The 64,556-nt window shown below is 56.1% G+C and overlaps 3 protein-coding genes across 3 annotated transcripts; 1 reads left to right on the forward strand and 2 right to left on the reverse strand.

Moving 5' to 3' along the window:
• The first annotated feature begins 1,496 nt into the window (after positions 1-1,496).
• On the forward strand, positions 1,497-10,886 carry LOC119093281 (zinc finger MIZ domain-containing protein 1). Its single transcript, XM_037216221.1, has 13 exons — positions 1,497-1,504; positions 2,290-2,370; positions 3,631-3,773; positions 4,889-5,024; positions 5,348-5,558; positions 5,974-6,159; positions 6,852-6,994; positions 7,435-7,576; positions 8,006-8,150; positions 8,508-8,677; positions 9,123-9,267; positions 9,725-9,885; positions 10,546-10,886. Exons 1-13 carry the CDS (start codon positions 1,497-1,499, stop codon positions 10,720-10,722), a joined length of 1,848 nt encoding a protein of 615 aa, XP_037072116.1. The 3' UTR covers positions 10,723-10,886.
• Positions 10,887-15,599: 4,713 nt separating this feature from the next.
• Positions 15,600-30,349, reverse strand: LOC119093299 (collagen alpha chain CG42342-like). Its single transcript, XM_037216244.1, has 15 exons — positions 30,299-30,349; positions 29,539-29,635; positions 28,935-29,041; positions 26,694-26,784; positions 25,827-25,942; positions 25,265-25,354; positions 23,614-23,658; positions 22,872-23,021; positions 21,625-21,669; positions 20,982-21,035; positions 19,585-19,665; positions 18,535-18,561; positions 17,699-17,725; positions 17,009-17,149; positions 15,600-15,713 (listed from the first exon to the last, which is right to left on the reverse strand). The coding sequence occupies exons 4-15, from the start codon at positions 26,761-26,763 to the stop codon at positions 15,600-15,602; spliced, it is 960 nt and encodes a 319-aa protein (XP_037072139.1). The 5' UTR covers positions 26,764-26,784; positions 28,935-29,041; positions 29,539-29,635; positions 30,299-30,349.
• Positions 30,350-30,358: 9 nt separating this feature from the next.
• LOC119093309 (collagen alpha chain CG42342) lies at positions 30,359-42,046 on the reverse strand (the record flags this gene model as incomplete). Its single annotated transcript, XM_037216256.1, has 8 exons — positions 41,973-42,046; positions 39,786-39,821; positions 38,081-38,116; positions 35,811-35,846; positions 35,391-35,462; positions 33,795-33,863; positions 32,390-32,443; positions 30,359-30,478 (listed from the first exon to the last, which is right to left on the reverse strand). Coding segments are annotated over exons 1-8 (435 nt in total), but the record flags the coding sequence as incomplete, so codon positions are not given.
• Between the last annotated feature and the right edge of the window lie 22,510 nt (positions 42,047-64,556).

Raw genomic sequence — 64,556 nt, forward strand, 5'->3', positions numbered from 1 at the left:
TTACAGTGACCGCATCATGACCTCCGCAGTGACTCTTTACAGTGACCGCATCATGACCTCCGCAATGACTCTGTACAGTGACCGCAGCGACTCTTTACGGTAGGAATGTCAGGAGGTGCGCTTGCACTGCGCGCTCCCCACGGGCACACGGGCCGGCGTCGTGGCTGCGTTTTACGGCGCCTGTTTTCGGCCGATCCGGTGTCGTAAACGTGCCACGGTGGGTAGACGTGTGTCCACTTAGCGCCGAGTGGGCGTCGTAAACCTGTAATTGATGGGATCAGCATTTGGTTACTGGCTCGTCGCGTCGCTCAGTGTTCGTGACGATTGGTATTCACCCGGCGTGGCTGTTACATTATCGCTAGCCTGTAGTGGGATCGTGATGATGTTTTTGGTGTTCTGGACGGGAGACCGGGTGCTACGTATTCATCACCATTGCGAATAGTGTTTCACGGTATTTCCCGTTGCTGCTCGATCACTATTCCAGTCCGTTGTTGTATAGAGCCGCTGTACAGCGCAACCAGATCGTGTTTGACGCTCCTTGGAGGAAGAAGTATGGTCTTGTTTATTACTCTAAAAAGCGAGATGCGCGTTACTACGATACAGAACATGGGGTGTGAAGGAAACAGGCCATGTGGTAAAGACTGGCCAGGACAGGTCCACTAAATCAGAGCCAAAGGTGCAAAGACCACACCGTGTCTGAAGGCGGCTAGTATATATATGCATACTTATATACATATTTATGTATTTTTAAAGTATATGTCTATGTATATATGTATATATATATATATATATATATATATATATATATATATATATATATATGTATTACAAGCCAGGGGCTACCCCACGCATTCTATGCTGGGGAGGGAGCATACGTTACCAGGGGGCCTCCTGGGCGGAATAGGGCCTCCCCACTGGGGGCCGCCAAATCCGGCAAAGGGTCTCATTAGCCAGAAGCAAGATATCCTCACCGGGAGCAATGACGTTCTGGCGCATGCGGGGGCACCATGGTATGAAGCGTGCCTCCTAGTTCAGAACAGGAGACTCCTGGTTTATGACGGGACTTCCGAGCCAGGAAAGGGGCCTCCTTTATTTAAGATAAGACTTCCTGATAAAAATGGCCCTCTGCATGCAGAAAAGGATCTTCAGGGACCCCATTTAGAACTTCGTAGCTCCGCTGATGATGACCTCCTTCATCCGAACTTTGGTAAGATATGTGTGGCTACAAAACCTTCAGTTTGGGCGAAAGGGGCCTCCCAAAATTTTCAAGAGGTAAAAGCATACTTTTGTCATCCCCGTCTGCAGGAAACCTTTCCGTGCATCACTATTTTATCAGCGCGGGGGTGTGGGTTCAGATATACGCAACAAGCTTTGTTAGCAGATTTCCGAAGTCCAAAACATGACTCGGATGTCCTTATTTTAGAGCTATTAAACCTTTAGGTACGGAGGTATCTAACGTCTAGGAGGTATCTCACGTCTATTGATATTAAACCTCCATGACAGGGTGGGTGAACCTCCCTCCCACCTGTTACTGGACACTTGTGTTAAATGCTGCAAAATGGTTCACAGAAGTATCTGGGGATGTGTTGACCGAGCCCGTTCATTTTTTCATGTTAATTGTTTTAAGGTAGAGATTGGAGCTTTCAGTTGGATGGTTTTCGGGGATCAGCGTCCGCGCAGTAGCGTTGCCATGTGAGCTCGAATCCCTCCAACCGATGTGATCAGCGCCCGCGCAATAGTTGTTTGCCGTGTGAGCTCGAACCCCACCATCCGATGGGATCAGCGTCCGCGCAGTAGTGTTTGCCGTGTGAGCTTGAACCCCACCATCCGATCGCGAAACTCGGCGAGCGCCAAATGTTGCGGCAAAGGCTCCATTAAGCTGGGCACAATCCGTCCTGCCCCTACAGTCACCTGATCTTTGAGTGCGGTTGCTGCCACCGTCCGCATGCCATCCCAGTCGTGGGCAGAGAGCGAGCGCCTAAAACGACACAAACCGCCCGACATGAGGTGAAGTGAGGGCTGGAAGTGCCTGACCCAGCCGCTCTTTTCGACTAAACAACGGGAACGCAGACTTGTTATGTGACTTGAAAGAGCCATTCATATCGCACCGTCCATGTCAGCAACCTCTTTACGTTTAGCCCCCCTTTATTTTTACATGCTCCGAAAGTCCCACATCACACAACGCTCGGGCCTGAGCACGAGAACAGGTCCATCACCAGCCTGGGAAGGACATTAGGTGACACAGGAGTTCGTGGTTCGGCTGTCCGTAGCCCCGGTCCGTGTCCGCAGCTCGCCAGCCCAGGCTGCGCAGCACCCGGCACCTCCCGCGCTGCCGGCTGCCTCCGCGCTCGTGCCCGGCCAGCTGCCAATGTAGGTGACTGACGCGGTGTCGCCGCAGCACTGTCGCTTCAGGGCGGGGAGCGCAGACGTGCGTGGCTGGGTAAATGGGCCATGCCCGCGCAGCCGTCAGACATCAACATGGCGTGGGAATGCGTGGTCCGGGTGTGACCCGTGGGCCTCCCGCTTCTGATGAGGACGCAGAGGACATCACCGTATTATGCAAATGCGGCGACGCGTGGGAATAGCTAATGTCCAAGGTGGTTTGTCCGTTTTGATTTGCGGACGTTCCTGCGTGGCCGTGGCCCGTCGCTAGAGCCGTGCGTGACGAGGTACGGGAGCTGGATCGGTGTGTGACCCGTTCCCTCCCCGACGCATCGTCGCCCGGCACTCAAGGTCGGCGCGTCAGACGCGGGCCGCGCGTGCTCGCGCGCTGCGCGGCGCACGCCTCCCCGTTCGGCGCGGCTGGCGTCGCCTCTGCGCGTGCGACACTCGCCGGCCCGACATTACGGTCGGCCGCGGCCAGATCCGTCGCCGATAGCGTGCGGTCGGCGACGGCCGCCAGCTTCGGCCGTCGGCCGCCGAGCGGCGCCACCGGTCCGGTGGTTCTCCGCGGTGGTTTGGGTCGACACGGGCCGCTGGAGGTGTGGCAGCGACGGGACGCGGCCGGGCGCGAGCTCATGTGTTGCGTTGTCCCTGGAACAGCCCCTTCCGTTGTGCGAACGAGATGACTGGGAGCTTGGATTTCCGTGATTTCGCGTGGTTGCTCGAGTTTTATTTGATAATTTCCAACTCCATGAAGACGAAATCTGGAACTTTTTGCCAAACCACGACCTTTCTGCGTAAACAACGGGCTCAGAGACTGGCAACATTTTTTTTTTTGTAAATGCAAGCTAACAGTGCCTATGAACTTTTTTCTGAACCATCGCGTATTTGTGATAGTGAGCCACAACTCGCGGGTGACCGAAACACGGGATAACCAATTTACCTTACTGAACAGACGGCGCAAATGTTTCCGTATACCATTGCACCGCACCCCCTCCGCCGCACTTTGTTTTCCGATCGCTGCCCCGCGGCGACCGCTAACTGTCGCCACCCCCTCCCTGCAGTCCGGTGTGTGGCAACGCAATGAACTGTCGCTGCCCCTCCCTGCAGCCCGGTGTCTGGCAACGCAATGAACTTTCGCCGCCCCTCCCCGCAGCCCGGCGTCTGGCAACGCAATGAACTTTCGCCGCCCCTCCCCGCAGCCCGGTGTCTGGCAACGCAATGAACTTTCGCCGCCCCTCCCCGCAGCCCGGTGTCTGGCAACACGATGAACTACCAGCACTCGCCGATCCCTGGCAACCCGACGCCGCCGCTGACGCCGGCCGCCGGGCTACCATATCTGAGTCCCGGGGCGGATGTGAAGCCGAGCCTGATGCACCTCAACAGCACCAGTGAGTGGCGCGCGGGCGGCAGAAGCGACGCGGCTGGCGGCGCGGTACGCGGACGATCGCGTGTATCCTTCGTTACGGGCGCTTGCTCGCCGTGGGTCAGGTGCGGGGACGGCGTCAGGAGCGGGTCCAGGCACGAACCGGGACGTGCCCACCCGAGATTGTCAATGTTGGGAAGGGGGAAATAGTTTGCAACTTTGAAGAAAATGGAATAAAATATGAAGGGTGTCATTTAAATTCGTCATTGTCATTGAAATGTGTATAATGTAATGTATTGTAATGTGTTGTTACAAAATTCCTCAAGAAAAGTTTGCTTTAGAACACTAGAGACGGAAAGAAGAAAAATTCGACGCGCTTTTAAAACCGAGACACTTCACTGGACTTTGCTTCCCCGAAGCCGACCTTGCACTCCCTTCCCCTCCCCCCGCCGGGACGGATTTTCTGGGTCCGCATTTGTTCCGGCTTATGCAAGTCGTCCGTGTTCCAAGGTGCTATTTTCGTGGTTGTGCTTGAGCTTCCCCTCATCTGTCACGCGCTGCAGTCGTTCACACTACAAATGCACTCGTCACGGTTGTTTGTGCTTCGAATCATTCAACCCGTCACAGCACCTGGCCCTCTGGCCATCGGTCGTGACAATAGCTTGTTTATCACCACCCCCACCCCACTTCCCACCGGTCAGAACCACTCCAGCGCGCTCCGAGTGGTTGCCTTGTCTCCTACACCAGCTCACAACTGCGTGCCAAATAATAGCAGCACCAGGCCACGGCCATCACGCCCTTGGCGGCGGTAGCCTTATTCCCTTACGATTATAACGCTCTATAGAGCCGACACTGACATGCAATATGGCGTTCCTGTTGTGCCGCGTTTTTGTGGCAGGCGGCCTCGTGTTGTTGTTCGGCGGTGCAATTGCGGTGGTGACCAACGGTCGACCTTGATTCGTCCGTTGAGAAATCGTGTTCCGAAGCGGGATGAGCCCGTATCTGCCCGGCGCCACCGTGTACCTGGTGACGCGCGTTCTGCCGCGCGTTGCCATGGATACAGTCGATGTTGACGCGCGTTCTGCCGCGCGTTGCCATGGATACAGTCGATGTTGACACGCGTTCTGTCGTGTCGCGCAGAAGACGACGAGCTGCGGCTAACGTTTCCGGTGCGGGACGGTATCGTGTTGCCGCCGTTCCGGCTGGAGCACAACCTGGCTGTCAGCAACCACGAGTTTCCCCTGAAGCCGACGGTGCACCAGACGCTGATGTGGCGGTGAGTTCGCCGACCGACCCGCGGCGGCGACAAGCTGCTTAGTTTGTGTGGTAACAAGCTGCGTAGTTTGTAACCCATTGATGGAATCCATCCAGGGAGCAAAAGAAGCAGACGGGAAATCGACGCATCGCTCAATACTGTCCGCCGGTCGCAAGAAGTCTTTGTGCCAGCTGTGGGACGTTTTTGTTCGGCAGAGTGAGTTGAAGTCGCAGCTACCATGCGACGCTGCTATCCCACATCCTCTCCGCGCTGGCGCCAGATGTCTCTGGCGTCCCATCGACCTCTCCACCCTGACGCTAGATGTTTCTGTCCGGCGGCGGCAGGTCGGACCTGGAGCTACAGCTCAAGTGTTTCCACCACGACGACCGCAACATGGACACCAACTGGCCGGCGTCGGTGCAGGTATCGGTGAACGCCTATCCGCTAAACATCGACCGCGGCGACAACAAGGGCTCGCACCGGCCGCTCAACCTGAAGGAGTTCTGTCAGCCGGGCCGCAACACCATCCAGATCACCGTCACCGCCTGCTGCTGCGTGAGTGAAGCCGGCGTCACAGCCCACGGCTGGCTGGCTGGCTGGCTGGCTGGCTGGCTGGCTGACTCGGATTTCGGCCGCTTTTCAAATTCTTATTTTTTAATCGGTAAAATGGCTTCCACCGGAATCATCCGCCTGATTTTGTTGACCTTATTTTAAAAGGTCATTTTTTGTGGTATTTTAAGCTTTAAGGTTTGAGATCGTTTGTGGTGCCGCTGAAGCTTAGTGCGTCTTGCAAATGAAAGTTATATGAACCCAAAATAAGGATTTTGGTGCTCTTTCACCGTGAGATATTGATGCTCCTTCGGCTCAAACGAGCCATGGCCCCGTGACCCCGCCATCGGGATCCGCCGCTGGCCTGACCTCTGCCTGACCCCAGTGACCGGTGCCTGACCCCGGCCGTCTGCTCCGGCAGTCGCACCTGTTCGTGCTGCAGCTGGTGCACCGGCCCAGCGTCCGCAGCGTGCTGCACGGCCTGCTGCGGAAGCGGCTGCTGCCGGCCGACCACTGCATCAACAAGATCAAGCGCAACTTCAGCTCGTCGACGCTGAGCGGCGCTGGCGGCGGCGACGGCGACGGCGTCGAGCAGACCGCCATCAAGGCGAGTCAGAGTCGGCCGCGAGGAGTCGGAGTCGGCGGTGAACTGAGATCGGCCGGGAACGTGGGACGGATCGTGGTTTCAGCTGTAGAGGAGGGTCGGTGGGAAGAAAGGGCGACCATGTACTTGTATTTCATTGTCTGAGCAGGATTTATTTCAAAGTCTGAGCTGGATTTGTGCGTCGGTTAACTCTGCCGTCATAGTCTGAGCTTGGTGTATGCCTTCGGACCGCGCGGGCTGTCAGACTGATGCTCGTTTTCGCCCAGCTGTAATCCTAGTCTGCTGCCACGATTGCAAAGTATATTCGACCACTTGCAACGATTCATGCACTTTGAAATCACTTCCATTTAGCAAATTGTTCAGTGCATTAGCGAGAAACCTTATTCACGTAGATAAGACAGTGGTATTGGCCTTATTCCTCAGAGAAAAACCAGGAGAACGGAGATATAGTGGGGTTCTAACTATACCTCTATTCTCCGGGTGTTTCTCCGAGGAATAAAGTTAATATTACTGTCTTATCACTTCCATTTCATGATACTACGAAGTAGCATTTATAATCACAACGTACTAAGCAGCATTGGCGTTTGCGGATGGGTCCAAGTCGCTTACCGGCGACGGCTCAGGCTAATGCCCATTTCCTCCGAAGCCCGTGCTTGTTGCCCCGCACGCTCACGCCGCACGTGTCTGGTCTGCAGATCTCGCTGAAATGCTCCATCACGTACAAACGGATCACGCTGCCGGCCAGGGGCCACGACTGCAAGCACGTGCAGTGCTTCGACCTCGAGTCCTACCTGCAGATGAACTGCGAACGGGGCGCCTGGCGCTGTCCCGTCTGCAGGTGAGGCGTTATGACGTCATAGTGACGTAATTGGTTGTGCTTGCGGACAAATGGTGAACGTGGCGCTGTCTCGTCCGCAGACGAGTGCTCTGACGTTATTATGACGGCACTGTGACGCAGTAAGGCGTGCCTGTGGACGAATGATGAACGTGGCGCTGTGCCGTCCGCGGACAAGTGCCTGACGTCATTTTGACGTCGCTAGGGTCGTCACCGCCTCGGCCCTACATTTCCATGCGTGCCATGACCTGCGACTTGAACTGACCTTTGACCGGACCTGGCCTTTGGTTTTACTCTAAATGTACGCTGTAACCTGCGGCAAGACGGCGCTGCGGTAGGGCTTGATGGTGTACCAGTACGCCTGACCTGACCTGATCTGACCTGACCTGACCTGATCTGACTTATCTGACCTGACCTGACCTGGCCTGTTCTATAATGTGCAGCAAGCCGGCGCCACTGGAGGGGCTTGAGGTGGACCAGTACATCTGGGGCATCCTGAACTCGCTGCAGAACTCGGACGTCGACGAGGTCACCATCGACGCCTCCGCCAGCTGGCGGGCCAGCAACGGCGCCACCGTCAAAAAGGTCGGACACCCCTGCCGCGAGCGAGCGCGCCAGGGCCGGCCACCCCTGCGGTGCCCGCGCCCTGGGATGGCTCAGGCGTCGCCCACGCTGGCGGGACGGGGCTCGTTCGGAAGCGCGGGAGCGTGTTCGGCTTATAACGGCTCTGCGGACGTGTGGCGTTCTGTAGACGATGCGGATGATTAGTTGATCACGATTTTCACCTTTTCCATTGGTAGTCCGGTCTCGGCACTTCACGACCTTCCAGGAGCAGTGTCTTGATGCTGCCGACCGTCCTTTGCAGTGATTACCGAGAGTTATGTCACCCAGTGAGCAGGCACTGGTCGTTGCCGGGAGAAGAATGTCTTTAGCAGGCCGCCAGTGGTTTTGTTTCTGCTCGTCCCTCCCCCTTCCCACTCAGCGAGCGCTGACACGTGCGGTGGTCGTCCACAGGAGGAGGATACCCTGTCGGAAGGCATGAGCCAGTGCAACAAGCAGCGGCTCAAGGCCATGAGTCCGGCCTCCATGCAGATGCCCACCATGTCCAGCTGGGAGGGGGCGCAGAGCATGTCCCCCTACTGTCCGCCGGACATGACCAGTGAGTGCCTCGGTGTCCAGCTGGGAGGGGCGCAGGGCATGTCCCCCTACTGTCCGCCGGACATGACCAGTGAGTGCCTCGGTGTCCAGCTGGGAGAGGGCGCAGAGCATGTTCCACTGGGCGCAGAGCGTAATATCTACGGGACATATCAGTGAGTGCGTGGTGTCAGCCTCCGGTGCCGATCATAGTGGATTACAAGTTGCAAGTTACAAGTTGCACCAGCACCGTTTTGCAACGTAAGACCCTCTTTCTGTCATCCCATTGTCATTGCTTTCAGACCGGTCGTCGTGTATTGCGGAGCGTGTCGTTAACCGTGTCGTTACAGCACTCTTACTCCCGAATGTGCGACTGCGGCAGGCATCAACAACGGCTCAATGATGCCGTACTCGGCCGCGGGCGGCGCCACCGGCGGTGTGACGTCATACACGGGCAACGCCGAGCCGGACGGCAGCGCGCTCAGTCAGCTGACGGACTCGGTCCAAAATCTGGACCCCCTCACCGCCATGGAGAAGAGCATGCAGGAAACGGTCAGTCGGCGGCTGATATTGGTTCGGAAGTCTGCGTGCTTCATGACGGTGCCTAATTCTATATTCTGACACTTGTAAATGATGCGTACATACCTTCCATGAGCGGCATGCGCATTTGACCTTTGTACAGCTTCGTAGCTTTGGTCAATGTTACACGGTCGCTGCGAAACGCAAGCAGGAACTTCAATCAATGGCTGTGGAACCTATGTGAAGGTGGGAAGCGAACAGGATTGTTACCTTATTTGTTTCGTGCACCGCCATAGAGTTAAAGTTAAATGTTGCTGGGAGTTGGAGGCGTTAGTTACCGCCCCCTCCCTTTTGTCCCCAATAGTGGGTCGCTCTTGGCTTCGATTGTTCTCTTTCGCCCTCGCGCCCCGTCGCCGACCCGCCCGCGTGCCGGGGCGCGGTAATCTGCGGAAGCTGACGTTCGTGTCCCGTCCGCCAGATGGGCGGCCTGAGCGGCGGCGGCAGCTCGTCGCTGGCGCCGTCGTCATCAGCCGGCCCCGCCGCCAGCCTACCGCTTCCCCAGACGCCGCACACACCGCACACACCGCTCACCCCCGGCTCGTCAGCCGCGCCCTCCTCCAATGGTGAGGCTGCGTCACGCGCTCGCCGCTGATTGGCCTGCGTCGCCGGGAGGGAGGTCCACAATGTAGCGCTGCCAAAACGGACCACCGTAACTTTGGCGTTGGCGTGAGGTGGCCTGATGGGCTAAGGGTGCTTTGCATCTTAAGCATCGCCAGGATGATCTTTCCGGGGTGAGGTACCCGTCCTAAGTACTTCGGTACCCAAGGCCTCCTCGCCTTCCCGGACGCTGTCTCAGAGTTTTGGCATCCGAGATCAGCAACTGTCTCTCTCTGTCGTGTCGCGCTGCCTGCCAGCTAGTGGCCGTCAGTGCTGTACATTTATGTTCGTGATGTCTCGTCTCCGCGTGCAACGTCGCGATCCCACATTTGACTTCAGACTTGTCACTGTGCGCCCTCCAGGAGGGGGGTCTGTGCGTGACGTCACTTCCATATATGACGTCATTCCTATATTTGATGTCAGGCTCGTCGGTGGTCACGTCGTGCGCGCCGTCCGGCGAGGCGCCGACCAGCAGCGCATCTGGTGGCGGCGAGCCGCAGCTGCCCGACCTCAGCGGTCAGCTGACCTTTGACCCGGCCGACATCGCCGAGGGCGACAGCCAGGGTGGCCCCGAGGCGCTCGACGTAAGTGGATGATGATGGCCGCCGGGGGGGGGGGGGGGGGTCGCTGGGTCACGGCACATGGGCTGCAGTACAGGTTACCTGTACAGAGGTAGGAGCGCGGGATCTTGGCACTGGGCCGGGGTTCGGGGTCGGGGTTCTAGTGCGGGGTTGTAAAGCAAGGCCACCGCGCCAAAACCTGTGACCCATGGCACTTAGATCGCAGTTGGATTTGGAAGGTAATAGCAACGCTGGAAAGCCACGAGAAACACCCACCGCCACCGCCATCACGCCGTGGATTCACTGCATGTGGGTAGGAACGGGCGATAGCGGACAGCGCTGACGCATTTGGCGCGCGTGGTTGAGGAGTGAGCGCAACACGTGCTTTGAGAGAGGCAGAAAATTGAGCGTGTTACGTGATCAGAGTGCTTCGGATTTTTCTCTCCCTTGGTCTTGAGCACGTGTTCAGAGAAGCTGTTCCTGTTTGTGTCACAGCAGCTGCCCATAACCTCTTCCTATCTGTGCCCACAGCAGCTGTATGCCCGCAGTACAAAACGCTCTGGCCGTGTCCTCAGTAGCTGACCATAACTCCTTTCCCGTTTATATGATAACAGCTGTGCACACTGAACACGACATTGTGGTGATGTCGTCAGTAGCTGACCATAATCCCTTGTCCCATTGCAGCAGCTGTACACGGACAACAGCGTGGACCCCCTGGACCTGCTGTCGTTCCTGGACCCACCCGACCTGGCCACGCCGCCCAGCAGCGGCGGCTCGGCCCAGCAGGCCGCCGCTGGTGCTGGTGACGTCAGCGCCAGCACCAGCGCCACCGCCGAGGAGATCCTCAGTCTGTTCGAGTGAGCAGCCGGCCTGGCGGTCCGTGTTCGAGGCGTAGGTGGCAGACTCTGGCTCGGGGCGTGACTCCGCGGCGGGCGGCGTTGGATTGGTCCGAGTCGCACCGCCTGGCGAGAGAAAGCGTCTCTGGCTTGGGCCGCGCCTCTCGGGCGCAATGTGCAATACGGGGCGCGCCCCGACGTGTTCGCACACTGCTGACAACTGCTTGTGATATACAAAGTATGCAGCATGTTCCTTTCCATTGCAGCGACAGTGGTTACGTTTAGTGTACAGACAATGCTGGCGAAAGGAGCGTGTGCGATTTATTTAAATGTTGTGTAGAAATCAAAATACGCGTTAGTAAATAGTCGTCACTGAGCATGTACAAAAGGGGTAGTGAGCGAGAGGGCGCGCGCTATGGATTCTTAGCCACTTTTCTAAGCCTGTCTCTAGCAAGGTCAGACGTGACGAACATTGTCCACTACCAGGCAGCGAAGGCTGGTCAACGAAACACTGCTACGACGCCCCAGCGCGCGGGGCGGGGCGCGCGTGCTGACGGTGGCTTGTCGCACCGCCCGCGCTCTGCTTGATCGGACGTCACCAGTGAGCGAGTCCCTGATTGGTCGGTTTCTGCGCGGGCCGGACGGGGCGACACCTGATTGGTCCGGAGGCGCGCGCTCTGACTGGCCGGCGGCCGCGGGAGCTGTGTCTGTGTGTTATATAGCTTTAACTGAGGCTGGGCTATAACCGTTGCGGACGGCTGCTGGCGGGCGCCCTCTGTCCCCCGTGGCCACGGGCGTCCAGCCCGGCGCACCAGCCAGCCGCCAGCCGCTCCCAAGTCTGAGCAGTTGCTGGGCGATGGCTGCCGACGCCATCGGCGGGGACACCATCGGCCGTGGGACACCATCGGCGGGGGGCTGTGGTCCAGGGGGTGGTACTTCAGAGCAGGACTGCGTTGGTCTTTGCTAGGGGCCGAGCCACTGCGTGTCTGCACGCCCTGCTTGGTTACGCGGCGGCCGAAATCCGCTGGGTCCTGGCCCTGGTGTCGGCGCCGGTCCCGGTCCCGGTCTTCAGGACCCCGGCCCCTCTTGGCACCTGGTGGTCTAGCAGGGACAGGGGGCGCTACCAGCACCGTCCGTCCCACATGGCTTATTTTCACTACCATCGTAGGCAGCTAGTGACCTTTGCGTAGAGCGCTGGTTGGGTCGACGGCGGTGCGGGAACTGTGACGTCACTGGGGGAGGGAAGGGGAGGGGTACGGCAGGGAGCACGCCGCAACAGACACGGTAGCCGGCAGTGGAGGAGCACACGTTAGCTCTGTGTTCCTGCGCCCGTGTTCTGCAGGAGGGGTGCGAGTCCAAACGCGGCACGTTGGCAGCGATGGACCGATCTGGCAGCTTTCCATCGTTTCTCCAATCATGTCCCAGCTCTGACGTTTTGGCCTATCACAAATCGCGTTGTCAGAAGGCGGAAAACTGCTCGGCTGGTCGGTCGCTGCGCGCGCACGCTGCGTCTGATGACGTCATAGTTCACTGCGGAGCCCGCGGCCAATCACATCACAGTGTTTCATTGCCGATAGTGAATGAATACATTTACCCATGTGCATGACACACGCGTTTGTGCACATCCAGAGGGCGGCAGCACTGGTGAACCGGAAGAAGGATGCGATCGATGTTCACAATGTCTGAGTGAATGGCTTTGGTCTGACAAACCAAATGTCCCAATTGTCATGGAAATAGGTGGAAATGTCTCCCCAGGATGAGGCGCAGGCCCAGAACAATTGCACAACAGCGGAACGTTACCACTTGCACACATTGCTCGTTAGTTCATGGTGCCATAACTTGTCGCATTGCGTTGCGTTGATTGGCGGATTTCGGTGACTGCGTTGCGTTGATTGGCCCATTCCTTCGTCGCATTCCGTCGCGTTGCCAACGCATTCCCGTGGCTGTATCATACAAGTCGCGATGATATGAAAGGGTCCAGCGACTTCATTGTCACCTCCACGTTCCTAAGCGTCCCAAACAAAGACGCGGTTGTATGACGAGTGTCCACTATATGTATTCCATGTATTATCTGTTGCACACATTATGTCCCTCGACAGCCAGGGCGCAGACGAACATATTAAAACCGCTTGTCAGATGTCACGTCGCATACAAAAGATCCCGACCACAGTCTACGTCGCCTCAGTACACTAACGGAGTCGTCTGACGACCAGCTGACCACATCATGCCTCTGGCGGGACCGGCCGCGACCGACAGGGGTTCTCAAACCTCAGGCATCCTCCGACCAGCACCAACGGCCGGGCGGACCCCGGCCGACCCGAGGTCGACCCGAGGCCGACCTGAGGCCGACGGGTGGGTGGGGACAGAGGGTCACGATGAGCGACGGCGGGGCGTGAAGGGTCGCTGAGGGAGGCGATCAGACAGCCTCAGACAGTATTTGACAGATAATGACAACCTGTCGGAGATGTCTGAGAAAACGATGCATTCCTGGGTGGCCGGAAGGGATTGCAAAAGACGACGGCGATTGTGGAGCAGAGTATAAAATGGCACGGTACGGAGTGTATAGTCTGAATTTTGACCGATCGGTGTGCCAAAAATCAGGGCAAAGTTCGGCGCCAGCCACAACGTAGCCGTATTGTGAGCCCTTTAACCTTGCACTGGATGACGTTAAGTTGACTTCGTGTTTCTCCGATGCTGAGGTAGAGAACCAGATCCTTTTGAAATGAACAGCCAGTTTGCAAGAAACTGGGTTTTTTAAGAGCACACGCGGATTTCCAGCAGTTTGGCAACACCACCATTTATGCATACAGAGTACATGCATGTGATTACGCCTTGTTCGGTAGGCTCCGGGTTTCGACATACGCGCTTTGTTAGGGACGCGATTCGCGACGTGAAAATGCCTGGAAAGACCTGTGCATCTCCGCTACGTTTAGCTGTGAGCTTATCTCAAACGTAAGAATGCTTCCGGTCTCCTCTTCGAAGAGCATTTCCAGAGGGGGCAGCGGTCTCAAAGAGCGTCACGACAGAAGAATGGTGGACAACTAAAACCACGTATTAACGGTGTTCAGCACGCGCCACATAACGAACTGTAAACGAGCAAACAACGCACACGACGGCGGTGGCCGGGTGGGCAGACGTAGGTCCGCTTTATAAACATACTTCGGTTATGACGATCGCACATCGGCACCCCGCCGGCGTAGTGTATCTACCACACAGCGCGGGGTATTACACTCAACAGGCCCCTGCCGCCGTACGAGTTCCACTTGCACTACGCTCACTTGCACACTGGCTACCGTCCTTGGCCGGGGCGCGCTTGGGCCGTCACCACTCAGTCCGCTGGTGCTCGGTCCCGATGGCCCCAGGTCAGGGGTCACCCGGCAGCGCCTGGGGCATGTGCGTGCATGCCACAGGTCGTGACCTCTCACCGCCGACGGCATCACGGCGGCAAACGTTCGCAAACCCCGGGGACGCGCGGCCCGCGCCGCCGCCGGCGGTCCATTTGGCAACAATTTGGCAGCGCTGAGTCTGGACGCGTGGTAGGAAGTCGCAGACTCAGAGCACCACGGACGCGTCGTGCTGGAGGCAACAGGACAACATGAGCGTTGGCATGGCCTCGGAGATTACCAAGCGCAGTACAGTCATGATTTAAAGATGGTCAAATGCAGCAGTGGCGTACTTCACAATCGCACACAGCTCTGCTGCTCTCAAAGAAACGTTCAGTCAGAAGGGCAGGAATTGGGAATCAATATTGATCCGCAGCCTGTTTTACGAGCGCCAACGCTATTCGTGGATTTATTGGGCAGCGTTTAACGTTAACTTCAGACAGGAATTCGTCGCGTTTATGAACTCTTCACTTGTAGTAACTTCGCCTCCATCACGCTGCTCTTATGCATGCGGTCATCGCACCCACTGGCTTCAGATTTTAAATGCTTGCTAGTCTTAACATCAGTAAACGGCATTAAAAACTTTGTGTTCTTTTTCATTACATTATTGTAACCACAGGAAAGAGTACACACGGCCACAACTATTGCCACACTTTTTAACGCGTTCTGATTTTGTTATCTTAAGGCTGCCAGGCTGGGGTAAAGTCGTCGGGCCTGGGCGGCCAGTAACTCCATGTAACGCTCAGCGCAGTGCTCGCGGACAATGGAAGACAAAACACCGGGGACCGGACAGGGACAGGACAGGGACGTGTGGTCGAAGGGACCGATAGAACGGGGACGGGACAGGGACGTGGGTCGAAGAGACCGACAGGACAGGGACAGGACAGGGACAGGATAGGGAGGTGTGGTCGTGGGGACCGATAGAACAGGGACAGGACAGGGACGGGTGGTCGAAGGGACCGACAGAACAGGGACAGGACAGGGACATGTGGTCGAAGGGACAGACAGGACAGGGACAGGGACAGGACAGGGAGGTGCGGTCGAAGGTACCGACAAGGCAGGGACAGCACAGGGGCGTGTGATCGAAGGGTCCGATGGGACAGGGGCAGGACAGGGACGTGCAATCTGAGAGACCGACAGAACAGGGACAGCACAGGGGCGTGTGGTCGAAGAGACCGGCAGAACAGGGACAGTACAGGGACATGTGGTCGAAGAGACCGACAGGACAGGGACAGGACAGGGCGTGTGGTCAAAGGGTAACAAGGCGGAAAGCAAGCCACGCATCTCGGACATCGATGGAACCCAATGTAAGTCGACATTTTAAGCCCGACATCTTATGAGCCCGACATCTCACGACCGCCATACGCGGCGATTGCCAGGGAAGCCAAAGCGATCTGTCCACAGGGCCGTCCATGCAAACGCCGCAGTCCCAGGTGACGGTGATGGCGCCCGCTGCCCGCATGCCGGCCCGTCACCTGGAGTTAGTGTCGACGTCTCCTTCCGTGCGAGGTTAGCGTGGTTAGAATCGGAGGTCATCAATGTTATCCACGTGGAGCACATCCGCATAGCCCTGCATCAGATCTAGCGTTGACGCTGGCGCCGCGGTGTCGGACTCCAGCATTGGAAGTGTGTCCTGGGCACGAAAGATGGCGCTCTGAGCTACGCACTACGGGATGATTTTGCCGGGGATGAAATTGTTAAATTGTTGTCTCTACGAAGAAGTGAAAAGAAGGGTAGAGGCAAGAGGCGCGATGATCAGTGATGAAATGCGAACAAATCCCTTTGCAATGGAATTACTGCCTTGGTAGGTGAAGACAGGGGTGAAAACCAAGGCGTCGGTCCGTCCACTCAGGCGCAAAATAAATACGACCAATGACCTTGTAATCACTCCCTGATGATTGGACTTAAGAAAGGAATTTGGGGGGGGGGGACAGTTGCTGAAAAAACGGCCAAAGCGTTGGTTTGCGGTCTATCACTTTCCTGTACTTGTGCACTGGACATTCTGCATTTTTCCGCTAGGCCACTCGGCGACTGTTCTTGCTGACTTTTGAGACCACTGTTTGTAGCCACCACGAATATAACCCGGAGACTCCTTTTGTCATTACAATTTAGCTCACAGGATACAGGGTTCCCATCAGCAAAACGGTGCGTTATCCAGGTTTCTCCCTCCCCCCCCCCCAAACGCAGCTATATGCCCAAACCGCTTTCAACTGAACACCGTGAAGGGCGTGATCTTCATTGTCCCACGAGTAGGCCTCGATATCTACTCCAGTGAGAGAACACCAGACGTGGCTGTGAACATTGTGTATGGATACTGTTCCGTCGCCTCTCGACAAGTTCTGTTCATGCTATGCTGTGTCATGCTATGCTAACTACTGTGAACAATTCACAAACCCCTGTGTCAGCTGTGACCAAATAATCAGGATTGGCAGGAATAAACCTGATTGACAGAGGGCTTGAAAGACGAAAACGGGAAAATAACAAGAGGCACGCAGCGAAGAAAACTAAAAGCGCAGGCAAAAAGTATAACCGGGGAAGAGGGATAAAAAACATTAATTCAAATGATGGGACAACGATACTTCAGTGCCTACCAAAAATTGGCATATTGCCAAAGAACGACATCCCTAGACCAACGCGCAAAAAGATCAGCAAACCAGAAAATCGCTAGATACCTAGAGACAGGTGGGCAGACATCCGCAAATCGCTAGATACCTAGATAACCTAGTCAACTAACGGATAAACTATCCAGTGACTCAGAAAATGGCAGATCAGCAGACACCAGACCACTACATCAACAGAGATGGCGATCAGTACATCACCATATGGGTAGCGAGATGCAGAGTCAAGGTCCCTCCACATCAGAGAGGGCAGCACACTACCCCTGTCAGCCACGCTGCCCGGGCTGCCCGGACTGCCCGCCGCACCCACCTGATGCGCCGGCGGCCGCCAGCCGCAGCCGGGCAGGGGCAGGCCGTCGCTGCCCACCGGGCAGGGGGCGTCCAGGCCGGGCACGCCCTGCTCGCCCTTCAGACCCGGGTCACCCTTCCGGCCGCGCCGACCGGGCGGACCCTGCCGAATCACAGACGGTGACGTCATCAGCGGCGCACGGCGGCGTGTGACGTCACCGGTGGGACATGGCGGCGTGTGACGTCACCGGCGGGACACGGCAGCGTGTGACGTCACCGGTGTGACATGGCGGCGTGTGACGTCACGAGTTGGTACGGCAGCGTGCTTGACGGCACGGATCGAACACGGCAGCGTGTGTGACGTCATGAGTGGGAAGGCAGTGCCAGGTGACGCAACAGCCGTGGAACAGCAGTGTGATACGTTGCGAGCAGGTGCGACCGAGTCTGACAACAACGATGGGGTTGACGGAGAAAATGGGTTCAGCGGCGCATCCTCTCAGCAGTGAGTCACCTAATTATCTCAGTAATGGCAGCAATGCCAGCCATGACTACCTCAGGCCCACAAGAAACAGTCAGGAAATCACAACATTGTTCATTTTACTTTCAATTTAAAACAGTTCTGGTTCCAGACTTTTGCTGATCGTATTGCCCAGTGTTGTTACAACACAAGATCGGTGAAAGACACTGACAGGCACTATGCCCAATAGCTTACCAGTTGTCCCCTGTCTCCCTTTTCACCCTGAGAAACAAGCAAGTCAGGTCAAAAATATGCACGGAATAATGACAGCAAATACCAACGCTCGAACAGTAATCATGCGTCATGTCTCGTTGTAGTCAAACGACATGTATATAGCTCCGTTTCAAAATACAACTTAAGTTACAAAAATAGAGGGATTATGGACTGGGTTCCTATAGCTTAGGATCGTCTGCAGATTTATCGGCGTGAATTTCAAATACTTAACAATGAGGCAAATCGAAATAAATTGCGCAATCACGTGATATACATTTGTCGGAATCCGATGCACCACGATTTCACTCATCTACCGGACCGGACTTTACAAAGCTCTTTGCGGGTGCACCATGCCTTCTGGCGCCATAACATTCGGACGAACCAACCATGAGCCAAAGCCGAGCACCAACCAGCCCGACGTGACATTCCGGCAACCAATTCATTCGCATTGCGGGCATGGTGAGGTGTCCGAGCGACACACGCCGTTCCGGAAGCCACCGGCGTTCGATAGCAGAGCTGACATGCACGCAATCCCAGCATAACACAATATCTAGGTACAAATAAATGCGTCGGTTTCAGTGGGTGGGATCATCACATAAAGTGTAGAGATGGGGTTAAGGCTGGGGCATGGAGCTCCTGGGCATGTCCACTAGCAGGCGCGCCGGCCTTCATGCTCATCCGGGCTCCGTCTATAAACACCATTATCTACAACAGAGGACGCGGTGCAACAGAGCGGAATGGCCGTCCAAAGGCACCACTCCGGAGTGGGTCCGCACTCCGGAGTGGGTCCGCACTCCAACCGCCGCTCGGCCGGCTACCTTCAGACCCGGGATCCCGTCGGTCCCCTAGAAAACACGAGCATCGACGCCGCTGAGCGCCGGCCGTCGTCACACAGCTGGGGCTACGTCGCCCAGAGGCAGAGCTACAGTCTGCAGCGCTCTTAAAACAGGACTACAGTCTGCAATGCTCTTAAACAGAACTACAGTCTGCAACGCTCTTAAAATAAAACTACAGTCTGCAGTGTTGCAGACTGTAGTTCTGCAGCGTTGCAGAACTACAGTCTGCAACGCTCGTGGGGACGGGAGCTGGTAGCAAACTTTAACTGAGCGTTTTGCTTAAGACATTGCTTAATTGTAAAATTATCCGATCGAGGAGACCAGATCGTTTCCGGGTCACGTGCTTACAACGGGCAGATTAGGGGCGTGGGCTGAAGTTCTGGTTCATCGGCAGCCGTAGCCAGCAGTGCTAGGACACGGGTGACAGGTCCAGCAGCAATAGGACGCGGATGACAGCCGCACTAGGACGCTGGGTGACAGGTCCGGCAGCACTAGGACGCGGATGACAGACAGGCCAAACAGCACTAAGACGCGGGTGACAGGTTCGGCAGCACTAGGTCACTGGTGACAGGTCCGGCAGCATTAGGACGCGGGCGACAGGTCCAGCAGTACTAGGGCGCGGGTGACAGGCCCAGCAGCACTAGGACACGGGTGACAGGTCCCGCAGCACTAGGACGCAGATGACAGACAGGCCAAACAGCACTAGGACGCAGGTGGCAGGTGTGGTGCATTCCTGAGGCGTCAGATTATTGCAACGCTACCGCAGACTATGCAGCGACAATAGTGAAGCAAACATCTGTGACAATCAGAGTTAACACAGCAGACTCGGCAACAACATCGGACAAACCAGCACGCCACACGGTGTCGATACAAGAAGCGCAGCTATGACGAACGCTAATGTACCGAACTGCAGCTGGGATGTCTAGTCGAGTACCAAGTGAGGACGGCACCAGGCTGGTACGGCGGAATCCGGACGCGGACGGACTAACACGTGGCAGGACAGAAGGGACAGTGCGGCCACTCAGCACTCACCGGAAGCCCGGGGTCTCCCCGCTCTCCCTTCAGGCCCGGCTCGCCCTTGAAGCCCTTGATGCCGTCCAGCCCCGGCAAGCCCTGCGGCCAGCGGATGGGTCAGGTGGCGCGGCAGCGGTGGGTCAGGTGGCGCCACTAGCGGGGGATCAGGTGGCGCCACTAAGCGGTGGGCCAGGTGGCGCCACTGACAACGTCGTTGCTGTCACGGAAACACGACACGCGGTACAAAAAGGAGAGATGCGCATCACGAGGAGGATGAGTGTTTATCACGCTGGTGCTTCACAAACTTGGCTTTCGGATGTTTGGTTTTGGGGACATTGCCTCCTCTCGGGGAATGGGAGATGGAAGATCACTGAGTTTGATGGAAGATCACTGAGTTTGATGGAAGATCACTGAGTTTGATGGAAAATTATCTCTTACTACCGTCAGGTATGAGACTGTGGGAACATGTCAGAGACATTCATACACTCGCCACGGAAAAACGACCAAGACGGCTAGCAAATTTGGAAGCTGGTCCCTCTCAAGCGTGTTGCATGTGCCAAGTGTTGCCAAAGCATAAGCGCTGAATTGCGCTGGGTTGGTGGCAGATACAGATACAGTAGCCTTGCAGGGTGTCTAAATCTGGTCTAAGCCATTATTTCGGTGAAAAAGAAGAAATTGAAAAGATCTAAAGGTGCGAACTCTACAAATTTACGCATACACATCTGTCGTCTACAGATCCCAGTCGGCTTTTCAGCAAGAGGCGGATCTAATTCGACGCTAGCATTTTCAAACCGCACGAACATACCTCCATGTGTACAACGCAGCACCGAAAGGGAGCAGAACTGGCCATGCTCAAAGCGCATCAGCCACTCACAAAACCCGCAACAGCATGTACTCGGGGTCTCTGGCCGTTATTGGAACAAGCGCAGCAGCGTTTCCACCCATGCTACATTGCCTATTCACATGTCCGCTGTACGGAGTCGGTGCTGGGGATCGTACTGAGCCCACGTCACTTTAGACTTCACTTCTCCAACGGTGATGCAAGTGGAACGTAACATATCAGCGAGAATTTACATCACGGAATGAAGAGTTCACTTGAACTGGCCTCTCCTCAAGGCAGCATAATCAGCGAATGAGCACAGGGAAATCCGCTGGAACACCAGTTGGGCCTCAAGTTTGTGTTTAATGACATCTCACCCCAGCTTAATTCACCTCCACAATATCAAACGAGGCCCTTGTACAAGTGAACAATGGCTTCAGACTAACACGGTGGGTAGGGCTCGTATAGCCCCCACCAGCAAGCAGTTCACGAACGCATAACGAAAGACCCCCGCCCACACCATCAGTGCTAGCACCATGAACACCGGAACGTACCCGTTGTACCAAGGGTATAGGGAGTACATGGGGTACGTTACCGGTGAGCCGGTGCCTCCCTTGTGTCCAGGTATGCCTCGAACACCCATCGGTCCCTGCGACAGAAGCATGGGCGTGCTGGGTCAGGCATATGTGATGTGAGCTGTATTGTGCATTCCATTATAAGGTTATCTGTAAACTCACCGCTAATAGCGTACAGCTAGAGCCGCATCGACAACAAATCGGCTAAACAAAGGAGCCAGAGATATGTAGATGATGAGTCATTTAGTCATATAGGTTTGAGCATGTTACAACGGCTCGGACGTGCTACGGAAGAAGGCGTGCAAACCGCGCTTATCGTAAAGAAACATCATTGCATGAAGGCCCTATTAACCACTGACAGCGAACCACTGCTGCCTCAGCAGTATGGCGCCGGTATGGCTCGAGGTATGACGGCATGCGGTATGACTTGGCGTGGCATCGGCGGATCGTTAAAACATGAGCGCCGCCTTTTTGCCGCTACCTGACAGCAAAACCAAACAGTAACGTTGCCCAAGTCTCATGAATCTTATGAATTTGAGCATTAGTCACAACCGCTGGTCAGTGGGGCAGCCACGCTGTTTTGAGCAGAAGTGAGCAGCCGTAGCCTGACCTGACCTGAACGGACCTGACCTGACCCGGATTGAGCGGGCTGTCAACACTCACCGGAAGTCCAATTGGCCCGGAGTCACCCTTCTCTCCCTTGCCACCCTGGCGACAGAAGAGAGCCGTAAGTACCAGATGTGGAATGATGTACCAGATGTGGAATGCACAGTACCAGATGTGGAACGACGATCACGGTTGACTATGAATAACTACTGTCAGTATCAGCTATGAAGAACTGCTGTCGCTGTCTAGATTGTCCTCAACGGAGACGTGCTGCTTCGAAGCAGTGAAGATAGCATTGTGATCATATGCTACGAAGCTTGAAGTTTCAACGTTGTATGTTCCTGAAAACGTTTGCCTCTCGAATAGTTATATCGTGGCACGCTTACAATTCATATGAAACGACAATTCCTCTCAATTTTCCAAAATAAGACTTTCACTAACCCAATCTTAATGCAAGTTGCATCGCAGGTGTCTGTCTAACAACCTGCGCGTATGGTCTAGCAGGCACGGATATTAGAATTCCCCGGGGGATGAATGGGGGGGGGGGAGGGGGGGGGGCGAAAGTATGCCAGAAAGCCCTGCAGCCTGAGGGACTGAACGGCTTTGTCTAGGACTTGAAATTCGGTTGTCCTCTCGGACTTATCCCACACTTTGTACACCAGGCATAATGTCAAACCAGTGAGGGTCCCCTTCCCGACCTTTGGAGCCTAGGCGCTTCCAGAAACGTTGAGCAAAACTCTTCCATTATTATTGCATTTTAATCTCTCACAAGAAGCACTCATACAATTTAATTTCAGCCGCCTTTTGGGCGCCTGAACAGGTCCTTGAGCGTCTATTACTCAAGACAGGGTGGCAGTGTCCCTCATCCCTTCTTCCTTGCCTACACCCCCTTCATCCTTCGTTCACAATTTATACACAAGCATCGCAAACAAGCGGCAGAGAAGGAACGCCCGCATATCACCCGCCACGTCAGCTACCATTGACAAGTGGTACCCAACCACCCCAAAACGTTCCCCCTCTATTCCAACACAAAGTTTGCCTACACCCGTCCCTGCTAATGACCGTGAGTTTCATGAAGTCGTCATGTCCCTGCCACTGACCGTCAGTCCCCTACAGCCGCCATGTCCCTGCCACTGACCGTCAGTCCCCTACAGCCGCCATGTCCCTGCCACTGACCGTCATTCCCCTTAAGCCGCCATGTCCCTGCCACTGACCGTCAGTCCCCTGGAGCTGCCATGTCCCTGCCACTGACCGTCACTCCCCTGGAGCCGTCATGTCCCTGCCACTGACCGTCAGTCCCCTGAGCCGTCGAGACCTCGGCTGCCCTTGATGCCGGGCGGTCCCTGCGGACCGGTGAGACCGCGTGCCCCCGGCGGTCCCGGCGGCCCGGCCACGTACTCCACCAGGCCATGCTCCTGCTTGGCGCCGTTCCGCCGCCGCAGCTTCTTATATTTCTGCCGGGAGGAGGAGAGAAGGGGGGGGGGGGGGGGGTGAGCGGAGCAGGAGCCAGCGCAGATGCAGCGCGCATAGGAACAAATACACAGACAGAGGACAGAGGCGATAATTAAAACGGACATATATTTACGCTGGTCATCACTGGATAATGAATTGTGCGAGGCTGTTGCCATGAATAAGTTGTGTTTTGGCAACGATTGATGTGCCCGGGCACACAGTATCGTGTGATCTTCACTTGTTAAACGACAAACATTTGTAGCTTTTGTGTGCGGCTGTTTGGATGTGAAAACATCATAACTGAAAACTTCTGAAAATAGCCATCCCAAGAACATGCTCATGAGTATGTGATGAGTGTCAAAGGATTTGAAAGCCGCAACGCTTCAAACGGATGGCAATGACGGTTGCAGGACCATTTGGTGCGAGGAATGATCAGTGGGCGGAATATCACCACGATGAACGTTCTCACTCCCATCACGGTGAGTAACATGCAAAGGGGTTCACAAACAGAGCGGAACGCGCCGCAGGAGACAATGTGAGGAACGGCGGAACGGATGAACGAAGGGTCACAACATGAGATGAGGCGCTGCTTACCGAGTCTCCCTTGGTGCCCTTCTCGCCCGGAGACCCCGGGAGACCCTGAGAACGGAAGAACGCATTGATCAGTGGAGACAAAGGCCAATCATCAGAGACAACGACTAGTGAGCGGACACGACGCATCGCCAGGCGGCGGGAGTCGAAGGGGACAAACACGGGTGGCACTTGGTCTCCAAGAGACACCGCCGGGGAGACACCTGGTCGTCTCAGGCAAGTAAGAGCCTAGGAGACAGCCAGTTCTTGTGAGCATTACGGAAGGAGACAAGTGATGTTATTCGGCGGGGCCAACTGGGAGTGGTCACCAGAGACGATATACTGCAGACATGGGGTTCAAAACGTCCACAGCCAACGTACGGCACGGTGACGCGCTTCAAGCGGGGTTGAAATATGAGGAATTCAACGGCGTGAAGAAGTTCATGCCTGGGTCCGCCGACCCGCGCGATGGTAAGACGACCGACAGAGGGAAGATCAATCCCTTTTACGCAAATAATATTACACGCATCCTTTCCCAGCTTGCTCTCACCGACATTTCATGTCTTTCAAAGACAACAAAAATATCCACTACATCTGTTTTTGCCAACGATCTTTGCCCTTCCTCCCGCCACTTAGCATATCTAACTGCCTCGTTGGCTAGCTCGGATCACGTTACAAAGCCAAACAGCACAGGGCGGAGATCCGGGCCGGCTCGTAGCGGGCACCGAGCCGGTGACTTCGGCGCGCCGACAACACAGCCATCAGCCATAAGCCTCCAGACGCAATATCAGCTGAAGCCGAACAGCCCCAATCCGAGCCGGCACAAAGGCTCGCCGGATTCAACCAATCAAAACGGATGGCAAGCCGATCTCGCAGGAATCGAAGTCGTCCCGGAAATGGTCGGCCGGGACGTTGGGAGCCGACTTGGACCGTCTACGACGATAGGTGTTAACGTGTATCGACATGTCTCTAGACGGCGCGTGCTACGGCGCCTGGTTTGCCTCGCGCCGGCGGAGCAGCAGCCGCTCCCACAAATGCGTTCTGAGACGAATGTGATATGTTTTGGGGTGTCCTGGAACACTATGCATGAATATGCAGCCTCGCTGGGTTGTTTCAGAGTAAGAAATTCATCGTTGCAAGTAGCTTGAGCTTGTAAACAAACATGTCTAGGCACTCAAACCAGCAGGAGGTTTGCATGTGATCTCATGGGTGTCAAATTGTGAGGTCCATAGGAACCTTTGCGCCATGGTGTCCATCTGCGACAAGCGGCAAATATTATTCAAATAAAACGCAAAGTCGATCAACCATCAACACCAGAACAAAAGACAAAGCTTTGCATAAGACGTCACGTTTCCATGGAGCGCGTGTTTGGAGAATTCGTCGCTGAGACGTCCAAATGGCCCCCGGGCGATTTCCATTTCCGTCTTGTGACTGAGAGCGCACTGGTCCAGGTGGTCCAGGCGGTATGGGTGGTTCGGGTGGTCCCATCAGACACTTACCAGCGGTCCAGGTGGGCCGGGTGGTCCCATCATAACTCACCGGCCGCGCGACCCGGGTGGTCCTATCAGATACTCACCGGCGGTCCGAGTGGTCCCATCATAACTCACCGGGGTCCCGGTGGTCCGGGTGGTCCAATCAAACACTCACCGGCGGTCCAAGCGGTCCCATCACTCACCGGCGGTCCGGGCAGGCCGGGTGGTCCCATCAGACCGGGTGGTCCCATGTCTCCGACTTCTCCGCGGTCTCCTTTGGGTCCACCAATACCCTGCGCGCGTCAGAGACATTAAAACACATTCGTCAAGCATCATGGAGAATGCAGATAGCGACTCTCAAACGCAGGACAGACAAAACGCCCTGACGATAATAAACAGTGCTGTTCGGTCGAAGACTTCACGCAAGTCAACTGTCACAAATCGTTTCAGATTCCACACACACACAGAAAGCTCTAGCTGCAGTCAGATTTCCTAAAAATGATTAAGGGTAGTGAGAACCGCATTCCTCACAAATGAGGCAATGAGTGATCCTCTGGGGCTTTATGTATTACCAGCTCAAATGCTTCCGTTGCGTATAATTATAGATGAGCCACACGACTAACAATGCATCCTACCATTTCATTCTCGAATTCACAAAACCACTCTCCAGAGTTTCAAAAAGCCAACTGCTATCCCCGTTTGCAAACAGATCAACCAGCAACGCGCGCTATCCACGAGCGGTGACCGCATGCACAGCCCACGCACGGGAAGTCCAGGTGGTCCATGTGGTCCGGTCTCTCCATCCAGTCCGTCCCGTCCGGTGGGACCGACCGGTCCCCTCTCTCCCGGCAGGCCCGGCAGACCCATGTCGCCCATCCCACCTGCCGGACAGAGACGCGGTCAGGACGACGGTCGGAAGTCTGGAGCGGGGGGAGCTGATTTGGGGTTTAGAGCGCGTCGACTGCTTGGTGACTCGACGCCCATCGCACCCCAAATTATGTCACAAGAGGAAGGGAGAACACGGCAGTAGCATTGTGATCGCAGACTGACCTGCAACAAGTTAGGGAAGGACATCGATGTTGACAATCATGATAACTTACTTCATGTTAATAATACTTCGTTACTAATTCTACTTCATGCAGTCACGAAAATCCCTGCTCTCTGGAGAAGCTATGTGCTATGTGTCTTTTCTATGTGTCTGGGACGTGTCTCCACGTGCTATGTAATATGTGTCATGTCTATATGCCTCTATATGTCTGTATGTGCTATGCGCTAGGTGTCTCTTATATGTGTCCTCTCGGCTATGTGTTTGAGAAGGCACACAACAGTGAGGCACATATCTCAACATGTGAACTAATATTTGGTAAGCCATCTCTCACCATATGAACCAATATCCAATACGACATCTCCCATCATACGAACAAATAACCAATACATCATTCCCCGCCACACGAACCAATATCCAGTAATTCATCTCTCGCCATATCAACCAATATCCAACAAGCCATCTCCCACCACACGATCCAATATCCAATAAGCCATCTCCCAGCACATGAAGCAATATCCAATGAGCCATCTCCCACAATATGAAACAATATCCGATACGCCCCCTCTCCTCATACCGCCACTCACCCTTCTCTCCCTTGAAGCCGTGCTCTCCCTTCTGACCCTCCGGGCCCGGCTTGCCCGTTCGGCCAATCATCGCAGCGCGACCATTCTTCCCCTGAGGGAACAGTCAGGGTCATAGGAAGGTCGACAATAAGTATAAAATGTCAACGCGCTGCGTTGCGTTCACACAGGCTGCTGATTACTTGACTGGTATTGTGTAGCTACTAGTTGTACTGATGAATTGAGAAGCGTTAGATAGCGTTGGTTAGGAGTATAGAAGAAATGCCATTCACAGCGATTTACTGGCGTATGTGACATGTAGTCACTGATAAAGTTCAATATTTCGTGTTACTTGATGTCAAATACAAAGAAGATTAGGGCCATCAGAACAGTAAATTAGAAAGCATGAGGCAGGCAGAGGAGTGGATCAGAATAATAAGAGCGACACAAGTCCCTCAATCAGCTGGCGAGGGCAAATATAGAACAGCTGGTGCAAAAAGAAAACTTAAGTGCATTGATGCACTCATCACTATGGCATCAATATTGCTCTCATTTTGAAAACAAGTCCCAGCCAATGAAAACACGACTCGAGCCGCCGGGTGTCTGACGTCACCTACCGTTGTGTGACGTCACGGACGGACAACAGCGAGAGACGGCGAAGTGACAACAGCGAGAGACGGAAGACGAACAGAGCAGCCACCACCCAGCTAGAGGTCAGAGGTCAGTCGAACGAGGACAGTTAGGTCGTCGTGGGGACACCGCGTCAGACTGAGGGCTCCGAACAGGTCTTGGCTTGACAGCACAAGACGGGGGGATAATATTATTTGACGCCGGTGATTATGCCAATTCGGGGCCTACGGTGTTGGGACCGACGGTACCTTTTTCACGCATTCAATGCATTAGCCGAAAAGAATTACGAATTTACGGCATTAAACATATTTTGACAAGTTACCCGCTATTTGAAACAGCGCCAGCGAAATGTTAGTCGGTGAGCCAAGTGCTAGGCGCTTTCCTGTCTCATCGGCGTCAGGTGCGGGCAATTTATTAAATGACACCAAAGACATGACACCATGTTTGGTCGCAGTGACAGGATCTGCTCAGCGATCACTTATAGTAGATCTGATCAACTACAGTGGATCTGATCACTTATAGTGGATTTGATCACTTATAGTGGATTTGATCACTTAGTGGATCTAATCAAATATATGGATATGATCGCTTGTAGTGCATCTAATAAACTATGTTGGATATGATCACTTGAAGTAGATCTGATCATCTATAGTAAATCTGATCACTTGCAGTGTATCTGATCAACTATAACGGGTCTGGTCACTTGAAGTAGACCTTATGAGCTACAGTGGATCTGATCTCATCAACTTTAGTGGATCTGATCACTTGAGGTGGATCTGATCAATAATAATGAATCTGATCACTTACAGGGGATGTGCTACCGACCCAAGCGTAATAAAAGGACGGTTCTGTCAGGTGGCGAGGATGTGGTACGAGAAGTGGGTGCAGAAGTGGATGCAGAAGTGGGTGCAGGAGGTGTGACACGGCGCCCAGCGGTCTGTTAGGGCTGCAACAAAATATCCTGGAAGTCAGCTATGGTGTTAGCGATGAACAAGCGCACGAACACGCGTTAGCACACGGCCACGTGAACATTTAAGCAAAACGGCAGTGGCCACACCGAAACGCGTGAGGCAAAATCACCCGATACCGAAGCAAAACCCTACCAGTGGCCACGCAGTTAGCCAACCGACACCTGGGCCGAGCAGGTCACCTAATCGTGCACAAGAATAGCCCAACACAAAACCACATCAGTCTACAACTCCAAAACGGGGATCTGAAGGGTGGAAGTATCTGCCACCAACGCGGGGCGCCCCCGAGCCGCGCCAGCTGACTGCGCCGTGCCGAGCGCCACCGCCGCAAGAGCGCCACCACCGCCGCAGGAGCGTCGGCCGCCAACCGCAGTCTCCGGCGGCGGCGACGGCGCTTGGTCTTAGTGCGGCGCCAGCCGGGGCCGCTCGGTGGCCAGTGCCAGCTTAACCATGCCATGCACGCAGGCAGGTGCGGGGCTTGACGCGGCCGGCGTGCTGCCGCTAGCAAGCCGTGCGGACGCGGTGCCGGCAGGCGGGGTATACAGCGGAGGAGCGCCGAGCCGGAACACGCTGTCGCCGACGCGCGGTGTTCTGGCGGGCTAGCTCGACGGAACACGTAGCCGTTTGACGTGGTCGGCGATGACGCCACCGCTGACGTCACACTCACCCGTTTGCCTCGACGTCCGCGTGGCCCGGGTGATCCCCGCCCGCCGACGGGTCCCGGAGGGCCCACGGGACCCAGGCCGCCCGGTGGGCCGTGTGGGCCCTCGGGGCCTGCCGTGCCAGAGGGTCGGGTCAGGTCAGGCCACAGTGCGACCACGCGCCGTAAACCCGACATCAAGTACAGCTGGCAAGGTGGGAATGCAAGACACGGACAAAATGGCCTTCGTGATTGGCCTCATGTACAATGGACGCGTGTCACACATTCCAACAGCAAGCCATTCAGTTCAGTCAACTCACCATGCCGTCCTGATCCTCTCTCCCTCCCCCTCCCCTATGGGCCTCTCCAGCTGTTTCGCACCTGACCCCGAGCCCACTTGTATCCGCATTCTTCCGTGACCGGGGACAGCAACGCCCACGCCCCTAACCTTTGGCCCAACGAGGCGCCTTACCCCTGCGTCCTTTCAGTGTCGTTTTCCTCTAGTAAGCGCGATTCGAAGTATCCCCTTTCCCAGGGGCATTATTCTATACGACGGCTGTGAAAACAGCCACCAGAATACTTGTACGCGTCGGCTAGCTGAAGCGAGCCCAAACAGAGTCTGAGGACTCACCGGGAGGACCTGGCGGTCCTTCGATGAAGCCGGTGGGGAAGCTGCTGCCGTCCACGGTCGAGATCAGGCCTCGTTCGCCCTTTTCGCCCTTGCTTCCCTGTAAGCATGGCCACGTACAACATCAGGTCCAGCAGGCTCTCCCCCTCATCACAACTTGCCGACCAGAGCAGCTGTCCGCACTGACGTGAGTCGATTGCGCCAATTCGGCACCGTTGTTCCATAACATGGGAATTTCATTCGTTGAAATCCGGACCAGTTCGAAACACTTGAAACACAGCAAAATATGAAAGCTCCCTTTTCAGCTGCAGGGCGGCGGCAACTCCCAGCCAGGACAGCCAAGAGGGCATGGAGCCGCGGCACTACACTACAATCGACCTCGCTCCCTGACCCTTCAATCCAACGGGGATGACTGCTGACCTGCCGTCAGGGATGACCTCAGTAACTGATCTTTCGATACAGGTGAAATGGGTCACGGACTGGTTATTACAGGAGAGCTGGGATATCACAGGTGAGCTGGGATATTGCAGGTAAGCTGGGCTATTGCAGGTGAGATGGGTTAATGCAGGTAAGCTGGGTTATTGCAGGTAAGCTGGGGCACGCCTTTGACCTTGGAGCTAGGTCACCACTGCTGAGCTGGGCCCCTTTTAACAGCAACTTTAACCTTCTACTGTAGTTGGCCTGGGGCGATGTTTGTGTCCCTGCTTGCCGCCCGAGTGGGCTGACCCCTGACCTCCCCGTGCCCGTGAGCCGCCTCACTCACCAGTGCTCCTGGCGGTCCCGGGGGTCCCTCGGGTCCCGGCGGCCCGGCCGGTCCCGGCGGGCCCGGCTCGCTCGGCAGGCCGGGCTTGCCCGGCCCACCCTGGATGCCGCTGATGCCGGGCAGGCCCGTGGGACCCGTGGGTCCCGCCGAGCCCATCGGGCCCGGCTCACCCTTCTCGCCCTGGCAGGTGACGCGCCGGTCAGTGGGGGTCTCGAGTGTGCCGGGATAGCGAGGCTCATCTCACCGAATCACGCACGCCGACAGAGAGCGTTGGCCTCGAATAAGGCTGTTTTCGACGGCATTGTTCGTGTACTGCAAGAAACCTTTCCATGTGCAAGTTACTCTATGTCCTCCTACACTCGCATGTGGACGCAAAATGTGAAAATTTGGCGGAGTGTGGGGGTCATCTCAAGCCGTTAATCGGTCAAATTAAGAATGTCAGATACGCTGAGACTTTCTCCAATTACTACCCAGCTTAGGGCGCTCAAAGACCTTTCGCAAGGTTTTAGTTCAAAATTGCACCGCAAGGAGCACAACGATACAGCAATGATTACGACGAACAGCCGACAAAAATGTAGAAGCGACGCTCCGTAAAGACCGAATCTTAAACGAGAACAGACTTAAAGCATACATAAAAGACCACTGAGAAAACATCGTCAGATGAGCTCAGTGGAAACACATGACCATAACAGGGCAAATGGTGACGGCAAAGAGTCAAGGCCTCCACATGCAAATCAGCCATCGCATGCGGCTTTCGGTTGCTTACAAACGTAACGGTTATTTGCAGTTCATTTCGGCGTTAAATTTTCCCGGTTTAAATAAAACGGTTATTTCACTTACGCTAACAGAAAAGCAAATCAGCGCGTGTTCGATATGTTATGCTCGGCAATCAATCAGCTGAATTTCATACTCGAACTGGGTGACCCGACAAAAGGGTTCGGTACACAACCTTCCCGTGCAGTAACGTGCAAAAGCATGCTGGTCACCAAGAGCAGGACATGCAGCAGTCGTTGAGGTTCGCCATGGAAGCAGCTAGCGACGCCTGCGAACCCACAACCTGCCAAGCCAAGCGACACGCAACACGCACGGCCGGCGCAGCTCAGCACGTGCGACATAGGCGGCGGTGAAATCGCTCCAACTCTACGGAAGACCAAAGGTGATAGGCACACGGTGGAAAGATGGGGGGGGGGGGGGGGGCGTTCGTCGGCACCCGGCCGTCCTTGAGGGCAGAATGACTTGGTTGCACAGCGCATGGGCATTTCAAACAGCAGTCGTCGCGTTCCCACATGCAGAATACTCGGGCCGGATCAATGCGATGTCCGGATCATGTCCGGATCATGCCCGGATCAATGCGATCATGTCCGGGTCAATGCGATCAAGAGTGACGCCAAAGAAATGGGACAACGCACAACCGGCGGTGCGCGTGGGCTGATGGTTCCATCGCAAGCATCCCCAACTGAGAAGCACCACCAGCCAGAGCTTCTCGAGACGTGGCTTAACTTGAGTTGGGAGTGGGAGTCGAGCATCGCTTTGTGATTGAGTCGAACGGGTCGACTAGTGACGCGACGACCTGAGTGACATGTGACGTCATATGCGACGCGGAGGTCTGAGCGGAATCTGACGTCATATGCAACGCGGCGGCCTAAGCGGCATCTGACGTCATATGTAACGCGGCGGCCTAAGCGGCATATGACGTCATATGTGACGCGGCGGCCTGGGCGACATCTGACGTCATATGTGACGCGGCGGCCTGAGCGGCATCTGACGTCATATGTGACGCGGCGGCCTAAGCGGCATCTGACGTCTTATGTGATGCGGCGGCCTGGGCGGCATCTGACGTCATATGTGCATATTTCGAGGCGGTTCAGCTGACTTAATCACAGGGAAAGCCGTCTGTCAGGCAAAGGACCAGCTCGTCGTCAGCTGAACATCCTGAAACCTTGCTCGGAGTTGCACATAAGACAGTGCCCGACAGGGAGAACTTATAGCAAAAGAGAAAAATGGGCAGACAAAACGTGCATTTTCCGCGGTTGTATTTTGCATTAGTCATTGGCGCACGTGCGATGCGTTGGAGTGTAATAAAGTACTCACTTTGAGCATGAGAATATTGTCGGGGTCAAGGTTAAAGCCAAGCTGGGAGAGGCCCTGTAAAAAAGAAGAAAGAAGCAAGGTGTTCTTTCCCAGAACCAGGTGCTCCATTGGACACGAAAGCGGAGCAGCACCGGACGTCCGATGGACACGGACATCCATGGCGTTCAGCTCGAACCGAGGAGAATGCCGCCTTAAATACATAATAAACCAGCACATAATGCGGAATCCTATCACAAAGCCAGCACAAAGGAAGCGTCTGATGTGCAGGCCTGGTACTGTATTTGTCGAGAGCTGGCCCGCACGTCTCAGGGGAGAGTCAATCCCCCCTTCTCATTGCGAGAGCGTCAGGTCAGGTCAGTCTCACTGCGAGAGCGTCAGGTCGTGGATACCGGCCAAACCGGAAGTCAGGCGCCTTTGAGGCAGTGCGTGCTGGGAAAACTCAGCCGCGTCACAGGTCAAGCGGCCGTGGTTTCTATTCTTCCGCTCGGGACGTCTGTGTGTGACGACTCGAGCGCGCGCCGCACTGATCACGTGACCATTCAGGCCAACGGCGCATATTTGTGCAGCGTTGAAGAAACGCCTTTCCAGGCACAGAAAATGTGAGCCCGACTGGCGGAGGACTCGCGGCTCTTTCGAGCATCGCCACAGTGCTCAATTTGGAACTGAGAACTAACGATCTTGTATACTAACGAATATATATATATATATATATATATATATATATATATATATATATATATATATATATATCGTTGACAGGGCAGCGGTAGGCCAGTCACAGAATAAGCTTGCAAGTGCCCACAGGTGAACGATCATGTTTTCATTTCCTCAAAAGTCTACCTGACGAGGAACAAAGGATGGAACTTGCCAGAACGCAAAAAACACCACAGCAGACAAAGAGGTGGCGCCTTCGCCGCAAGCAGAAGACAAGAAGCCACACTGTCGGAAGACAAACAACACCCAAAGCGGGGCGACGGACAGACGCCAGCCGAAACCGAGACACCGAGCGCGCTGCGGGGCAGGCGGCAAGAAGATGTCACACGGCAGTCCCAGGCACAGAGAGGCGGCACGTCATTCCAGGAGAAAAAAACAACAGCCACCCCATCGCAAGCCAGAGGAAGGGGCGACGCGCCGCCAGAGAGGGAACACAGGAACAGGGCCTGGCGAGCTAGCAACGGGGACACACACGCACACACATATCGCATCAGCTGAGCGGGTCCCACCGCCAGGTGGCAGGCCGACCGCGCGCCAAACAACAAGGAGCAACACCACGGAGCAGGCCGGCAGACAACGAAGCCGCACATCCCAAGCTGGCGACGGACCACAGAGAGGCGCGCACCGCCACCGGAGCACGGGGGCCTGCCGCCGGTCCGCCCGGGGAAGCCGCTGTGGGAGGTCAGCTCACCTTGATGGCCACAATCTCAGCGTAGCCCAGTGTGCCCCCGCGTAAGCTGGTCACAGATCGCTTGATCCCCTGCGAACAGCGGCAGGCGCCTCCAGGACCGGCTCTCAGGGGGACTGGTGACCCGGGACAGGCTCTGGAGGGGACTGGTGACCCGGGACAGGCTCTGGAGGGGACTCGTGACCCGGGACAGGCTCTGGAGGGGACTGTTGACCCGGGACAGGCTTTACATGGGGTGATCGGGGGCAGGCTCTGAGGGAGAATGGTGATTTGGTACCGACTCTGAGGGAAATGGTGAATTGGAATCACCTCAGAGGAGAAGTGGTGACCGGGATCTGACTCTGAAGGGATAACAAGACTCCTGGTGTTTCGTTAATCCGGTCAGGAGATCTCGATGACCTCAAACCAGCTCAGAAGCGAAATCGTGATCAGAGACTGTCACCGTGTGTCAGGTAACCTAAGGAAGGCACTGAGGGGAATAGTGACATGGAACCAGCTTTGAGGGCCTGGTGACTTCAGAACAGCTCTGTGAGCTAGTGGTAACCTCGGACCAGCTCCGATGAACGGGAACTCGCTGCAACCGGTCTAAACACGACCGTGTCTTTGCGTAGCGCCACCGACAGAGCTAAGGCAGTGTTGAAACAAAGGTATGCAGATGCTGGTAAGGCCATGTAGGAGGCTGATGATGAATGCGAGGTGATATCATTGAACAATATACGGCCAGGAGAAGAGGTAAGGCGAGGTAAATAAAACCGGAACAGGAGCTTGAAGCAAATGGCTCAAAGCTAGGGTTCTGCGTCATCCACACCCCCCCCCCCCCCCCCCCCCCACCCCCACTCCGGCGTGGCTCAGTGCACAAACTGTCGAGTCCGCAATAACCAGTCGACCTAGTTCTGTACCGCCGCGATAATTTTTGACTCTCCTGCTTCGCAGCAGCAGACAGCCCAGCCGACGAAAAGCGGGACAGCCCTTGGCAATCGAAGTAGTAGAAACCATCTGGATGGGCCTCGGGCTGAATAAGGAAAGCCCAAAGCCAAGTCCCTTACAGGGGTGTAGCCCGAATTTTCTTAATGGGATTTAATACTTAAATGGCTCATTGGGCACTCATCAAACGAAAACCGAAGGAACCGTCTGCGGTGCCAACGTAAAATGCGGGACTAACGTGACGCCCCGCCGCTTTCTCTGGTGCACCTCTAGTCCCCCGTGAGGTCTAGAAGGCTGAAGGAACGAACAAGACCCAACGCACTGTACACCACTGGCGTTGTGGGTGCAGCGTCAAAGGAAATAGTGGCGATGGCACGTCCACCATGATCTTGCATGCTACCACGCTTTTTGTCGCAAAGAAACAGACAGCATGACGATCCTGAAACGGGCCTTACCCCTCCCCACACACGCGTTCAAAAAGTTAATAAAGTCGAGCGAACCATTGAGATATAGCCCAAGTCCTTAAAGCAGAAGCTCTGCCCCATTCATGGATAGTATATACAGAAACCTAATGCAGGGTAGGAACACTACATGTACGACCTCTTTCCATGACCTCTCGTCTGCCACGTGTCGATGTCGGGGTGCGAGATTGGCCAGGTGTTTTCCAGGGCGTACCTTCGCTGTGGAGAAGACGTCATAGCCTGGGCTGCCAGGAGGTCCCACGGCGCCACTCTTGCCGGGTTCGCCCTGAGGGGTCAAAGCCATTCCATCAGCCCATCGCGTCCACCCTCGGATGGGCAAAGGCCAGGCGTGAGCGTGGGGCGTGGTCAACCAACCTGGCTCCCTCATCTGTGGACTGCGCCGAGGTGTTTTTGCTAAGAGACGTGCACAACTGGCCCATCCGTAAAATGAATATGTTAATAAGTCCAGAAACATTTGAAGCGATTGCCACTCATCACAGTTTTGAAAGCTGCGCCCATGAATCCAGGAAAGAACGGAACGACGCACCGCGCGAGCGAATGAGTTTGGCCACAAAGTGATCATTTGTATAACCCAGAGTACATATTCACGACGCTAGATGGCAGTGCCCCTTACCGGTTCTCCTTTTGGACCGTCCAGCCCAATCGGACCCTGGAACAGAGCAGCCCGTGAATCCCACCTTACCTGACACTGCATCCAGGACACACACAACGCATTCCGACTACAGAAACCAAGGCACTCAGTGCAAACGTCGCCAACAGCTGAGAGCCCAGCGAGGTAGCACTGGTCCAGACAACGGGTACGGAACTGGGCTGATCCCTCGTTCGGGGGATCCCGAGAAAGAACAGCAGAACCGGCGTGTGTTAGGCTGGGCCGCAGTCGCTCGGGGTTTGCTGACAAAAGTGAGATTTCGGAGAAACGGTGAGTGGTCATGGACGAATCACGCCCATTGTGGCGGCAACAGTCAGCCATTCGGGTGCCATGGAGACCGCTATTCCCTCATGCTATTGCACACGTGCCTTGAGGTCCACTAGCCGTTGCTCCTTCCCTCGATAAGGATCGACCAATCAGCATCGAGCTGGATGGCAGTCAGCCCAGCGTCTATGCCCCTCAGGCAACGTAAATCGGGCCATGGGTCACGACTTGACGATTCGGGTAAAAGGGCAACGCATTAGCAGAAAAAATATGGTAGAGGTTGGGACGGCAGAATCACGGAGGTCTAATAGCATGATTAATACTGGTCTCCTTAACACCCAAATGGACGAATTTTGTCACGCTGAGCCCACGTTTTAAGCGCCACTTGGGCTGATTTATGTTTTAGTGCCATTTTGTAAGACCAGAACAATACAAAATCCAATCTGCTGAACCGTTACCAGGGTCCGCAAGGGCCCATCATCGCTTGTGTTACGCACGATTACCTTTTCCTACCCCTTTCCCTGGGCTCGCAGTGATTATGATGGGATAAAACCCTTCTCTTGGCTGCATTACGTTAAGCGTAAAGTCCCAAAGGGCTAATAAGGTAATGTCCGTTTGACCCATAATCAACCTAGAGGTATAACATTAAGATGGGCGCGTCGCTCGTTATGACGGCGAGTCAACTATTCCCAGCCTTGAGGCTTTAAAATATTCCAAAATAAGAGTCCAGCGTGATTTGCAGCCCCACCTGAGCGTACTGCCGTGGTGCGCTCTCCCCTCTCACCACTCCTTTACCCCTTTGCCACGCTTAGGTTACGCTCCATTAAAACGTCCCTCTTTTTCCATGCCTGACGTAGAACAGGCCCCAGGTCCCCCCGACCACACTGGTGGCTTCACCTATACGGAGGGAAGAGTGTGCGTTGTGAAGAAGTGCGTTGCTCGCGGGAACTCTAAGATATGCAGAGCCTCTACATATAGAGCGCAGGCCACATGCAGTTTGACCTTCATTCTGCATCGTTGCGTTGCAATGTCGTCTGTAGCTCAGGTTCTCATTGACGATGAAATCTAATATATTCAAATTACTTCAGCCATGTTCGAACATCAAATGTAACTTGGTCACGTTCCTTCCTGGCAACATTACTTCAGATGAACTACACACACACACACTGACGAGCGGCGTCGTGAATCATAATCATACAGTTGAAACAAGCCAAAAGACTCCAGAACATGAGAAGGACATGCTTACAAGTCCAGCAGTCACAGCAAACAGTGTAAATGAATCGCAACGCTGTGGAAGAATCACTGTCAAATGCATGTTAGTGCCGTTCGGTTCGCACAACAGTCCAATCACATCCAATCCCTACCAGCGAGCACTACACCCAATCCCAACCAGCGGGCATTCCATCTCCCAAAAGGCACCAAAATTGCCCAGAGCATGACAGCCAGCACCGTCTTCTCCCACCCGTCATAAGTTAGTGCTGCCACCTGCTGACTTTATCATGCATCATACCAACCAACGGCAGGCGGCGGCAAACCCGGCGTAGGTCGCAAACTGCGATTTCCAGCAGGAATTTTCATTTCCAGCCCCGGACGGCAACTAGCGCAGGAATTAAATTTGAGGACCACTGATGACGGCAGGACCACTCAAAGGATTACTCGTCACGGCAGAACCAATCAAAGGATCACTCGTTACGGCAGGACAGCTACCTTATTTGGTATCATTCACGTTTAGCGTTTACAGGAGAGTACAAAGTGATTATGTTTGTGAAAGGCCGCCGTGCGTGATGACTGGCTGCCACCTCTCTGCTCACAGTTTTCCGCCGTCAAACGAGACGGATTTTTCACCGCAAGCCAAGATCCGAGCTCGGTGAGTGAGAGAGGAGTTCCGAGTTCGGTGAATGAGTGAGGAGTTAAGCGCGCAGCGGTGAACCAGGCCGCAACCGAAGAAGACTTATGCTAGGTTTACACACCGGGAAGCCTGGATACCCTGGAGATCCCTTTCGTCCCTGCAAACGCATTCGATGGGATGAAACGGTGGCTGCGGTGTGTGCCGTCGGACGCATACATGTACACTCGAACGGCCATGGCCGGGTCCAGCACAATGCTGTCAGCCTCGAGTCATCTCGGAGACTCCTGATCACGTAGAAATACATATATGACGTATACTAAAATTCAAACACGTCCAAAATGAGCACTGCTTAGATTTTAAAAGCCAAAGAATCCAGTCGTTTTGGGTGACCTTTGAATGCGGCATGGTAACACAGTGCTTGCCTATGTTAAGGGTGTCGATAGTGAAGTGACTACACTGGGCGTCTGGGAAAGCCGGAGTACGGGGTTCGATTCCCCGCGGTACCCACTCCTCCTGCCAGGGAAGACGACGCCGTATAGCCCCAGCAGCTTGGTGTGTCGTTAATACCCACTGACGACGACTCATCTATATCATTGGCGACTGACGGTTAATTTTGCAAGTTGTGTTCACAAAGATTGCTTTCATTATCAGATAATGCTCGGATTTGACCAAATCTGTTGATGCTACCCATGTCTTAATAACCACTCCACCTCCTCTTCCTCCCAGGGATCTCACCGAGGACCCCCTTCGAAAGCTTACTGATTCCAACACACCGCCACAAATCACCGCTCCGGTCTACGTACACCCTCCTGCTAACACGCACACATACACAGACCCCTTCCCCGCAGGGCACGGGTCAGACCCCGGGCTCGACAGGAGTCCCCGGTCCCCACGCCCAGCCAGTGACCATTACCCCGATCTGCCGCCACACCGGCGGCCGCCAAACGAGGCCATCTCGGCCGTCCGATCCCCGCGGGGACCACCCGGCGCCGCCGAGCCGCCGCCGACAATGCGCCGGTGGCGCCGTCAGCAGTAAACGGCACGGGATGGGCCGACGAGACGGGCCGCTTATGGGATGACCCGGGTTACATTGTGGCACAGGGCCGTCTGAGAGGCGAGTGGCTAACCAGGTGTTCTTTAGCCACCGTTGTGGCACAGGACTAGATGAGAGGCGAGTGGCTAACCAGGTGGTCTTTAGCCACCGTTGTGGTACAGGGCCGCCTGAGAGGCGAGTGGCTAACCAGGTGGTCTTTAGCCACCGTTGTGGTACAGGACTGCCTGAGAGGTGAGTGGCTAACCAGGTGGTCTTTAGCCACCGTTGTGGTACAGGACTGCCGGAGAGGCGAGTGGCTAACCAGGTGGTCTTTAGCCACCGTTGTAGCACCCGTGGTCTGGTTTGCAGCCACGTTAAAGCGGCAAGCAATTTGGCGTCGGACCGGCCTGCACGTTAGAGAGGCTAAACTTATTTATGTTGCCTGAACACGAAGCTCCGTCTGTGCTCTGTAGGTAGACACAAGTACATCATATCTTTCTACTTAAGTACCGCATACGGCAGTATGTCTCCTTGCGTAACACACTATTTCAAGACCCATAAAAGTCACAAAGAAATCAGAAACAAAAAATTCCACAGAAGCATAGCATCTCCCGAAATGTTACAAAACCCAGTTGCTCGATTTGACCACTCCCTGAACAATGAGATAAATCCTTGACGAAAGCTCGACTCCTACACGAGTACTCTGTCAGCCAGCGTGACAGCAGCTCCCAACATCATCAACATCAGCTCCGCGCCAGTGCCGTTCACCACACCCCGGCGCCCCGATACTCACTGGGAATCCGTTCTGTCCTTTGGGTCCCTGGGGTCCCTGCAAAGACAGGGGGCAGCCGCCGTGAAGCCACAGACAGCGAGCGACAGACCGTGGCCGAGGCGAGCCCGCCCCGTTTGCACTGTGATTCAGACGACTCTCCTCTGGAATTTCGCAGCCAGGATGTAAGTCTGGCTCACCGCTGTCATTTTAGATGATGAAGAACGTGCGGTATTCATGTGCCAGGAAATCGAGAATTACAAGAAAAGTGCAAAGAAAGCACTGCCGCGACAGCATAGCAATGTGAAGGATGGCAAATAAAGCGATCAAATCCACGTAATCATGCGTGGGGGCCAAAGGCTAAGGTCGAACCGCAAGGAAGCTCAGTGTCTTAGCACGGCTTACAAATGCACGAAAACAGCAGTGGCATCGCCGCGTTCCGTCCACTGAAATGCTAATTTTTAGGGACTGAAGAGCGGAGAAAGTGAGCCAGCTACAAAAGCCCTGCGGCGATCGGTTCAGCACTCCGCAGCCAGATCGGTGGAGTCGGCGATCGGTTCAGCACTCCGCAGCCAGATCGGTGGAGTCGGCGGTCGGTTCAGCACTCCACAGCCAGATCGGTGGAGTCGGCGATCGTGCAAACGGGGCGGGGTCGCCCGAACACAGCCAGCTGACGGCGGCGTTAAAAGCGGTTGAACAAACACCTGCAGACGGAGTCATACCCCAGCTACGCCAGTTGTTACTCCCGTAAAGGGTGCAGAAGCTAAGCTAAACACTGAAGGATTGAGTGGTGGGACAAGGCTCACGAGGGTTGTGGTGATATTACTCCGCGAACACAGGATGATGCAGACGGAAAAGAGGAACGGGATGCAGAGGAACGGGACTGGAAATTAGTGAATATCGTTTGGTAGTGATCGGAGAATTGCGATCCAGTAAAGAACTGAAACTGACAGATTTTTGTTATGCCGCAGCTCCGTCCAGAATTTTAGTGAAATTCAGTGCCTACATTTGGCACCGAGCCCGGCGTGGCGCCGTGCCGCGGTAATGTCATAGTAACGGCTTTGGTGGGCGACGTTGCCGCCATTTATGCCACCATTTAAAGGGTAAAAACACTAGCAGGCATCATCAAGCACGGTTTGAACGGTATGAATGCTGCTTTAACAGCGCTTGACGTGACGCCGTTGGCTCTTGAATGGAGCCTTTATAAAACGCGAGCATCGTGATTTCATACCGAAATCAAGGGAATTGGAAAACTTGCAGTGAGTAGTGGTAAGAATGCCCCTGACATGGGCTCGTCATGGACAGCGAGTCAAACGATGCTGATCGAGCCGTGACAGTTGGGAGTCGGGACCGGATCGTCAGGAGTCGGGACCGGATCGTCAGGAGTCGGGATCGTATTGCCAGGAGTCGGAATCGGATCATCAGGAGTCATGACCAGATCGGCAGGAGTCGGGACCGGAGCATCCGGAGTCGGGACCGGATCGTCAGGAGTCAGGAGCACATCGTCAGGAGTCAGCAGTCAGGACATCATCGTGAGAGTCCACGGCATCAGCAGTCACGGATGCTTGGCCGGAGGATGCGGCAGACGAACAAAAAAGCCCCGATCGAGTGATATCCGGGGCCGTTCGGGACCGACCGGGCCGCTGGAACCGCTGAGCGGAATATCAGGTGGCAGGATAGATCGCTGCGTTTGTGGTGATCTACAGGCTGTCGGGTGGCTCTCCGTACACAGATGGTATCACAGCCAGCGGCAGTGGAGGGTGGGGACGGGATGTAACGAGACGTAGGCGGCACTGGCGAGACGGCTTCAATAGCGGGGAGCACATGAAAAGCGACACATATTTACAACGGCAATCTGCGGATCTAAAGCCTGTGCCAGCGAGTCTAAGTAGCTGCAAGCGACCCAACAGCCAAACAAGCCACTTAAGTGTCGGGACGATGGCTGTTGGTGACAGCCACGTGGATGATATGTGAGGAAAGGAGCGCGGGCAAGCATAAGCTGGATCTGGCTTATGCTTGTCTGCGGTCTTCACCTCATCGACAGCGTCGTCTAGCCCACGAGGACCGACAGCTGCACAAATACGTGACCGTAAGCATGGCAACAACGGCGCCAGTGCATGGCACCCCGAAACACCAACAGCTGACGTGACGTGGCGCCGCCGTGACGTCACGATACGATGACGTCACTCCGGATCACAGCAGGGAACTGACCATGGGTCCCATCGGTCCGCGTGGCCCTGGACGTCCATGCCGACCTCTCCGACCTCTGTTGCCCGGTGGTCCTGGGGAGAGAACGACCGCGGTCAGGTCGAGGTCGGCGGCGGTCACAAATTAGCAGAGGTCAACCGGGGTCGGGGTCACAAAGTACGAACTGCTACGCGGTTGCGTGGGTAGCTCAGAAGTTAACAGGTGCACAACAGTGATAACAGGCATGTTGTACGATACTGCGAGTTAACAATGTTACGCAGCGTACAAGTTGGTGCCTAAAATATAATACAATTAAATGTAAATAAATATTTATATAAAAATATAACATAAAATATAAAATGTAAAATACGAAACATAAAATATAAACATAATCTAATAAAAAATACATAATTACGCAAAATGCGCAACATTGCTCGCGAGCTGGGACAAGCAAACAATCGCTCATGCGTGACGTCATCACTCCTGATTACGTCGCCGTGAAGTGCCGTGGAGGATAACTGCGTGGAACCACAGCAAGCGGTATGGCGGACCCGTGACAAACACTGCCACCCTGCGTGTCTGCCGTTTTTATGCACAGAGCTCCACCAGCCATTTACAAAACCCCAATCACGACCGCCTTCACGCGTCCAAACGTGCCAACCTCCTCACAGCGTCCCGCTCAAGCCGCGTTGAACCAATGCGTGTTTGTGGCGCCGCGAACGGCGGACGCGACGCACTAGCCGCGCCGGCGCCACCGAGAAGACCCGGCGCAGCCCAGTAACCGGACACCGCGCGCTGAAGCGCCCGTGCGCCGGGAACGCCGCTGACAGATGCTGCGCGTCCTGGCGCAGATGGAGACGGATGTGGCGCGCTGCTGATTGTTCCGCCCGTGCGCGCCCCGGGGGTCGCCAGCTAACTCGGTTAGCCAGGCCGAGCGGAGGCTGGAGGCAAGCGTCTCACAGTGGCGGAGGGTGAAGTCGCGTGTCAGGTGGGGCTGAAGACAACCGGACGCCGCTGGGAGACGAGCCAGTACAGCACAGCGGGGCTTGTTATCGGCTCGAACGGCGCCACTCAAAAACAGAGCGGACAATACGCGGCAATTAGTGTTATTCTCCCCCGAGACATTGTCGGCCTCAGCCTTGTTTCATCACGAAGTAGTTAACTCGAATGATTAATTGGTGCATGCAATATGCATGTCACAACGCTAGCACAAAGATGGTGCCAAGCTTTTGTTTGTCGATGACGCAGTTCGAGCTCTGGGCGCTACCAGCATGCGAGCGCCAGCTCAACACTGTCAGACCATGAAGCAACGGCAACGGCAGATCACCGAGCAGCTCTCGCCAGGTCATCATCAGGTCATCATCATCAGTAGCTCTCATGATGATCATTGCAATATCATGGGCAGCTCTATCACCAGGTGGAATAAGCATCAGGACTGTGGCCGTTATCAGGTGACCCTGTGTTTGGGCTTGCCTCACCAACATACCCATTATTATCATCATCATCTGTTCATCATCAGGTGACATTTTCATAGGGACTGCAGCATTATCAGTGGCATCATCAGGCTGGTTCGTCGCCAGGACTGTCCCATAAATGTAAATGTCGTGTGATGAGATCATCATCAGATTGTCAGGTTGTCATGACAGCATCGGCTTCAGTGGCCTCTTCAGATTATCACCAAATGACTTCGTTTCAAGATCGCATCACCATCCAAGTCGAAGACTGTATCACCGGCATATCACACATAACGTGATCCCATCATCAGGATTGTCACGTCATCAGAAATGCCTCGACACAAAAACCACCTTCGGGCGGCCTTATCATCATAACTGTTTCATCCTCAGAGGTACCTCATCACAAGGCCACCTTCGGACGGCCTTATCATATCGGCTATCCCATATTCAGACGTGCCTCATCATCGGACAGACCGGACAGGACAGACCCAACAGGGCGTCATCCCATCTCACATCTCTGATCTCCCAGCCTGGCCTGATTACGTGCCGCCCGGGCACACTCAGCATCAGGAGGTTGGGGGGCGCCCCCCCCCCCCTCTGCAGCAGACCGCTGATTGTCCGTCCGTGCCCTCGGGGGCACCCACAAAAACCCTGCACAAGAAGCCCAGGTCAACGAACCGAGGCAGCGGCCGACCCACCAAAAAACTAATTGGTTTTCCGTCAAAAATCTTGCCGTGTTGATCGCTGGTATATAATGAGGGCTGGAAGAAGAACAGATATACGGACGTCTGTCAGGAGCAGGAACACGTGCAGGAACAGAGGCATGGGTAAAGACAAGGGCAGGGACAGGGACAGGGACAGGGACAGGGAAAGGGACAGGGAAAGGGACAGGAAAGGGACAGGGACAGGGACAGGGACAGGGACAGAGACGGGGACAGGGACAGGGACAGAGACAGGGACAGGGACAGGGCATTTACAGGGCTAAGACCGCCCGCGTTATGACACTGTTATGACCCCAGATGTAACGGGTTAAAGGAACACAAGCGATGAGTCATTCCTCGCATTGTAATTTCATTTACTTGGCTATTGCGCCCAGGAGCGTGCATAAGCTTCTGCTTACCACGCGCACTGACTCCAAAGCCAGAACAGACCATCGTCTGCGATGCACACTGGCTGCTGGTTAGCTTAGCAGAACTGTGTCACGGACGATGTGCTTAAGGCTGGCTTTAAAATCAGTGTACTGTAAGTGTTGGTTTATGCTTGTCCCTTGAGATCACTAACCAAACAAAACGTAAGCACGAGTCTAAACTTAAAGCAAACGGACCTCTTCACAAGTTGAGCTTAAGCAAAGCAAGACAAGGGTAAGACAAATAAGTTGTTTCAATTGCTCGGAGCCAACAGTTCAGTGCTCGGAAGCTGGCTTCTCCATCTTCTGGCGTATAGACTCTGACAGACCCGACTGAATGACGCACCTGGTCCCAAGCACTACACAAACATGTCCGACTTCGCTGCAGTCAAGGGGAGGAGAGTCACATCTCAATATGATTGGAATGTGAACACCTCAGTATGATTGGAATGTGATGCAACTTCCAGGACCCCATCGACAGACGTTCAGCCCTTGCATTACCGCGAACACAAGCTTGACAGTCACTTACCAGCCAGCAAAATTCTCGGACCGCTTGTTGGGTTGCTGGTTCCCATTAATATGTGGCTTTAAACAGCTGTAAGACAGGCTGCAGACGGATTTACCGACCGACGTGTAAAAATGGTCTCTTGGCTGGCGAAGGTAGCCGGCCATTACTATCTTTGCTTCCAGAAACCATAGTTTTCGACCACACTTAGCGGTTAGCCTGTTTTTTGCTGGTCGCTCGCCAAATGTGCTGCGAGTGTTTCGAGGTGGCTGTGAAAGAACACAAATCCTCACTGTTTTGCTGAGGCCGTAGCACATAGCACCAGGGGATATGTGCCAGCAATGTCTCATTACGTCTAGCATTAAATGCCACGAAACACGCAGAAACATTCGAAGGATGCTTAAGGGTTCGCGCGACGACGGATGCCGCCTCCACCAATAGCTGGCTGGGTCAGCTGATGACGTCACATGACCTGTGACCGGACTGTGAGCTTGGCCGGCTCCGATTTTTGGACGGGCGTCATGGACACGACGGCAAAATGCGAACAACCCTGAAAGCTTGCCACGAAGAGATCGTGCTCACCCTGGCAAAAGGAAGGCTCGTATGTCACTGGCATAGCTTACAGCGTTGCCCCAGCCTGTCTGAGTACGTGCATTAACCCGTGACATTTTTAGTAACCGCGTCAGCGGAGAAACAACGCGGACCAGCCACGACTGGAGCCACGGTAAAAACCGCAGCAAAACTGCCAGTGCTCTCAGACCAGGCACCGGCGCATCGCAGTTGGCATGCTTTAACTGCTTCTGCGCCCGCCGGCTGCCAAATGTGACGTCACTGGATTCATCTGGCAGCGACGCCGGTCTGGACAAACAGTTGTACGCCGTTGTCGCACTCAGCCGTGTCGTTCCCACCTCATCGCGGACAACAGCCGTCAGCTGGCGGGAGATATGTGGGCGGAGCGGGCTGGCGACGAGGCGAAGCTGGCGCGTCCCGGGTGTCGACGCGCCAGACTCGCGCGACGCCAAACGCTGCTGGAAGCGGGATTTCTCCGGTTTTCCAGGCTTTCAAGCTTTCTCGTTTTTTTCTCTGGTTCGTATTGTCAGGTTTCCACAGGAAAATTTTAAAATTTGCACCTATATTTCCAGCTGATACAGCCATGGCTGAATGCCATGAGGAATCCAGCCACAACCATTTTCCAATCTAATTATATTACACGTGCTGCGCAGGCGAAACAAACCGGGCGCTGGATCCCCGCGCTCAGGATAAAGGTCTTGTTGCGCTTATGTGACGTTGCGTTTTACTTACGTTGCGTTTTTTTCCAGTTTGCGCCGCACGCTATTTCTCGTTGCACGTTTCCAAAGCAGTTTGCCGCGGTCTACACGTTCGTCATTCCGGCCGACGCAGAAATAGATAGCGGCCGACGTAACATGTGGAGCGCGATTGATGACGCACAAGATTTATGAAAAATTGATATTAACGACGCGTGAGCTAATGATTTCGGCGTCCATTTCTCAGGGGATCGTAGGAGGGACTGGAGCAAGATGGAGCCAGATTAGCAGCTCAAATAGCGTAGCGAGCTGTAACAGGCAGGGCTGATTGACGACGCTCGCTAACAGCGCGATCAGCCAGTGATATCTGTGTCCGTCGACACCTTGTCACGTGACCAGGCGGGTCGTCGTTCCTCCAGGTGCAGAGGCGCGCCCAGTAGCGGCCGGGGGCGGGTGTCTGCAGAGGCGCGACCAGGGGCACGGGATATCATAAATGGAAACAAAAATGGAAGAACGTTGCGTCTGGAACCATGTACTGAGCAGGGGCTAACTGCAGCTGAACCAAGGACCTTAGACCTGACACCTCATAGTTTCAGGCCACAGACACAGGATGGGAGGTGGGTCACTTCCGCCGAGCCGACATGTGTCCTCTCGTGACAGCTGCGTCACAGATACGCGTGACGGCCGTGCGTGACAGGCGTGCGTGTCGAAGGTGTGCCGTCAGCGCTCACCACGCGCTGCGAGATCAGGAAACAGGAGCTGACATCCCCGCCGAGAATGGGAGCCGCGGCGGCACAGCCACCCGCCATTGTGCCACTCCGGAATGAGGAATGGAATGAAAAGGAATGAGGCCGGCACCGATCGCCACCGTCTCTGCTGCGCCATATGCAGGGGTCTCGTCAGTCCAAGACCAACTGATTCATGTATATATATATATATATATATATATATATATATATATATATATATATATATATATATATTACCTTTCTAATGAATTCCCGCGACCAACCCTTCAATCAGCCCGGACAGAGGACACATCACAGTCGGCATGGCATAGTGGCCCGGTGTGGGGCAGCGGAAGGCAGTAGGACGCTGTCTCCAACGGGACTCAACCGTCTGAGAAGCCGTCTCCAGCGAGGCTCGGCCGTCTCAGACGCTGTCACCAACGAGGCTCAGCTCTCTCAGACGTCGTCTCCAGCGAAGCTCAGTCCTCTCAGGCGCTCTCTCCAACGAGGCTCGGCCGTCTCAGACGCTGTCACCAGCGAGAATCAGCCGTATGAGACGCTGCCGCTAACGAGATTCAGTCGTCTCAGACGCTGTCTCCAGCGAAGCTCGGCCGTCCCAGACGTTGTCTCCAGCGAGGCTCAGTCCTCTCAGACATTGTCTCCAGCGTGGCTCAGCTCTCTCCGACGTTGTCTCCATCGAGGCTCAGTCCTCTCAGACGTTGTCTCCAGCGAGGCTCAGTCCTCTCAGACGCTGTCTCCAGCGAGGCCCAGCCCTCTCAGAGGCTCAGTCCTCTCAGACGCTGTCTCCGGCGAGGCTCAGCCTTCTCAACCGTTGTCTCCAGCGGAGCCCACCCGTCTGAGCTGCGAAGCCCGTACGCCGCCGCCTGGCGGCTCTTAATCAGCGAGATGTCCTCTGTGGCCGTCGCGCGGGGCAACACATAATCTGCAGGAAATGCAACGTCTTTCTGATGTCTCCCGCCAGCCATGTGAAGCTGATGGTATGGGTGGCCATGATGATAAGATAGTCCTTTGTTCAAGCGCGATGACTGATTGCTCGAGGTCCGTATGCACTCTTTTCCGGTAGGGCGTGTGGTTTTGATAACTAATATCATTGCTTCTTGACCCGTACTAGCCCATATGATACGAACACATACCGATTCAAACTCGTGCTAGCATAACTAGCTTCCAAAACGCACTTTTGAATGGTGATTGATTATTTAATTTGAAGGCACGTCCAACGTGCAACTAAACTACTGCCAAAAAAGTAAATCGAGACCAATTCGGCCAGATCAGTGGCATGGCAGGTGAACCTTCTGACTGGAGATCCGAGGAACCTGGAGGAGCATACAAAAACAAAACAAAACAAAACAACGGGTGGCGGAATGTATGGTCCTTCCAGGCCTCTTGGTCCAGCTCCTGTTAAAACACACAATGACCGCACCCCAGCCAGACCAGGTCCCAAGGGCGAGGGAATTTGAGGGGCGGAGTGACTGTGCCGCCAGCCTTGGACAAATTTAGCACTGGCGCTTTGGCGTTGGAGGTAAATACGAATCCAAAAGCGTTCCCGCTTCGCTTTTCGAGCTTCGCGTACACGTGCCACGATACCACGTTCCAGAACCAGGCAGTTCTTATAAAGAGAGAGAGAGAGGGTTTTCAGAGACCCCAGGAGAGGGAGAGAGAGGGAGAGAGTGGAAGAGCACCATCAGCTCCTAGCGGAGGGGCCAGATCCCCCGGCGGCCAAGGTTAATGGCGGCACGGCGGCGGCCAGACTGGCGCGGCCGCGGCGAAATTAGAGCAGAGCGGCAAAAACGCCGCAGTCATCGAGAGGTGGCGGCAAAAACGGCGCGGGCCGCGCCGCCGCCGACGGATGGAAGGCATTGTTGTCGGAGCCGACGTTCTCCGTTCTCGACTGGCGCGCGGAGTCGAAGCACACTGGTGCCGACACCTGCGTCACAGACGCGAGGTTTTGCAGCACGGAGAGCGCCCGTGGAAACAGCGTCACGCGGTCATCGATTGGTGGACGCAGTGTTCTCGGAAAGCATGGCATTGGATGTGGTAAGGTCGTATATTGCGATGCAGAAGAATGGGGGAACTCGGATAAGTGACAGGTCGGAAAAAGGTACTGAATCAGTGGAGCCAACTGCCAAGCAGGTGCGATGTTAATGGTTCGTTCTTGGCATCTACTCTAAATCGACATAATTTGCTACGGAGCTGGAGCATCGTCACATAGGCAGCTGGCATCTTGCCGGGCAGTCTATGCAGGGCATGATTTGCCACCTGTTCTCCGCAGTTGGTGGCCGTCGTGGACTGTCCCTGAGCGCAAGCAGATACCAAACACTCACCAACTAATCAAACTTGCGGGTGGAAGCACCAGTTCCCTCGCTCTCCCCTTTTTCAGTTCCTGACTCCGCCCATGGAGGACCGAGTCAGCGGCAGGGGCGCGCCAAGGGTGAGCCGCGAGCGGGGGCCAATAAACGCCCGCCCTCTGCCCGGCCGACGCCCGTAAACTCCCTGCCCAGATACGTATCAGCTGCCCACGCGGCTGGCTGATGGAGTGCCGGCACACTCTGGGCCGGGCGGCACTCCGTCAGGGGACCACCGGGGCAGCGCCGGCCGGTGGGAGGGCACAGGGTCCCACCCAGGGGATCCCGCCAGTCACGCGTGAAGGTCGGCTCCCGGGAGCGTGAGGGCATGCGATGGTCAGACCTGGGAGCGTGACGGCATGCGATGCTCAGACTGTGGTCTGTTGTTGTACGCGGGGAATAGCTCGGAGCGCAGGCCTCGAAGGCCGCCTCACCGACCGGTGGATGTAGACCTCAGGCTTCACAGCTCACAGCATCGCTCAAGGGTCAAGGATTTTACAAAGGTCAGCAGGTCAGGCCGTGCAGGCCGTCAGGCCGATCAGAAAAACCCTAAATCGCTATTATCGCCAACAGCATGTAAGCTTTTGTTCTAGCGTATGCCATGAAAATACAAACCCAGGAATTCGCCTGAGCTTGCAAGTGTGCTCAAAGAAGCGTGAGATATTCATTATTTAAACGGGACTCACCGGTAACGTGTGGGAAATTGGCTGCCGAGAAATGGGCCTTTGTTGAAAGCATGTAACGCATCAGGGGGTTAGATCACACGTCCGGAGGCGTACCTAGCAGTCCCTCCCAAAGGTCAGTGAAGCGCTGCACGGCGCTTCACGGCGCTAGTAACGCAGCGAATCACACTCACTGCTGAAAAATACGCGACTGGCAAGAGTCGAACCTGGTACACCAGGATAACGAACTCCGTTGTTTACTGGTGTTTTCGGGCGCGTCGACTGCGATGGTCACTTTGCGCCTAGAATAATGGGCTCAATGTAACCTCTCAGCGCTCTTCCACACCCTGAGATCAGCACCCTCTCATCCGTCCCGTCCCGCAACAAGCGCGTGGACAGCGGGCGTCCATGCGTTCTGCACACTTTCCGGAAGCAATCCCTTCACCTTCCTTTCCGCAGCATATCAGAGTGGTGACCTCAGTGGTCCCCATGGTGACCTCAGGGGTCCCCATGGTGACCTCAGGGGTCCCATGGTAACCTCAGACTAAAAGCAGGGCTTGGCACTGAACGGCTCCAAGAACAATATTTATGACACAAGTTAATTCCTGCACCACCGAACATAAACGTCCTCACTGCGGGAATCGAAGCATAAGAATTGCCGGCATGGCGAAATTACATTTCCGTAAGAAATTGGCAAGCGGTATGTGGAAATGGCATATCAACGTTAACGTCGCCCAAACGCGGAGTGCTTTCGCCAAATGCGATGTCCAATGCATCTGCTGCATGGTATAGGGAACGGCGCCGACAATGTTGACTTTAACCATCCGAATCACAGAGTAATCCCCGCAACTTGTTGGCTCACATCCTACTTCAATTGTCCCCTTACACTCTGCCACGATCACTAACCAATGGGCCGTGGGGCCGTTTAAACGATACACAGGATCACTGAAGCGGTGAATATCAGCGTCCCTGGCGGCACGTGCGTTCCGACAACCAGCCTCGGGACGCATCGAGCAGTTCCCGACCCTTCCCTGGAAGCAGGTCGGACATTCGCTCCACCCCACCGCCGGCGGCTGATCCCCGCCCAGCCGCCAGCCGACCCCTGCAATACAGGGCATGCTGTGCCGCAGCGCTCCTGTGCCGCGTTCGGAGAGCCCGGTCCCCAGTCTGACGGACAGGCGGCCGGTACCGGCCGCTGCCGGCACAAGCAAAAACGCACAGCGCCGCGCCCCACAACAGCTCATAATACGGGCTTCGGCTGATAATAAAGCCGTCAGGCGGCGGCTAATGGCCGGGCCCGCGGCTATTGGCAGGGGCGGTGCCAGGTGGCGATTACGGGGAGGGCGATGAAAATGTCGAGAAAAAGAGTAACATCAAAGACACGCCGACAGTTGAAGGTAGGATAACGATTTCCGCCCGGACCCCAGAGAGTATTTGAAAGTATTTGAGAGTATTTGAAACCCCTCGAACATGGCGGATGCAGAGGGCTGGGCAAAAAGTAAGCAGCGAAACGAAAGCTTGAACGAAAAAATTGGCATGAGTGGGATAAGGAAATGCATGATAAAATGGTATCACCAGGCAGGTTCGCTTCAAAAATAACCCAGCCTTTCGCCACAAACATGACCAATCAGATAAAATAAGTTTGCGGTGGAGAAGAGCAATTCACACGCTAACGTATGGTCACAGCGCGGAAGCTTAACTAAGCGCCCACCAGAAAGGTTCGGACTTCCTGAACGACGGCAGCCATCCGCACCACAGAACCCCGCAGTGGAGACGACCGCGTGAGATGATCTTCGGCCCCGTCGCATCTGTCTCCTGCTCCCGCCTGGTGCCGCCCGCTGCCGCCCGGCACCGTCGGCCCGCTCCCCCTGACCCCCCGGGGCGGCTTTCAGCCCCCCGCCGCGTGTTTCAATGGGCCGGGAGGGGCGGCGAGCGCTGTGGGCGGGCCGCCAGACTACACACGGGAGTCGGGCCTGACGCGCGCCGCCGCCGCCGCCGCCGCTGTGCGGAGGCGGGTCCCGAGCTGCCATTCAGGTATGACCTGAACCCTACACACGCGCGGCCGCCAGGGTCAGGACTCGCCCGGGGGCATTGTCAGTACGATCGCTGAGGACGGCGGCTAACCACCGGCAGGCAATCGCCGTGGTATGACTATGACGCGACGCTGTGGTATGACTTACTATGGCTTCCGACCATGAGTCGAGAGGGGCAGGGCTGCTGCTTGGAAGGGGACCCGATGACAGAGGCAGCGCTGCAATACTGCGCCCCGGGGCACTGATTCCGGTGATCCGCCGGAGCCAGTGATCCGTCCCCATCTCAGAAGCCTGCTCCCCTGGGGCAATCATCCTACCCTTCCGATGCCGCATGCTTCGCAGACGCATGATTGATTACGTTAGCTCGGGCTGTGACAGGCAATGTCTGTTGGCGAAAAGTGAAAATGCAGTTGTCCTAACCGTGGAATGGTACGCTACACCATTGACTGTTGAAGACAGACCGCTGACATGGAGAACGTCTCGTAGCCACACGCTAACACGCGCGTGTGCAGGACAACTATGGTCGCAAACCATCCCCGGCGACCACCACCACACAGCCAGCAAGGTGCCCCAACAGCCATCCAACAGTCACCGGCGGTCCCCCAACGGTCCCCAAAAGTCACTGGCATTCCCCCAACGGCCCCAAACAGTCACCGACTCCGCCATAAGCCGACAAACGTCCCCCAACAGCCACCCAACAGTCACCGGCGGTCCCCCAACGGTCCCCAACAGTCACCGGCTCCGCCACAACCCCACAAATGTCCCCCGGTGCCTCGCTTGTGCTGACCAGACTCCGTGGCGACCGACACAATTTGCAACCGCGCTAAAACGGCGCCAAACTCGGAGCGCTGGGCGGCAAGTCCGGCGACACGTGCGCCGTGGGCGGCGGCACCGCCGCTGACCCGCCTGAACGGGCCGGCAATTTGCATACTAAACGGCCGCCCAGTTCTGCCAGTTCCCGCTCTGGAGCGACCTGAGCGATGAGGCTGAGCTCTGCGCGCGGCCGGCGACCCGGGCAGGCGTTTTGGCGCGTCGGGACCTGGACTCACCGCGGTGCGTAACCATAGGCGCGAAGAGCAGGTGAGGGATGGGGAGCCTTGTTTAGAAGCGTTATCCTCGGTGGGTGTGGTGGTGAATGAGCTCTCTTTTTGATCGAATTCGGTCACGGTAATGAGCTTGGTGAGCTGAACAAACTGATGATGTTCTACGTTGATCCAAGTTGATGATGTTCGAAGTTGTTCCGAAGTTGATGATGTTTTAAGCTGTTCCGAAGTTGATGATGTTTTAAGTTGTTCCTGTTTCCCCGTGAACAGTCCGCATAATCCTGTTCTCATTTTGCGCCGATCCTTTACGTGTTTCGTCGCTCTGGTGATGCCGTTGACACCTTCTTCATGATTATGAGGTTTATCATGTGGTGCGGACGCCGGCGTTGCATGGCAGAAGAATGGACTGAAACATTTTCCCATTCCTCCTCACCTCAGCTGGTGATGACGCCCTACGCCGCTCGATACTGGCATAAGCATATTCAAGACCAAGCGAGCGTGGCACTTCGTTTAAGAGCCTGCGCCGCATGCAATGAACAAACAGAACTGTGTCTACAATCTGACGTTACCGCGACAACCACACCACAAACTGGTCAAAGGTAGCGTTTCCTACTGATAGCTGCACTTGATCAGATATCAAAGGCTAGCAAAAAACGAAGAAGAGTCTACAAAGTACGACCGCAAACACCCTCAGCTAGGACACAGACAACGCCGTTTGCCCGCAGGCCTCACGCCGGGTCCCCTCCCGCCCCGGTGGCGCGTGGTCGAGAGCAGTCTGAGCACCGCCACGACTCCAGCCAAACCTCGCGCGGCATGGTGTTTGTTCAGGGACACATTTCGTACATCGCCCGGCATGGGCCTCCCAGCGCGGTCGTGAATGCGTCTGAAGTCTGGCGCGAACGCAGCGTCGCTCGAGCGTCAAGTATTGATTGGCGTCCCATGGCCTTTTTGCGGCGGGTCTCGGTCCGTGCGGATGGTATTGTTCCGTGGCCGCGCATGATTTGTTCGGCTCCGAAAGAATGAATTATATTGTCATGCCTTATCGCTGGCGATCCAGCTACGAAGGAATTCATCACGGAGGAATGCAAGCCGACGGAGTACAGCGTTGCCTAAAATCCGAACAAGAATCGGGGCGAGATAACGATGGCAAGTCGGTTATCAATAACTTCTTCGCCGTCTTGTCTGGATGGCAGGAATGTAAGTCGTGAAATTCAAGAAGACTCATGTTATGAAGCATGCCGACCACAAAGTCTGGCAGTTCATAACAAAGCACGACAAACACGTTCGCGACCTTTGATCACGGGAAAACCTATACCAGCACGCTAAGAATGTCAACACACAAACATTCAGAGCAGAATGCTCGAACCACAGTCGTGCTAGCACCACCCACAACAGCTACCGACTTCACACACCCGCAGCACACCCGTGAGAGGCACGCCAGCGACGGTGGGCGGCGCTGGAGACCTGCGAGCGGCGCTGGAAGCCCGTGGGCGGCGCTGGAGACCTGCGAGCGGCGCAGGAAGCCCGTGGGCGGCGCGGGAAGCCTGGGGGCGGTTTGCAAGACGAGCTGACCGGCGCCGAGCGTCGTAAGCCGGTAACCGAAGCCGGGACAATGGCGAGCCGCGGCCCGGCGCGCCAACACCGCACATAAAACGGCCGGCCCCCTCCCGCCGGCGCCTCTAAAGCGGCCGGGCGGCGCGCCGTCGGCGCCGCGCCGCAGCGCTGCTGGTTTGCTGGGGCGCCGGGCGCAGGACCGGAGGATCACCGCGCTGTAGCGCTGCTGAGGCGCTGGGACGTCAGAACGCCAGGCTGCAGGGCCATCAGACATCAGACCGGAGAGCTACCAGACCACGGGACAACAAGACAACAGGACAACAGGACCACGGGACTACGGGACCACCGGACAATCGGACCGGAGAACTACCGGACCACGGGACAACAGGAAAACAGGACCACAGGACCACGGGACCGGCGGACAATCGGACCGGAGAACTACCGGTCCACGGAACAACAGGACGACAGGATCACGGGACCACGGGACCACGGGACGGTGCGACCAATGGATCGCGCGGACCACTTGACAACGGGACCGACGGGCGGAAGGAACACGAGACCGCAGGACCACCTCACCATGACTTTAAGCCAGAAGTAAGCCAGCAGACACTCGCCGACGCTATGCGATCACAGCATCTGAGATGTGGAGCCTCCTGATGGTGACATTGGCGGTACGGTCGCTGGGCTGATCGCAGGTTGCGACGGTTATTATAATGAACCGATTTGTACCTTCAGCTTTCAAGCCATAACGTTTCAATTTATGATTGGTGGTACACAACCCCATAAATCATACCCGATGGTGAAGCCGGAATCTGCGAAAGACCCCACAGTCTGATAAAGTCGTTTGGATGCTAGCAACACACATACACCGGTTTGAGAACCGCCGGCGCCACCGTGATGACACCGGTTTGAGAACCGCCGATGCCGTCGTGGCGGCAGGGGGTTGGAAGCTACTGAGGTCACCACAACCGTGCACCGGTGGTCGCTGCCAACGTCCACCGCTCGCGGCCACCGTCAGAGCACAACCGAACCACCGATCACCGCGACCACAGACCTCTGATCACGTCCAGACCAGACGGATCGGTGACCGGTGTTCGGTGATGGGTGAGATCAGTAACCTTCAGCCCCATCAGTGATGGTCGCCGATCTCTCGAGAGATCCCGATCTCGAGAGCATGCTCGAGATCTCGATCAGCGATGTGCGGCCCTGTTATTGCCCCCGCTTTTGCAGCCCGCGGCTGGCGGCTGCGGCGGCGGACGTGTATCAGTTACAGCAACGTGCCCCGGCATTTAAGCGCCACCCGATACAGCGCTGCGTCCGTAAGCTGACCAGAGCCCGCCGCCGGTGGAGAGTACACGCCGCCCAGAGGCAGCCGCCAGTGGAGAGTACACCGCCGCCCAGAGGCAGCCGCCAGTGGAGAATACACCGCCGCCCAGAGGCAGCCGCCATTGGAGCCGCCAGTGGGAGAATGCACCGCCGCCCAGAGGCAGCCGCCAGTGGAGAGTTCACCGCCGCCCAGAGGCAGCCGCCAGTGGAGAGTACAACCGCCGCCCAGAGGCAGCCGCCAGTGGAGAATACAACCGCCGCCCAGAGGCAGCTGACCAGAGCCCGCCGCCAGTGGAGAATACACCGCCGCCCAGAGGCAGCCGCCGGTGGAGAATATACACCGCCGCCCAGAGGCAGCCGCCAGTGGAGAGTACACCGCCGCCCGAGGCAGCCGCCAGTGGAGAAGTACACAGCCGCCCAGAGGCAGCCGCCAGTGGAGAATACACCGCCGCCCAGAGGCAGCCGCCACTGGAGAGCACACCGCCGCCCAGAGGCAGCCGCCAGTGGAGAATACACCGCCGCCCAGAGGCAGCCCGCCACTGGAGAGTACACCGCCGCCCAGAGGCAGCCGCCAGTGGAGAGCACACCGCCGCCCAGAGGCAGCCGCCAGTGGAGAGCACACCGCCGCCCAGAGGCAGCCGCCAGTGGAGAATACCACCGCCGCCCAGAGGCAAGCCGCAGTGGAGAGCACACCGCCGCCCAGAGGCAGCCGCCAGTGGAGAATACACCTCCGCCCAGAAGCAGCCGCCGACTGCAGGGAGGACAACGCAGGGCGGCGGTGCTGTGCCGGGGCGTCCCACCTTCGTTTATGGCAGCTCTGAACGCTTGCCTGGCGTGGATGACCTGATGACAGCGGCCTCTGAGGCCTCCAAAACCATCAGGCGTGTCCCGTCTCCGTACGGGGTGCAGCGGGGAAACGCTCCAGCAAAATATGAATCCGTTTGAAAAACCGTATCTCCCGAACACATCAATTTCCATAAACAACAGACGAAATTGCGTTTCACGTTTCCTTCTAAACGATCCTACCTCACCAGCCCCCCCCCCCCCCTCCCCTCTACCCGTCCCCACTCCCGGCGCGGCGCGGTAGCCAGCGTCACCGGTCGTAAACCGCCACCATCCCCGGAGCGTCCGCCCGCCGTGCAAGGCGCACCTGCACACCTCGCGCGCCTGCAACAGCGCCCCCTGCCGCGCGGCGGCGCTGCACGAGCGTCCGAACGCCGCCGCCGGCGCCGGCGGTGGCGGCGGCGGCAGCAACGGCCCGCGCCATGCCGGGTTGTCTGGGCGGCGGCGACGGCGGCGGCGGCGCTGACTGGTTCTGTCTGTCTGCGGCCGGCCGCTCCCTGCACCGACGGTGTGAAACGCTGCTCACAAACACTGCTCCGAGGGTGAGCAGAGGCGCCCGTTGAAAGCTCCGCAAACACGGCCGGGTACTTGGTATGCTGGCTAGGCCGCTGGGAGCGGCGGGGGGTGCGAGGAGGCAACAATGGGCTGAGTGGAGTCGTCTGTTTCCGTTCAGAAGCCCTTGGGCGACGGCGCGGATTGTGGTGCAATCGTTTTGTGCGGCCACTAACTGGGCCGGTCCGGGCTCTGGAATAGCAAGTAAAGGCAGCTGGCTGAAATAGGTCATCGGATAGTGTGAGGCGTCCGATGCGATCTTGGGAATCAATCGTTCGCCATCAATCCTGATGGGCGTCCACAAAGAGCATTATAAGAAGCATTAAATAGCTCACAATGGTGCAGCCGCTGTCACAGCATGTGGTTGAAGAACGTGGGCTGCATTATTAAGCCATTGGAGCGCGATTAGCGCTTGATCGCAGACAAAACTCATGCTTTTAAGACGTCGTTCTTTGAAACCACGTACCTGCCATGCGAAGCAGTGGTGAGCAGCTCAGAGTAACTGCAAACTATCGTCTTCAAATAAGTCAGTGAGGGCAACAGTGCTCTGGGGAAGCTAAGGGACTGAAACAGACTGTTCATCTGGAAAGATACTTGGCTATGCATGCTATTCTGTCCACGCTCTCTCAAGCTAATTAAACTGCCCATTGCCTTTCAGCGTTCGCAGGCTAATAACGCTCTCGATTGACTTGCAATATTCGCAAGCTAACAAAGCTCTCAGATCTGTGCACTACCTTACCTGCTCACTCGTGTCGACGCCATAGACATTGGCATACGACTTTTTGAAATGCTGACTTAACTAGACAACTAGGCTTAAAACTAGGTTTAGACTAGATAACTCGGCGTAAACCAGATAACCAGGTTAGATAGAAAACTAAACCAGTTAACTAGGCTTAGACCAGATAACTAGGCTTACAACATAAACTTGCGGATGAGATGTTGGCGGAATCTTGACCCAAGCTAAACTTTTTAGCAAAAAAACGCCATGGCTTGAGCTGGCTCGGACTAGCTTTAGGGCCCAAAGTTTTCGGCGTGTACCCAGACCGTGTTTCTTATGGAGTATATCAAAATAAATGCAGCTAAAATAGCACTTAGTTGCATACTTTTATAGATGTATTCTTAAGAAAAACTTACAAATTTTCGGCGATTACAAAGGTGATTGTAGAAGAGCCGGGTTGATGCATTACATGCGTTAATTGAGCCACATCAACCAAGTTCCGTCACGATCTAGGGTTGTGAAGCACTTAGAAAAATACCTGGAAAATGCCTGGATATGGGCTCTGATATCTGGCAAGGCAGCTTTTAAAGTGCCTCCATGGAAACACTACACTGGAAAGTGTCATCCAGCTAAAAAAAAAAACGAAAAAAAAACGAGAAAACGTAAACCTCAATATTAACCACGACTGTGTTTGTCCTTAAATAATTACGTTACGATACTGGTCCATGACCATCAATTATAAACATCTTCCGCGTCACCTTGGTAGAGTTCACCATTCCTCCGGACCATGCAGTGGTCTTGACACAGAATTAATGTCGGCTCAGTGTTTCACCTGACCCGAATGGCTTATGTCGGCAACTCAAGCGATATCATCACAAAGCAAAGCAATACATTGCCATCAAGGTCCCGTGAACGGAGCCAACCATGAATAACCTGGAGGCGACAGTGAACTATAACAGGGATGGTGACATCGCGTTGATGGTGACATCGCCTTGATGGTGACATCGCGTTGATGGTGACATCGTCTTGATGGTGACATCGCGTTGATGGTGACATCGCCTTGATGGTGACATCGTCTTGGCTGTGTGAAAACGCTTTGCGCCGTAAACAGTGGTAGCCGAAAAGTACGAAACCAGATACTTTTTGGCGTGCCATTCAACTAAAAGCAAAAATTGAGGTAGAAGCGACCTATAGTGTGAAACGTGAGTTGTTACGCCGTGATTACCGTCATGGAATAGCAGATTTTTTCCATGTAGAGTAGGTTGTAAGTTTATACAGCGCCACATTCTCCCCATTTTGTACGAGCAATGACCTCTTGGCGCACATGCCAATGCGTTACGACACCGAGAGAAGAGTAGTCAAACGAAACCTCTGGCTAATCTTTCCCCTGATCCAATCTCTACCCCCTGATCCTCCCCTTACCCCCGCCAGGGTCAGCCCCAGCCCGGCTCCGCCCGCCAGATCAGATAGCGTCGGAAGTGGGCAGGCGGCAGCGGCAGCGGCAGGCTGGTCAGCAGCGGCGCGTGGGCGGCGCGTGCGGCATGGTAATGCCGCTGCACGCGGCGCCACCGCCACGGAGCCAGAGCCGGCCTAGCACGGCGCACCGAGCGGTGTCCAGAGCCGTAGCCGGCACAGCACGGCGGTCGGCGACGGCACAGCGAGACTGATTGAATCTGCGGTATCGGGAATTGAATCGCACTGTCTACGAGCGGCCATGCATACATCAACGGGGCTTCCACATCAGGCCGGGTCTGGAGCTCACTGCCGGCCTGCATACATCAATGGGTTTGGCACCGGCCGGCACTCAGCGTGGAGCGTGCGGTCGACAGAGGGCGCTGCTGGGCTGCCTCTCATCACGTCAACGGTCTGATGCTGGGAGGCCTTCGAGGCTCGGCGCCTGTGGTTTGGGGCGCGCTTTCTGCGCGTACGGCACAAGCTCTTCGGCCAAATGCGTCCAAAACAACGACGATCTTTTCCCACACTGTTCAGCCTGATTTGTACAGCGTGTAACGACAGGTGAGTCGTGTGGGGGAGGGAGGGGGAGGGGGCGGGGCGCTGTCTGTCCAGTGTCCAGCGTCCAGAGTCCAGCAGCGCAGTTTGTCAATCAGAGTGGTAACGACCCAGCTGACATTGGCCAGACGGCGCGCCACCTGAGCGGGACCAGACCGCCACCGGCCGGTCCCTGACACCGCCAGCCCAGAGCACTATCAGACCGCCACCGTTCGCGTCCCTGACACCGCCACCCCAGCAGCACTATCAGACCGCCACCGACCCGGTCTCGACACCCACCACCCCGGCAGCACCATTAGACCGCCACCGTTCGCCCTGAACGCCACCCCAGCAGCACTATCAGACCGCCACCGGCCGCGTCCCTGACACCGCCCCCCGGCAGCACTATCAGGCCGCCACCGTTCGCGTCCCTGACACCGCCACCCCCAGCAGCACCATCAGACCGCCACCGGCCGCGTCCCTGACACCGCCACCCCGGCAGCACTATCAGGCCGCCACCGTTCGCGTCCCTGACACCGCCACCCCAGCAGCACTATCAGACCGCCACCGCCGCGTCTCTGACACCGCCAACCAGCAGCACTATCAGGCCGCCACCGTTCGGTCCCTGACACCGGCACCCAGCAGCACCATCAGGCCGCCACCGTTCCCGTCCCTGACACCGCCAGCCCAGCAGCACTATCAGACCGCCACCGACCGCGGTCTCGACACCACCACCAGCGGCACTATCAGGCCGCCACCGTTCGTGTTCCTGACGCCGCACCCCAGCAGCATTATCAGAGCCACCGTTCGCGTTCCTGACACCGCCACCCAGCAGCAGATCAGGCCGCCACCGTTCGCGTTCCTGACACCGCCACCCCAGCAGCACTATCAGACCGCCACCGTTCGCGTCCCTGACACCGCCAGCCCAGCAGCACTATCAGACCGCCACCGTTCGCGTCCCTGACACCGCCACCCCAGCAGCACTATCAGACCGCCACCGGCCGCGTCCCTGACACCGCCACCCCAGCAGCACCATCAGACCGCCACCGGCCGCGTCCCTGACACCGCCACCCCAGCAGCACTATCAGACCGCCAACGGCCGCGTCTCTGACACCGCCAGCCCAGCAGCACCATCAGACCGCCACCGGCCGCGTCCCTGACACCGCCACCCCAGCGGCACCATCAGACCGCCACCGGCCGCGTCCCTGACACCGCCACCCCAGCAGCACCATCAGACCGCCACCATCCGCATCCCTGACACCGCCATCCCAGCAGTTCTGCGGCTGGCTCGCCGGCTTCGTCTCCAGCAGCGTGACAGCGGCAGTCGGGTGGCGCACGGTGCCGTGCCCGCTCGGCTCCACCAAACGCATCGTGGGTCTCGGACGAGGGACGGAAGGTGAACCTCGCGCGGCTGTGCACGATACACGCCCATCCCTCAGTAGAATGGCGTCGACGGGCCCGAGTGCTCCGCCCCAATACCACCGTCCGGACCACTTACGCGACGCCACCAACGTCCCCACAAGCTGTGTGTGGTACAGTGTCTGATTACGATCCCTTCGACCCCCTTAGGATCCTTACAATCCCTTCGTCACGTAAGGAGATCCTACATGCGACGAAACAAATCCCCGAACATAAACGCATTATTTCCGCATCCGGAAAACGCCACCGGGACCCCGCTAGATGATGGTCTGCTGGTCTGCTGGTCTGCTGACCCCGCTGGTCTGCTGCGAAGTGACGCTCCCAGCGGAGCCTTACACTGGACGGACTGCCCAGCGTGGTCGGGCCGGCTCGGGGGCCTCGGCTCGCCGCCGCCCGCCCGTGCCTCTCGCACGCCCGCACTGCCGCCGTACCGGGCCGTACCGGGCCGTACCGGGTCGTACCGGGCCGTACTGGCCGAGGAGGCCGCTATTTCAGCGGCCGCGTGCCGCGGCGCGCTCGAGCCAGTCAACCCACAACTCATCGCAGCCAGGCCGCCGCCCGCGGAAAGACAATCACCCATCGGTCATCGTATTCATAAATGTGCTGAGTCGGCCAGGCAAGCGAGGCGCCCGTGCCCCCGTATGGCTGCATTGCATCACACAACGTGGCTATTGTCCGTGTTAGGTCGACGGGGAATGCGTCACGGGGTGCCAAGTGGCGGGGGGGGGGGGGGGGGGGGGGGGGGGGGAGGGAGAGGGGGAGACGGAGAGACGAGACGCCGGGATTCTTAGCGTCTGGATTGCTTTAAAAAGTTACTTTGACGTCCATCAAAGACGACGTCAAAACATCAAAGTCACGTCGGGAGCGACGCCAAGAGCGTGACTACAAGAAGCCGTCTGGATCCACTCAAGGAACGCGCCGGCTGGCGGCGAAGTGCCCCGCACCGCACACAGCCCTCTCCACTGTTGTGAGCGATGAAACAGACACGGAGTCCGATATCCATGAGGCGGGAGCTTGCGCCGGGTGGTGGCGTTTTGGTCCGTTGCGCAGCCGGACAGAGCGGCCGGCGCAGCCCCCAGCCCCCCCCCCCCCCCCCCCACCGGATCAACAGGAAACGCTGCCAATGGCGTGGTGCACATCCGGCCCATTGAGATACTGACACGCACGCGGCAAACCGCTCGCACTTTGTACCGATGCTCCCAAAGGCGTTGTCATGTCCAAGAGCATGGGAGGACCGAGTGTAATTTGGATTGTCATTTTTCCTTGCGATGGCATATACCTTTTAGCTTATGTCAATTTTCCGCAAATATGTGGGAACCAGTGCCCCTCCCCAACGTCCTACACCTTGGCTATTCTGCTAGTTTCAACTGCACTTACGCAGAGATGCACCGCCCCCCCCCCCTCACTCCCCCCCCCGCTGGACTTCGCCCCTGACCCAGCCCAGTGCAGCTTCATTCATTACGCCGCTATCAGCTGGCGCCCTCGGCCGAGAAGCATGAGTCTGGGCCACGGCCTCCGCCGACAGACATTCATGGTACTCGCGATAGCGACCCCGTTGAGCGCCGCCGGCGACGGCTCGTCGCGATAGGGCTGTGATTATCGCGACGATCACGGCACACCGCGGCCGAACTGGCGCCGCTGCGGCCGGCAGCGGCGCGCCCAGGTTCGGCAGCGAGGGAGACGCTCAGGTGGGGGTCAGAGCGCGCCTCGAGATCTCGTCAGAGGTGGCGCAGATGCGACGAGAGGCTGGGCGAGGAGAGGCTGGTGGATCGGGCCTGCCCCGGCTGCTTGCGGCTGGCTGGCTGACAACACTGACAGCGAACAGACAGGGTTCGCTCATGGACTCGGTGCGTCAGACATACGCAGATCAACGCCGACGTCGGAAAACGCTCAGGTCACTGCGACACGTTTGCGCACTGCGCATGCGCACTGACCGCGCACTGCGCGCAGGCTTGGGCAGAAATGACATAGGTTGCAACAATCACCTCCGAGCACATCTCTAAAGCAAAACCGAGCAGAGCTCTAAAGTGGACCCAAGCAAAGCTATAAAGCGGGCCCGAGCTGAGCGATAAAGCGGGCCCGAGCTTAGCCATAAAGCGGGCCCGAGCAGAGCTCTAAAGCGGACCCAAGCAGAGCTATAAAGCGGGCCCCAGCTGAGCTATAAAGCGGGCTCGAGCTGATGCATAAAGCGGGCCCGAGCTGAGCTATAAAGCGGGCCCGAGCTGAGCTATAAAGCGGGCCCGAGCTGAACTATAAAGCGGGCCCGAGCTGAGCTATAAAGGCGGGCCCGAGCTGAGCTATGAAGCGGGCCCGAGCAGAGCTCTAAAGCGTTCGTCGGTGACAGCCTCACCCGTCTGACGTTTGAAGCTCCCCCCCCCTCCCCTCCCCTGACAAGGCCTCCACCTGGCGGCGCCCCTGCCTGCCTCCCAGCTCACCGGTGCACCCCGTGAGGTTTCCTGAGCGCAGAGGCAGGCCACGCAATAGATCAGTCAGGGTAGCACCGACAAGCGGCCTAACTGATGGAACGATTCGACGCGTCACCGTGCTTGATGCAGGTGGCCAGCCGAGGCCGGGCCGCTCCATCCATCATGCTCACGGGCTGAGAGTCATCGGAGCCTCCTCGCGGGAGGAGCCAGCTTTCACTAATCGCCCGGCCGTAACAGATCGTAACTATTTCTGAATCGGCGACCGGTTCAGGTGGCATGTTCGGTGGATACCTGTCAAATGTAACATGCACACCTATGACTTCCTGGAATACAAAAATGGTGTTCCCTGAACGCTGCATATCTTTCCCAATCACTCGGCAAGACAATGCTATTCTTCCGTGGCAAAGACGAGCATCACTAAAGCTCAAAACAGTGGTCACGTGACAGTTCACGTCACCGCACTCCGACGCCATCTCCGCCCTGAAAATAGCCCGCCCACAGTAACAGTCTCGGCGAACCTGACCCTCAGTCTATGTGGGCCCGACCTCCTGCGCACAAAACAGGTGTTAACCGGCTGTTGCCCTTGTACCCTACCTTTGCAT

Source organism: Pollicipes pollicipes, unplaced genomic scaffold, assembly GCF_011947565.3.
Source record: "Pollicipes pollicipes isolate AB1234 unplaced genomic scaffold, Ppol_2.1 Scaffold_1600;HRSCAF=1878_pilon_pilon_pilon, whole genome shotgun sequence".
Taxonomy (NCBI): Eukaryota; Metazoa; Arthropoda; class Thecostraca; order Pollicipedomorpha; family Pollicipedidae; genus Pollicipes; species Pollicipes pollicipes.

Excerpts from the sequence above, each read along its gene's own strand:
- LOC119093281 (XM_037216221.1), top strand. Across the intron at positions 6,995-7,434 it reads TGGCGCTGTCCCGTCTGCAG|CAAGCCGGCGCCACTGGAGG; the intron begins GTGAGGCGTTAT and ends TATAATGTGCAG. Across the intron at positions 8,678-9,122 it reads AGAAGAGCATGCAGGAAACG|ATGGGCGGCCTGAGCGGCGG; the intron begins GTCAGTCGGCGG and ends CCCGTCCGCCAG.
- LOC119093299 (XM_037216244.1), bottom strand. The coding sequence starts at position 26,763 with ATGATTGGCCGAACGGGCAAGCCGGGCCCGGAGGGTCAGAAGGGAGAG. Across the intron at positions 23,659-25,264 it reads CCGGCCTGCCCGGACCGCCG|GGTCTCCCGGGGTCTCCGGG; the intron begins GTGAGTGATGGG and ends TTCCGTTCTCAG. Across the intron at positions 18,562-19,584 it reads GGGGAGACCCCGGGCTTCCG|GGGACCGACGGGATCCCGGG; the intron begins GTGAGTGCTGAG and ends CGTGTTTTCTAG.